The sequence below is a fragment of the Daphnia pulex genome, chromosome 2, assembly GCF_021134715.1.
Source record: "Daphnia pulex isolate KAP4 chromosome 2, ASM2113471v1".
NCBI classification, from domain to species: domain Eukaryota; kingdom Metazoa; phylum Arthropoda; class Branchiopoda; order Diplostraca; family Daphniidae; genus Daphnia; species Daphnia pulex.
The window spans coordinates 10,092,565-10,164,653 of NC_060018.1; the positions used below are offsets into that span (position 1 = coordinate 10,092,565).

Genomic DNA, 72,089 nt, shown 5'->3' on the forward strand with positions numbered 1-72,089 from the left:
CAAATTATCCTACTGTTGTGGATCAAGCAAACATTTTTGCCCAAAAAGGCAGTCATCACGTATTATTTTTGTATCTTTCAATAATTGTTCTTAATTAAAAGTTTAAAACATTATAGGTGCATCAAATTATGGATGCTGAAGGAGGCGTTAACGTAACCATGTTACCTTTCGTGAATGCAGCTGGCACGTTATTCCCTGATGTTTTTGTTTTTCCTTGCAAAAAATGTGAGTGACAAAATGAAGAATATGCCAGAAGGTTTCATTTCATTGGCGCAACCTTTGGGCTGGATGACACAGGAGAACTTTTTGATTGCCCTTAAACATTTACACTCACAAGTGAAATGCACCAAACAAAAGCCTATCCTACTTATTATGGAAAACCACATTAGCCATATGGGTTGTTCTATTTGTGTTTTTGCAAAAGAAAACAGCATCATCCTACAAACTTTGCCACCACACACTTCCCTATTCATTTCAACCATTGAACAGAACAATCTATGGTCCATTTAAGTGCCATCTTGCCAAAATTCATTCAACTGGATGAGAGAGCATCCCGGACAACGAGTGTCAATTTATGAAGTCCCACTTCTTTCCAAACCAGCGATTCTGTGAGCATTTACCGAGACTAACATCAAGAAAGGGTTTCAGGCTGTAGGTCTATTCCATTTTGATCCAAATGCCATCCATATCAGTATGTTTGCTGCGTCTATAGTTACAGATCTACCAGGTATAAGTGTCATTAAACTATTTCTTAAAAATGTAATTTGTTTCTACTTTTTTTCTAGCTACAGCCGCTTCTCAAAGTGCCTCGTGCAATAATGGTTTAACGCTATCATCAATAATTATTCATCTTGCTATTCCAGGTTAATTTTATTTTTCTCTTCTATAAAATGATGTAATGTTGGTATAGCTTTCTTTTTGTTTTATATAGATAATCAAACAATTAGACTCGAGTCCCCCCTCAACTCCTCCTATCCCTTAAAACGTTGTGCAAACTCAAGAATCTCCTCTGAGGCAGTATTTATTGAGCGTCTCTTCTGCTGGAAAAATGACGTTGACTCCAATTGCTATTGGCTCCGTATTGCAAGAAGCATTATCATCTTCCTCTTGTCAAATGATATCATCTCAAATCACCTCATCTCACAAACAGCAGCAAGGATGGTCTCCGTCACTGTCAACTACAGCGCCTTCTACCACTGCAACTTCCCCAATTCCAATAACAGAAATGCTGTTATCTACTCCAGTCTCATTTATTGAACCTTTCTCTTTTCGTCCACACGATATTCTCCCACTACCTCAAGTTGCACAAAGTGGCCCAAGAATTCCAAAGCAGAATAAAAGACTAGGTGCAACATGGTGTCTTACAAGTTCACCAGATATGAAGCGGACTCGCAAACAAAATGACCAAAAACAGCGTGAAGGAAAAGAAGCAGAAAACCGGAAGACAAATTCTGTAGGAAAGAAGTCAAACCAAAACAAACTAAAAGAAGTAAAAGCCAAATTTACAAATTATTTTTTTCTATAGCTATTATCTTTTAAAATTCAATTTAGTTTAATGACATCTCAACCACGACTACGGTTTCTATTCCATCCAAGAAAAGAAAGAAAACGTCTAGAGTTTTGCATTCCGACAAGGAAAAAATTGAAACCATTAATCAAGAAACAGCTGAGTGTCTAACTAGTAATAAGCAATCTGGTCTAAGTTACAAGCAGGCAAAGTTTGAGATTGTCCAAAAGAAAAGAAAAGGTGTGATTCGTTAACCTTATTTCTTGTTCATTATTATTGCTGATGGACATGATGAAGAAACGAAAAGTTTTGATTTACAACATTTCTCCGTTAATTTCTTCAATTTTACGCAAATTCGGAATAATTTTTGAAATCAAGTATTTCACATAGTCTTCTTTTTTGGTAAAAGCAGCGCTTTGAATTTCTCCCCAAAGAATTTTTTCAGAGTGAACACGAGTTTCATTCTCATCAAACTCTTTCGTTATGTACAAATACAAAGTCTCGATTGTCATTACATCGCAACTTGGTGGCTAGTAGGAAAAAACACACATTCTTTGAGACCATCGAGTAAAGCAATAAATAAAAAATTATAATTACATTAATTAACAATAAGTTAAAACATACAAAGTACATACTTGTCGTGAACAATTGAAATAGGCTCAACTGTTGGATATGACGACACAATTTCCATGAGAAAGCCAATCGGTTTCAACTTGACGAATAAGATTGCATCCTTTATTAAATGGTTGGGAGATGCAAGCAACTACTCCAAAACTGCGTGGGATACTGTTCCGTTCATTTCCGGTGTATGAATTTATTACTCCTTTTGGTATTGAACCTGTAATAATTAACATTACATTTAAAACATGTGCAAGTTTGCAGAAATTTTCTTTTAAAAAAAGTGTTACCTGTAATGGTGCTCGTCAATGTAAACTTTTCCTAACCAAAATGGAATTTCTTCTTCGATAAACTATAAATAAAATTTAACTCTTTTTTCTGTTTGTGGGGAATTTAAATCGGCCACTGTGATAAATTAGGCCTACTCATTTTCAAGTAAGACGTGAAGCACAATGATCAATCGATGACAATAATAGAGCGTGAATGAGATGCTTGACAGTTAGAAGACACTTTTATCTGTGGAATATTTCGCATAACTCATTTAGCTCGAGGAAAAATTTAGTCCTGCTCAAAGGAGGGACTTGTGATGCCAAGAAAGATCCGTTTTTCCTGTATAAACTAGGCCCACAAAAGACGATTAAGAATTCTTTAAATTACTCATATCAAAAAAGGAAAAAGTAAAAAGACATTTTTTAAATATAGTCTTCCAGTAAATTGAACAGGCTTTTAGATGATTCTAACTAAAAAGTGATAACTAAAATTTATAATCCTCGAAACTGAAGGTTAATTTCAAAATACAAAATAATTCAGAAAATCCACAATTTGGGAAATAACTTCTAAAATAATTTATATTTTTTACCAAACCTTTTTTTACACATACAGTCGCGGCTGAAAGTTTGTATACCTTGTGCTCAAATATATGCATTTTTACTCTGTAGCCGCAAACTGTACTTGGATCCCAATTCTTGCAGTACTAGCAGAACCATAGGTGCTTGTGGTAAAGCCAGAAGAAAATTGGCTTGACTGGGCAGCCGCGTTCACTGAAGCATTCCACACCCGATATTTAATGGACGATTAGTAGCGGCCCACTTCCGGCAACCAGGGGAGTTGGCAGCCACTATGCCCACAATAAGGTAAAATGTAATCTCCTTTCCCCCGAACCAATGAACCGAGGACGTTCTTCGGACATTTGATCAGTGGAATTAGACTCACGAAACTAAATTGGCATCTCCACAATGCAACAATATATATTATCTCCAACATGGCAACAATATCAGCATTCGTAAACGAATATTGGCGCCTAGAAATAGTAGCCGGCACTGCAGCACGGATCGTCCACTACAAGGAGAACTGAAGCACATATAGGTAGAGATGAGAGAGGCGGAAAAGATTCTGAGCCGTTACAACGCACCTCGCTTCCAACAAATGATCGAGTACCATAAGCGAAATAATGAACCTCACTTTCAATCAAAGAACCAACAACCAATACTCAGACACCAGCCTCAGTTGAGGCCACTCCAGCAATATTCAGGATTTGATACGCATTGCAACGCACAGAATTGCCATCAGCTGGGCTCGGACGAAACGTAACATGGAATGATCAGCAGCAGCAAGGATGAACAACTAGAGATGCATATGTTATCGGTGCTATCAGCAAGGACATATTGCCCACGATTTTCAAAATGAAAAAGTGTTTTCCTTCTGTAAAAAGCCAGGCTACCTGGATAAATACTGCCCAAAATTAGGAATAAAACCAGAACCAGACCCACCAAGCTTGGTGACACAACAGCGCAGCAGATCAACCAGCCCATGTAAGGGAAACGGGGAAGTGGACCATCTGGGGCAGGACCAGTATTAGTAGGACATTGTAAAGACCCATACGATCGAGAAGTTCTATCAGCAGTCATCCATATAACAATAATCGGAGTCGACGGTAAAAACAAAGCCCTTATCGATAGAGGCGCGACCAGCAAAACTATAGCGGTTTACAACGTATCCTTGGAATCTTGAAACAATGCTTTGTCTTAACCTTTTTTAAAGCAAGAGACAAAGCATTGTCAACAGATTTATTTTTTAAATTAATGGATAAAATGATTCATAATATCTTTCTTCAAATTAGTTGTACGTTAACCTATTTTTGACCAAAAATTATAATTTTTATGGGAAGGTATGTAATTTGGAAACAAGCAGTTTCTCCAATTTTAAGACATAGCTTTGTCTCAAGATTCTGGAAATAATTTTTCGTTCAAAAACTCCATTTCTGTCATTGTTTGAATCTAAATTTATAGTTGTAAAATTATAATTCTTCGTGTAATTTCCCAAAATAAATCATTTTCTTTTCAAAATCATGAATTTAATTGAAGACAAATCAATGGCTTTTCCAAGACAAATCAAGTTTTTTTATTTTTTTTATTGGTTAACAATGACAATGTTTCATATTTTAAATGAAATCTTCATGTAAACGAAAGCTTATTACTGACTCATTTTCTAAAATAACCATACAGTTGAAAGCGCAAAAATGCGCATGAAAAATGAAAGATTTTTATGGGAATTTTGTAATGTTTACAAAGGTTGTTGCTTCAAAATGAAGAAATAGCCTTATTTATGATCTGAGTGCAATTTTTGATCTGAATGCGCGATTAAACCCTTTTCGTTTTCACTTTCTGTTATCATTGAAATAGTATTGCGATTTTATCATTTAAAAATGTATCATAGATGTATTTAATTTCATCATTTTCGATAATTGTTTAGGCATTTTTATTTTGAATTCATAAGCACCAGGTAGGGCAAAGCAAAGTCAGAACATTTTGTACTTGCAACTTAATTTTAATTCGGCTATAATGACAAAGCTGAATCCAGATTTTGCTTAAAGATAAATTAAGAATTGTAACCCTGAAGTCTTTTCAGATTTAATTTTGGTTGCTGAATTGTATTTTTGAATACAGGACCAACGTTTAAATGTTTGAAAATCTTATGGTGACGATTACAAGAACATTTTTTCTAAAAATAATTATTTTTATTTATGGTTGCAATTATATAGCTAGATATCTTTCAGAAGCATTGGCTAATTTCAGACAAATCAAGTTCATTTTAATTTAAAAATTTGTTTGTTATTTCTTTAGTTATTTTCGTAATTTAAAATCACTGCAATTTTTTATTTTCAAGTAAACTTTTAAAATAACTCGTAAGAAGAAAAAGTTTTCAAATGAAAATTATTCATTTATCATGAATTGATTGATTTCAATATTGTAAGGAGTGAGGATACGAACCAGATGATCCGATGATGTAAACGGACCGGTCCAGCAAAAGAGAAAGTCTCCGGCCTGCTGCTTTTCTTTGAATTACACCCTCACACAGAATGTGGGTCCAGTTCTGCGAAAACCATACGATATTGCTTGTAAATTTTCATCTCTTTAAACCTTTCCTTAATTCCTTGCTTAAAACCTTGGATGTTATCCCATACGACTGTGACTGCAACCCTCTTGCCTGCAATGATGCGTATGAAAACCGTCATTTGACATATCCCCTACCCGTATCAATAGTCGATAAAGAGACAAGACAAAGTCGAAAACGCCAACAAAATTATAATAAATAAAAGAAAAGAGAGAGAAATTGAAGAAATCATCAATTCATAGATGTAAGGTATTAATGATGCAACTCATTTATAAGGTAATATTGTACAGGGAAGCACCCATCTCTGGTTGTCTTTTCCAATCGTTCTCGTTCCCCAGCACACAAACTTCTTTTTTTCCGTATGTTTTCAATTTTTGTTTATTCTTTCTCTCTCGTGAGTGCAGACTTTGAGTAATTGCTCTACTTCCGCCACTTAATGCAGATCATATGTGATTTGTTTTTTAATCGGGCTATGGCGTCTCTCCCTGCCACGCCATTTAACGAAGGAGCATTAGTGCATACCGCCAATCTCGCGCTTCTATTGTCGCATAGCTACAGGAATAGATTATTGAAAATCAGGTTTTTGTTGCCGGCCAAAAATTATCAGCCAGAAAATAAAGAGGTGATCGCCTTGTAAAAATGAGAATGTGTGTAATAGTTAATTTTTTTTTCTTCCTTGTCGATTCTATTTGCTATATAAGCATTTTTTACTGTTCGGGTCCAATAGGACTATGGTAGAATAGCCACTCAATCTGTCTGAAGGCTTTAGAACAGTGTTACACTTGACATATGGTTGAAATCGGTTGAATTACTTCGATTAATTCATACCTTAAACACATGATTTTTATTTTATAATGAACTTGAATGGTCGACTTTCGTCACAAAATTAATGAGATTTCTTGTATATGCATTTTTTGAAGGGATCCAATGCAATCGCACCTTACGACAATATTCAAATTAAATGAGACATAATATCTTCTTTTAAATTAAAAATTAAAAAATGCAAATTTTAAAAATGACCATTCTGGAGAGCCGTCGCCTTTGGACTGTGTAGAAAACTTGGGTTTATGATGTTTCCCTCACATGCAAATGAAATAAAATCAGTAAAAACTAGAAATAAAACCAAAAATCTGATAAAACCATATTGTGCCTCTTGTATTTACCTGTTCATTTTGTGTGGAAGAAAGAACATGGTGTTGATGTGGCCTTATCCCTGAGAATTGTCAAATAATACAATCAAAAGTGCAGCAAAAAATTTTTAATTTGTTGATGCCACAATGACAGTTAACAGAGAATGCAAAAAAGTCTAAATAGCTACGGATGAAAAAAATTGATACTGCTGAATTGCTGAAAAGTTTCAGCTCAGCCAAATAATAAATTGAAAATGGGAAAGTGCATATTGGACTCGAAATAATTTCTGAGACATTTGAATAAATAATTAAAAATGAAATGAAAAGGTATTATTTGAATTTGAACAGAAAACTCGGAAAAATCGATTAATAATGATCACGATGTCTTGCAGAAATGAAGGGTGTCGTTGATACTGGGAGGTAGCGCATCTAGTGGTAAGAGTTTGGAACATGAAAGCAAAAGTGAATTTAGTTACATAGGCTGTATTAAATATTTGCAAGGACCTCCCATTAAAGTTTTTATTTTTAATCGCATGTCATAGGAACAGTGGAATGTCAGAATGTCAGCCTCTGCTATATTTGCGGATTAACATCTATCGGGAGGAATCGCAGCCGACGACTAGATATTATCCAACTCCGGAAATCAAATTTTTCATGGCTTCTAAAAATTCTTCATGGAATTCTTTATGGTATTGAAATAGCGGAGGTTAGAATACACCAACTGGGTTGAGAGCGTACTGCTACCACGGATTGTGCTGTTGAGTTTGAACACGCAAATTGTTTGCCAATTTTACGGCTAGACAATCAACGAAGAACCCATGACGACGAGGATGTCTTCAGAGAAGATAACCAACTGGTTCTACAATCAGTAGAAAAATAAAATGTATGACAAAAACAGTTCCACGGAACTCGATTGTAATTTTTTATTATTTTGTAAGCCCTTTTTAGTGAAGTTTAGGCTGAATACTTTACCGTTGACAATGCATCCGTTTACATTAGAATGTTTGAGTTTGTGATCCAAACTTTTGAATGGGAAAGACATAAAAAAAATTGAAGAAGGCAGTTTTTTTTCAAATTAATGAGTCTACCAGGAAATCTGTATGTCTTATTGGAAACTACGAACAAGTTTTGCCAAATATTCATGCAGGTAGTTTAGAAAGTGATGCTGAGAAGCATTGCAAGATAGAGTACACAATTATAACCTAAGAAAAAGAAAGAATCAAATAGAACAAGATTTAAAAAGGAGGGAAGTAAAAGACTGAATAAGGAAATAACGTTTCAATCGACAAAAAATGTTGATAAATGCTTGCGTCGAATTGGCTACAAAGTTGGCAGGCCCTTAAAAATTATGGAGGATATTGGGTTTTAAATGATTTTCAATCCCATTTTTGCTTGTTTTAAAAATTCGTTTACCATAAACTCAATTAATGTACGCAAAGGTGTTTTGCTTGCTGATTTTAGTAGCGTCAGACGGATCAAAGATGAGACAAAAGAAAAATGTTTTTTGTCAAAATGGATTGAGCTTACCTAAACGGTTTGCTTCCGATCCCTTTCAGGAATCAACTTGCAGTCCTTGCTAATTATGGTATCAAGATATCTCAGTGTTATAGTGTAAAGCCTTATAATGGATCAAATATGTCAAATGCGGTGAAAAGATTAATTGGTGAAGTGATTGAAAGCAAAGTGAGGACCGGATAAATTTCGGCCATGATTCGGGTATTCCCCCCCCCCTTCCAATTCCCATAGTTTAATATTCAGCACCATTATTTTTATTGCATCAATTTTTCTTAGAATGCAACGAGGAAAATAAATTGATGCTATGGAATATGACGTTATTGAAGATGGGACATGGGTTAATGATGCTTTTGTTGAGGCGCCGATATAAATCCTAATCTTCTCGGCTATTGGTGTGCAACAATATGTCATAAAATCGATTTTTTTTAATTTTCGGAAATTACCACCGTCACAAATATCAGTAAGAGATTTCATCAACAATAACTGTCAGGAATGTCAGTTTCAAATTCAACATTTTATGGAATTAAAATGACATTCTTCGACCACTCTTCGGTAATAACACATTTAATTAAAATTTCAACTTGAACTTTTCCTCACATTTTTCGATGACAGACTTATCCCCCCCCAATAAAAAATGTTGTTGCCCTAAAACTTATAAACAATGGAGTAATACAACCATTTGTTCACGTCCGACCAGGGTCTCTAACAAGGAACCAAGACGTTACGGCCATTACCAGGAACTCAAGTAGCGAAAAAGAAACAATTGTTGATGAAAGACGTCGAACGTCTACTATTGAAAGTTTCAAAGCTGTTAGAAATTAAGCCAAAATGTGTAAATTTTTTATTTTTATTAAAAATGAATTTGATTGGGCATACTTTAACGTGAGTGACATTCAAAAAGGCAATGGAGTAGACCAGACTAAGGGACGAAGACAATTGAGAACCTATTTTAGCTATTTTTAAGCCTGGTCTATGCTATGAAGAAACTGAAAATTTACGTTACTGGAAAACGACGAACTTTACTTACCAGGATTGATACTATGAATTTATCTATCAAAACGTCATGTGAGTTGTATGAAAAAAAATACATACGAAAATTATTCAATGTTGTATGGCCCTAGTGGTGCTTTAGTGTATTGTAATTTGTGAATTTAAATAATCTTGTGGTTTTCCAATTCAGAATGTGTTTTGTTCGCAAAGTGTAGATAATTTATAACAAAGCAACTTAACCATTTATGGTAAAACTACCATCATTATTTAAATCATTGACTCTCTATTATATATAATATTTGCAAGATTTTTTTTTTATTTACATACATTTTAATCGATCCTTTAACAATAAATTTACGAACTCTACAAATCTATTGCATAAAGAAAAATTCACTATACCATAACCACCAAATGGACATTCATCAAAATCAACACAGTCATCCTAGTTTGCTCTTCCCATATCATCGAAAGCCGAATTGTCTTTACAAATTTTAGAAGAAAATTATTTCTTCCATCTGGAACATGCACAACGAGGAGATGAAGAATATTTGGATCTTCGGTTTGATTTATCGTCAAACCAATTTATATGGTGCATTATATGAGTCAAACTTGATGTTATTCATTTAAATGCTTCAAAAGCCGTAGATGAGTCAAATGCTTTATTTTCGCAGCTCTAATTTGCATATTTTTAGTTCACACTTCTTTCATAGTATTCAACCCGAAAAATGAAAAGATAGTGACATCTTTTGGTAAAATATCTGTTTTTGCTTTAAGATAGAGATCATAAAATTGAAAATCTCGAGAGATCCAAAATTTACATTTTAGGAGTGAACTTAACATTTAAACTGGGGCACAGCCGGTTCAAGTGGCCGTCATTGTTTTGATTTTTAACACACACATCTAACGTACCTGATTTTGTTCTTCATGCGAACAGTTAAATAAAAAAAAAGTTTCTATACATCTTTCTATTAGATCAATACTGTCAGCTGACACGCTTTGTTGCGAAAGCAAAATGTGATGATTTGAATTCTTTCAATTCCAGCCTGGCCCAAATATAAAGTCTTTTCGACAGACATCATACCAATTGTAAAGGAAGGAATCTCAGTGATGAAAACGACCTATGTAAAAAAGTCGTTTGCTCTAATGTTGATACAATACTTTATTGACAAGTTGCAAAAGTCTATACTATAGCAATGTAAAGTTTGTCATTAAAATGTCATAATTTGTATTTTAAGCCAAACGAATGCAAAAAAAACACGAATGAGAGAAAGAGAGGAAAAAAAACTCAAAAAAACATACCTGTTTTGATTGATGTAGGGGAGAGCAGGGTTGTATGGGACAACAAAATAAAAATAACACCGAGTGTAACTTCCTATATCTTTTTAAATATATAGAATTAAGAAAATGTTTCAAATGAACTTTAAAGGCATCTATTTAATATTTCTAAATCGGCTAAAAGAAATGTTTCTGTCATTACAGGAACTAACATATAACCACTCTGTCCCATCCAACCCCTGTCCCATCCAACCCCGCTCTCCCCTACAAGGGAAAAAGCAAGATACGGTTCCCTCTAATGACATTTCGTTATCGTGAAAAATACAATATCAAATTTTTTCTCGGATAGATTCTATGATAGAGCTATTTAGATCTAAATTCTTTATATAAATTCCTTACAAGTTAATTTAATTCGTGTACCAATGATCGCCGATCTGGTTTCCAGATTGATGAAGCAAATACTATAGAAACTTAAAAAAAACTTGAAGCCTTCATCCACCTGGTAAATAAAGGTGCCAGACGAAAAGTTAAGTTTTTTGTGCAGTGACTTACAACGAGAATACATCGTCTGTATCTAAAAAAATGTTTTTGTTGAAATTAAGATTTAAAGGTCAAATTGTCAAAGCTCTGTTCGAAAAAGTTCAGTTCAAAGTTCTGTTCAGTCAAAAAGGTGAAAATGTCAAAGTTCTGTTCGAAGAAATTCAGGAAAGAAGGATAACGAACCACGGAAGAACTACGAACTTCAAACTATGAAGGGTTTCGTTACCCGACAATGTACGTTGTTTTTTTCACGATATATTTTCTTTTAAGTAAACGACGGTTTGTCCATTCCATTCCATTCCAACAAAAGGATTCTTTAAAATTGAAACTGCACAAAGAGAAGTTTCATGCATGTAACCAGATTACTGGTAACCATTTACGTGGAGATGACCCCCAAGTAAGAAGGGTCATAAGAGCCCTTATTTTTAGAAGTCAAAATGCTACATCTTTTATTACTCAATGGTTTTATCATTGAGATATTCAAAATGGCTTAAACAAACTAATACCAAGAATCTATAATAAGAATAGAAGTGCCGCGTATTGTGTTTTTGGTTGGTGGCACCAACCAAAAACAAAATGAGAGTCTACCTGGTGGAAGACAAAAGAAGAAAGCATCAAGCGAAAGAAAGAAGAAGGCGAGTATACCAAGACTGTGACGACTGTGGCGGAATTCAAAATGCAGTTCATGGCGGCCGAAAAGGCAAAGGCCGGACAATTGGATTTCGGTGGAAATAAGCCAATATGGTCGGTTGCTTTTCGCCTATTGGAGAATGCTCAGAAGTGGAGAGTAAGGTAGACTCTCCATAATTTTCGGCTTGGTTTGTTTGTACAAAAATCTGCAATCCGCATAACAATTTTGCATTGGGGCGTCTTAGGCACAAGGGATAGCTGTCTAACAACTGTTGTTGCTCGCTCACAAACCACTGATCTCATTCCACACATTTAAAAAGTTGGTTGGAGAGTACGTTTTTACTCTTGAAACGCGCCAGTTCTTTTTTAGATTCCGAGAGTGAAATGTCGTCTACTCCCAAGAAATTCTAACTTTTCTTGTGGATCGAAGACGACGACGTTTTTCTCCATGAAGTTGATCTTGGCCTGCCGTATGATTGTTGATTTGAATTACCACTTGTTCATCGTAATATTCAACGAAAGAGACTTCGTTCCTCCAGCGCTTGAAAAACAAGTAACTTTTTTAAGGAGTCAATAGAGTCAGCTCATTGCAAATTTCCTCTCGAGGTCATCGCTTCATTGGCCAGGGCCACCTCTTTCTTTGTAGAGATAGAAGGGTAGCATTCCTTCCAAAAACCGTAAACTGTTAAAACGCGCCAGTTTGTGTCGAGTTCTCAGAGCGACATGTCTACCCCGAAAAAGACCCGTCTTGCATCTTCCGTAGATGACGACGAAAATTTTGTAAGCTCTATTTCGAGGAGCCTGAAAAAGAGGTTATCGGAGAATGATGCGGCTACATCTTTAATTCAAACTGAAAAAGATGCTGCAATTGCCAATTTAGAATTGGAATTTTCGGAACTCAAACGAAAATTGCTTGAAAAGGCCGAGCCAGACCTGAATCGTCACCTGTTGGTCAAGAAGGTCCCGATTGATTGTGAAGAAACGAAGATTAAGGTATTTTCTTTTTATTACTTAATCAAAATACTTATCTTTTTTTATTTATTTCAGGAAATTTTTGCTCCATGTGGAGTCATCTTATCCTGCCGTATGGTTGTGAACTTTCATTTCCGAACCTTCATAATCATTTTTAACGAGAGAGAATCTGTGACTGCAGCGATTAACAATCATTTAAGTTTTTTTCTTTTCTATTTTTTTTTATTTATTCATTTATATCATTTATTTCCATTCCAGCAAGAAAAATCCTACAAGTACAATGGACGTGTTCTAGTCTTAGAGCTGCGCGAAGCATTAGTTGATCCTGGGTTCGCCAATCGACCGGTAGATAGCGTTACTGGTCATCGCAGTTGATCTTTTGGTGCCTTCTTCCTCCAAGAAGCGCATCCAAAATGGTTGACTCCCCCCCCCCTAAACATACATCTAGGTTTCTAGAAAATCTCTCTATTTCTCATAACTTTTTATGGGAAAAGAATTTAAAAAGGGGGTAGTGCTGCAACAGTGGAATGTTGAGAGAAGATTGACTCTTTGAAACGTTTAAGGCGCAGAACGCGAGAACTCTGCTCAAAAACTCTAAATTACATCGATTCCCGATGCATCGCGATCTTACAGTGAAAAGTCGTTTGTCACTGCAAATCGAAGACAACGACTTTGTCAAAACCATGGCCGCAAAACTGAAGAAGAGGTTTGCTGAGAAGGTTGCCGAACTGACTGCAGTCCAGACGGAGCTGTTTGAACTAAAAAAAAGTGACTCGAGAAGAGAGAGCCTCACCACAACCGTCACCTTTTCGTGAAAAACGTGCCGAAGTTTTACTATCTGGAAATTTCTAGAACTAATGCTACGCTTGCCTCTCTATAAAGAAGGAATGACTCTAACTAATGAATGACCTCGAGGGGGAATGGAACAATGAGCTGGCCCCATTTCTTCTCCTCCCTGAGAGGTCAGCTCACTGCTTTCAACGAACATTTTGTAATTGGCGTCACCGACAGAAAAAAAGTTTCTTTTGAATCGGTCCAAGATGCGTTTAAAAAAATGAGTTTTTTTTAAACGACGACGAAGGCTCTAAAATTTCCATCTTACGCACATTAAGAAAGTTGTAGAACAAAAAAAAATGAACTGTCACCTGTTAAAGGTGATTGTCATCAACGGTAGGAAAATTATTATATAAGGGATAGCAGAGAGTAAATTGGTAATACACAAACTGAAAATTGCCAATATATACTGCAAATCCTATCCTTATCATCCCTCTATTATTACTTCGAAAATATATTGTGTTGCAAATATTTTAAGTTTTAAATCTTTGCATATTTTTATGAGCAGTAGTGAAACATACGTATGAGTAGACCCAAAATGTAAAAGTAAAAATAGTATATAAGATATTTATAACACCTTTTCCTCATAAGTTATTTAGTACTCTTATTTCATAAAGTGATGATAAGTTAATGGGATCTCGTTCCTGTTGACATTCGAGTTCCCAAACTTTCTTCGGCATGAAATGAAAGTTATCTGCGCTACTCACTCTTTGGGAGGGGAGGGGCGACGTTGTCAAGTTACAGAAATGCCAAAGAAAAATTTGGTTTCCAGCAATTTCAGAATATCGTCAGTAAGTCAATTCAAAATTTTGCTTACTTGACGCCGTTGCCCTAAGTTATTTTCACCCTGAATTTCAAAAATATTTCAAATTAGAGTATAGTAGTGTTCCTAATTCTGGACACGGACTATGACATATTTGCGTTTTATTAGATTGGTCAAACGTCTTCCTTAATTGAGATAAACCAAAAATACCCTTGCACAATGAACACCCTTGAAATATGAAACTTACCTTAACACATACTTATTAATAGCGCCGATACAATTACAATTTGAGTAATGAACCCAGTTGTTGTATTCCTCTGAGTTCGGCCACCCAGCCAATTTTATTAGGTTTCCACTCCTTGTAGTCTTCTCTCTTCGCGCAAATTTGAAAAGTTATGTAAAAGAATTAATTTCAGATCTTTTTCTAATAAATAATCACAATAAAATATAATATAAAAAGTGAATTTTCCTATTTGTCTCATTAGGGTGTTGCAAGGTAAAAATACGACGAGTGTCAGCATTGAGCAACTAATACACACAGAACACTAAGACGCAGCAAAGAAGAGAAAAACGTTTGAAATTTTCAGAAAATTGAACGTTTAGTAATCCATATTAAAACATAGGTAATCATTTGATTCCAAACAAATTGAATTTTTTTTACATTAGGAATCATTAAAAAAATTTTCTTTTCTAAGTAATTTATAATTATAATTATAATAACTAACCTAATTTATTTAAATTGAATGCAAATGAAAAAATTTCTTCCTATTTGGTTAAAATATTCAACTTCAATTTTCATAGGCCTGTCATTTAGCCTTAATATTCTGGTTTTTTTTATTCCTTGAAAGCGTCGTTTGCAGAGAAAGACGCCATCTTAAAGACTTCAACCACTCAGTTTTGTTGATGCAATTATTTTTTGCTTGTTAATTTTTTTGCTGGCAGGAAATGGTAAATTTGAAGCTAGGATTCATTGTCATTGTAGGATATAGTTTCAATATGAAATTTTAATATTCTTATTACTTCAATTTTCCTTAAAATCAATCTTTTTTTATCATGCCTAAGCTTTCATAAGTTAAATTTACGATATATCTAACTTGCTTCTGAGGTATGAACAGGCTTGTTCTGAAGCAAAGGGCTTTAGATAAATTACATCTGACTGTGAAACAGTAGTTGGTTATTTATGTGAGTCTCAAAGGGTTTTGTTTTGTTTAAAGCACAGAATGGATCGGCCTCTTCTAACAACTAAGTCAATTCTTTCTGATGTAAATGCCCCTTTATGACCTGGATCACGTTCTTACTGGAGTGAACTAGCAGGTGTAATGTCCTTAAAAATAAATTTTGAGGATCATACTTGAAGCGCTACACCCATGGGCAAGTACGGTGAATATCAGGATGTAAAAGGCTGTTTGATTCAAGTAATCAACGATTATGATTCAGCAAGGACGTGAGTGGCAGCACAGACCTATCATGTTTCATATACATATATGATGTACATGTAACTATAACGTACGGACTAGCACTCGGAAGTAGTATGTAGCTGCTTAGGCCTCTTCTGAAGAGTTGACGAAGGTATCCGATTCTGTACGGACAATATTTTCCCTTTCATCCCACTTCAATCCTTTTAAGCCTAGTTTTCGTATTCGAATTGAGACCTTCACGGTAAGCGGTGCAGCAGTTCCCTGAGGGTTGAAAATACGTCAGCTACTTTCGATAACATAAAAAACCTTTTTTTTGTTAGACACAGAAATTTCAGTTAAACATTTTTTAATTTATTGTTAGCCACTTGGACTTAAATAATAACTGTCGGAGTTCAGTAGAATCTGTATTAACCGAAGACACATTTATTACTAATCGCTATTACCGGAGTAGTTTTAGATATCTCATATTTGTAAATTTCAATCCCTGTTGTTTACGCTACACTATTCTTTTGACTTAACCACTTTTATAAGAACTAGGTTAGTGGATGACTTACATGTAACTGAAAAGTTATAACTTCGCGCCTCCTATTTTAAAATAAAGGGCAACCAGTATACAGCAATATCTTTGCTTGTGATTCAAACTTTAATTATAAATGTTTTTTGTACAGTAAACTGTTATGGTATTAAGCTTATAATCCATTTTAGGTTCAAATACAAATTATTTATAGTTTTACAACATTTCGCATGAAATATATTTATTGTTACAATATCAATCTAAACAAAAATCATTTGGTCACATTAACTGAGAGCAATAGATCAAGTTAAGTAAGACATTTGAATGCATTGAAAAGGAGTATAGAGCCAGTGAGCTGCTTTTTTAGCAATCGCCAATTCTCGAGCTTAATGCAGAACATAAATTTAAGTTTCTCTAGGTGGTTGAAGTGTCTTCCTGGCTTGATCTCAAACTTATCCAGAAAATGCAATGGCCAAAGATACCTGTTTTATCTTGAGATATCTCGGTGGCTTTAGCTTGTTAAGATGCAAGCATTTCAGAGAAGTCAACTTCCTTCAATGTGAAAGGAATTTCACGTATCTCTTCCATTACTGTTGCAAAATGAACAAAAATGAGCACATAAATAAAAAAATTATAATTAGTACTATTACAATGTATTAAAATACACAGTAAAAGTGAACACAATCCATCCTTGCCAGTTACCATCATCCTGATTTTTGAAGCTAGTGCAGTATCAACAGGCTCTTTTATTTGGCGATTTCAAAATTTATTTTATCTGTAATTGTAATTAAAATTTGAAAAGGAAAAGGTGCATTTTAAATTCAATATCCAATAATATTGCAGCAATTATTTCGGACTCATCATTCAGTTTGTATCTTGGAGTAAAACTTAAGAAAAATCACCTGAACCGATATTTTTAGCTGTGAACTGCAGTTAATTAAGAATTAAACTCATAAGTCGCATTGTTCTGTAATAAGTGGTGATTGGAGACAAAAATTCCATTTGTCATAACTTAAGCATTTGACAGGCATAATGAAGATGGTAAATAAGGAGAAGTATACCAAGGTTGCAGGGACGGGATTTTTAAAAAAGTATTGGAAATTTGCATAATGCAATTCTGGATTTTTATTTAGATTTGACTTTTTGATTAAAATTGAATTATTGCCAGTCGTTCACCAAATTTAAAAATTATGAAAATTTTTTGTTTTTCCATAATTTAATTTTAAGTATTTTGTGTCAACGATCAAGAGCACTTTGATAACATAGAGATTAACTACACTAAATTGCCCAATTTATCTTAAGCATTCGGTACATCCCACCTTTTCTTTTACAAATAGAAGATATGCATTTCGATTTTACAACTGTTTTATTGCTTTTCCAATAAATGTTATAGCAATTGTGATAGTGAAGCCCCCGACAATTCAAATGATATTTATAATTGTGCATCATATTTTTTACTACGTTTTCTATCGGTAAGTGATAACTGTTTATTCTACTCCATCCAATGTTCTTTTACGAGCTACGTATCAACCTACTTTTGTGCTTCACTGTGATGAAGATGTTTATAATTTTTCCTCAGAGCCCCATGGTTTCAAGTAAGCATTTTTATACTCTTCGTCCCTCCTCTCTTGCGGCAGTGCATCTCTCCTAAATAGTGTCGAGTATTGTCAGATCACTCAATATTTCTGCTGCACCGTCTGCATTTCGTAGCTTTAGATGTTTTTCAGTGAAGAATAATAGAGAAAATAACATATTTCTATGCTGTTGACTCGCCAATGCCAGGTCTGTGGTTAGCAACCAAAACTAATAACTGGTAATTTGCATTAACCATCTGACTGTCACTGGTTTAGACTTATACGCTATCATTGAGACTTGGTTGAAAGAAGAGTATGGTGACGTTATACTTCGTAATGTGTGCCCTGCAGGCTACTCTCCAATACACTGCTTTCCGAGAACTAGTGGTCGTGGTGGTGGAGTTTTCTCACTCCTTTGTGACTCGATTTGTCTTAACCATCGCACAGTTGATTTTAGCCCTACAACATTTGAATAATTCTCTGCTTCTCTCTCTGTGAATGGCACTACAATATGGCTGGTGATAAATATATATCTCACCTTCGCTTAGTGCCATTCAGTTCTTGGCTGAGTATGATCTTTTGGAGTTGCTTCTACCTACTTCTTCAAAGCTTTTGATCGTGAGATATTTCAATATCCATGTAGATGCTCTGAGCAATCTTTTGTGTCAGGAATTGGTGTATCTCGTTCAATCTTGTGACTTTATTCAGCGTGTCACGGAATAGACTAATAACAGTAGTCATACTCTTGACTAAGTTATCTCAAGAGTGGACAACTTGGTTCTGTACTGTCACGCATTGGATATTCTGAGTGACCATGACGCTGTTCATTGGCTTGCCAATGCCAAACGTCCAGATCGTCCCAAAAAATCTGTCGCACTCCAAAACCGCAAAGCTATCGATCTTGACGAATTCGCATCAAATCTTCTCACACTTCCTCTTCTCACTGAAGAAACTGACGACATTTCTCGTCTTATTGAATAATGGTATAATTCAGGCTTGACTAATGTACTGAAAAAACATGCTTTACTTCAAGAAGGTTATTTTCAGTTTGCTGTGATAATCCTGGAATTATCAAGTCATTGCTTCTTATCGGAAGCTTGTGAGAAGGCTGTTGAGGCGTTTGAAGTTGACGGCTTCGATAATCAAAAAGAAGATTTTACATGACGCCTCGGGGGAACTAAGGATGCTGATTTGTAATGCTAAAATTGATTTTCTCAACTCAAACATCAATCAGCTCACTTAGAAAAGGTCATTATTCAGGATCGGGGACTCGTCTTAATTTAAGAAATCACCTCTCCATCTTCCATCCCATGATGATCTTTCAACTCTTTTTTAGAACTTCTACCTCAACAAAGAAATTTTCTGTGGTGACTTCATCCTCAACAAGGTTCAGGAAATCTGATCTTTCCTTCCGTCCTGGGTGTCAGAATTGATAAGGGAAAAATAACATGTCTTAATAATGGGGATGTTACAGCTATGGCCTGTCAGTTCGGGGAAATTTTTACATACCTAGACTCAAATCATGTTGATTCCAATTTTCCAAAAGAACTGAATCATGATTTTATTATTGTTCGCCATCTTGGAAAAGGGTAAGAATTTCTTATATGCAGAAATTTACTTTTTATTAACAAATGTTATTATTGCAGTTTATATGGAGAAGTGTGGTTGTCTGTGAACAAAAAAACCAACAGAAAAAATGCCATTAAATGCCTAACAAGGGAATCAAGAAAGTTCACCGAGTCCCAAAAAAAGAGACTCGTCGACAAACTAAATAAGGAGTTAGATTTGCTAAGAATGCTAGATCATCCTGGTGTTGTGAAGGTTCTTTTTTTCAATTTCTTTTACTAGTGCATATTGACCAATCTATTAATATTTCACATCATTAGTTGGAAGCCAACATCTGTAAGCGCAATTCGATCTACCTAATGCTAGAATTGATGAGTGGAGGTGATTTGCGGGAATTTTTAATTGACGGGGGACAACTTGAAGAATCCACTGCAAAATATTTTTTTTTTGCAAATGGTATTGGCTCTTGAATTCATCACCTAATTTTTTATGTTTTTTTAAATTTTAGATTACTGATTTCGGTCTATCCAAGTTGGTAAAAGACGACACCATCTGCAAGACATATTGTGGCACACCACTTTATTTAGCTCCAGAAGTTGTTTTAATCGTCCTTCGTCGATCATATACGGAGGTTGTCGATGTTTGGAGCATAGGGGTGATGCTGTTTCTAATGCTGTCGGGTTATCACCCATTTGACCAATCCAATCATTCTTCAAGCGATTCGCTGTCCACAAGTGACTACATTGCTAGAGGTTCATTTATTACAATTTTTTTTTCATTATTTCAAATTATTATATAATTTTTGTCTAGGTCATTTTTGGTTGAATAACAAATAGAATTCAGTTTCTCTCAATGGCCAAACGCTTGTCAAACAAATGCTGCAAATTGATCTTGTCATCCATATGGATGACTGACAGCCAAGTAATCACCAAGGTGAATAAAATTGTCTTTGCCGCTACCGACACTATACATCATTGAAGAGCCAAAGCATTACGTGGACAAGCTCAACACCGCTCAGCTTTGCATTGGCCACCCCGCTCAAATTTCTTCAAATGATGCTGGAAATAGTCTCCGCAGTTAGCGACTCGCATTAGACTAGGCGGGGCGTTTCGTTTGCGGCTCTCATAAGATTTCACTTGTTGTAACCTACCTTGCTTGGTGTTTTACTCGGAATTACAATTTTTTTTTTTCGTCAGCAGTTGTGAAATATTTTTTTTTCGGTTTTGCAACACCGCTAACGAGTATCCGTTGCGCGTGACTCCATCCGTTAAATGGACGAAAGCAAATTGCCCATTTCTGTTCCACGAGGATATCATGACCTGGTATTATTTTTTTATATATATTTTAATTTCATTAATTTTATTCTAGTCATATATATTTAGGAAATTTCTTCCTGGACCCAATTTTTTCCGGTACCAAAATTCCGTCAAGATGTCACTACTTCCAGGGGGTGGGGTATACCCCACGTAGTACAGCCGGCCCTGGACAAGAACATAAAAGACAATGGATGGATTAAAAATGAGTTTAGTTTTCCAAAAGGAAAAGAGTTTGGCTTTACCTTACTGGTGGTTATTCTTGGTTCATGTAAGTCTTAATTTTTTTTTCCTTTTCATGTTTTTCGTAATTATTTTTTTAAATTTACAGAATATAAGGTGACGTCGATTGCATACCTTAGGATGTATAAAACCCTGTATCAATGCGGTAAAGTTAGACCTTATATATTTCACCAAATATACAGCTTCCAGGACACAACTTTACTTCCACAAATTGCACAACAGCAGCAAAAGGTACATTTTTCAAATTAATTTAATTAAAATATGAAATTGAAAAAAATTCATTTTTTTCCAATTTTTTTAGGAATAGACTTCAAAGTTTCGGATGTCCGGTACAAATTTCACCCTATGTACATTTCTTGATTTCCCTACGTAAATTTTCCGTATGTACTCTCGTCGTGATTTTTTAGTTTTTGTCCATTGCTACAATTGTATTCTCTGAACGTTCAATTGCCAAAAGTGTATTACAACTCTAGTAGCAATTGTTGTCACTAGCTGTAAGAAATAGCCACTCGCCCCAGACCACCTAGGTTCACGGCGCTATAGCGTTGTTTTTAATGTTCTTTTTAATGTCGCTGCCGTCCTTACAGTGAGACACAAACCAGAAATGTTTTGTAACTTGGTTGGATTTAAATGTTTGTCAGGCACCCATTATCGAGGATAAATACATTACAAACAAGGCCCACCTGTTTGGAAGTAGACGTCGTAACTCGATTGCCTCAACCAGTCCTAACAAGGTGCGTTGTTTAACTCCTATGAGGTAAGTTGGGTGGATTCGTTTTGTTTGACTGATCAGAAAAACTACTGTTCCTCATGAAAGAAGTAGTTATGAGAAAGAGGAGAACGTAATCGCCCAGGTTTGTCCTGCGACAGGCAGCAACGAGCAACTGCTGTTGTTGAAACGTACACCATCACACCGCAATGATCGGCGTCGATCGCGCGCAATGGACCGCGTTCTGTCACTGAACTGAACAAGTAACAGAAATGAGGTGGAAAAGTGACGAAAACCGAAAAGAAACTTAGAATGATGTGTTATCTGTTTACTTTGCTGTTAGAGAAAATTAGCACAACAGGGCAATAGGCAATGAGGAGTATAACAGTAATAGCCTTACTGTAAAGTGACCACAACCAAAACCAATTTAAAGGTAAAGAGGAAGTTACTGGCCGTGTTTACTTCCTTTTAGGCTAATTTTTTTTCTTTGTAGGAAATCTCAAGTCTGCAAGCTATTATTGGTAAAATTTCTGTCGAGTTAAAAAAAAAGTTGGAACTCGATTCTCCCATACCCGATGAGGCTTGTTGTATTCAGGATGTAGTAGATCACAAAACTTCGATGGACCTTTTGAAAATGGTAAAGAGGAAGTTACTGGCCGTGTTTACTTCCTTTTAGGCTATTTTTTTTTCTTTGTAGGGAATTCACAGTCTTGAAAAAATTATAAAGCTTACTCTGACCGCACCTCAGAAAAAGAATTGGAACTTCTAAAGGCTGAAAAAATTACGAAAGAACATAACAATTTACTTCAACCCTCAAATAGGCCTACTACACCTCGACCAAAAGACTTGAATATTACACCGAAATCTAAGGGGAAATTAAATGCTTGTCTATTTTGTTGTTATGAATCCAAGACTGAGGTTGTTCGCCATATCGATTCGATGCACACACCCAAAAAAGGCGTCGAATTTAAATGCAAAACATGCTACTCAGTGGAATCTACGCGTCCACACTCAGTTTTTGAAACGAGACATGCTTTTAATATGCACAATGAAGAATTTCACCCTAAGTAGTTATAATTAAAATTGCAGACAACAGTGCCAAGGATCGGAGGTTGCTTTTAAGGAATTAAACAACTTACACTCCCAGCGCAGGTTCCGCGGCTGACTACCATATGAGGAAAAGCAGTATACTGGCACGGAAATATTTTTTGGTGTGAGCGCTTTTTATCAGATCAATCACGATATCGAACGTTGTGGAAACCAAAAATTAAATCATACTCAAATGTCGCTTAGCCCCCATAACTTTATCAAACGATATGACTATCCCCTATGTGAAGTGACGCAAAACACCCTATGCCAGTTTCAACATGAAAGTTTCAATGGCTTCAGAATTGGGAAATCGGAATTGTATTTTCAACGATCAATAACGTTTTTGCAGACAAAACCCGCTTCATTGAAACAAATAATTCATAGTGTGAAGGAACGTTACGAAATTGTGGTGATTCGAAATAACATTGCCTGATAGACACTGTGGGTAGAAGAACCTTTTGTCAAAATCAACTATCCATACAAGACTGCGGCTGACAAAAATGTATTGCAAACGTCATAACCAGTCACCCAATACGTATTGCTATTACTCACGCTACTGTAAAAACACTTCCAACCCATCAGAAACCTTAAAAAGCATTTCCAAGTGAACAAAACCAGTTCTAAGTTTGTTATGTTGGATTGTAAGGGTGTCTTCTGAATAAGCTGTGCCTGTTGAAACCACCACCTGCAAGGAAAGTAGAGCGTAGTCGAGAGAGAACCTTTCGCTTAGCGTGATGGAAAAAGAAGAAGGGAGAGAGAGAAGAGAGGTGGGTCAGGATAAACAGCAGTGAAGCACAGTGGTGCCTATAAACCAGAGACCGATCATCATTGAAGATGTAGAGGAGCCATCTAGTGGTCGAGTAAGGCGATGTTTGAATATTGCCGACAGTGGGACGCCCTTTTCATGACTTGCAGACAACGCTATATGAGAAACCCGCTTTCCCATCCCACCGTCCAAGACACGTCCTTTGCATTCCCGCACGCCAATGTCAAACATTTAAAGAAATGACAACGCAATGTCTGACGTCCGGTTCGGGTGGCTCATCTCAAGCTTCTGCTTTGAGATTTGTAGGAAAAAAAAAAAACCAAAAGCACCAACATTTCCCTTCCAAAAACTTTTTTCTAATTTGCAATTTGCAACGGAATGGATTACACAACTTTACTGCATCCAGTGTGGTTCGCATGAGCAGCAGGTAAAAAAAAACAGCCCTCAACAGTAAGCACCGCAGTAATAAAAAAGAACACAGTCGCATCTATGGGAAAAAGTCAAATCAAAGTACAAAAGAGTCAAATTACCAACAATGTGTATGCCAAATTAAAATTAAGTGATTATTTCCTTTGACAACGCACTTTTTGTGTGTATGCAATCATTCCGATTACTATTGGTGGTTTCACGAAAACAGAAACTATAAAATTGCTTGAATCTGAAATCTTTCGGCGTAAGGTTTTGCATTGTACCACTTGTCTTTAAATTTGGAAGTTACAGAAAGTTTCATGAGTTACAGACAGCTCAGATTCAGCGCCAAGAATTTAATCCTGTAGAAGTTTACAAAGATTCGGTCGCTTCACTGATGTATGTCGACGTTATAGGGATTTCATAGTTTACTGACGTAAAAATTAAAAATCGTGTACAGGGATAATTTGGGAATTAGTTTTTTTTGCTTTAAGGATTTTTTCCCCAAATGTGGGAAACTCACGCATGTGACAAAACGCAGGGTTTTGCCGAAAAAAGGGGGGTTGCGGCCGGGTAGCACACTCGTCCGTGGACGTCTTTCTTTAAACGTCCTACAACTTGGGCTTCGAGTTCCACTCCATTGTTGTACTGCCGAGCTACGGGTGTTCCCCAAAACCCGAGAACCAACTTTCCAATACTTGGTCCACACCTCAGTTTGACGTCTGGCGTGAAATCTTGCAATACGGTGGTCATGCCATCACCCTCTTAAGGATATCTCAGACAGAGAACTCTAATTAAACTCATGACGCCATCGGTAGAGAATCACTACACCCAACTGCCTCAGTTTACAAAAGACATCCCTACGAGTTACAAGATCCAATGTCTGGCCTTTTAGCAAAAGGAACCAATCATGGCATAAACACACGCAATCAAAGACACAAACAGAAGCACAACCACATTTTCTTCTAACAATTTTTTTGTTATTGCAAACAAAACTTTTTCCTTACAAAGTTATTGCAGAATAACAAATTCTCATTAGCGCATCGTTCATTAGCTACCGTGTTTCGGCCTAAGTCGGAAGATGTCAACGCTACCGTCACGGTGGCGTCGCACTCAAGGGAAAACCTAAAACCAAGTCGTACGTTGGCACAAGATATTGTGATTTCTGAGCCAATCTTCCTCCCACCCCCTCCCCCCCCAAATAAAAACTAAAAAACAAACCTAAAAGCGTATGAGTATCTGGTCAGCAGGGTTGTTTATTTTTCAAAAGACTTGTTGAATTTTAAAAAGGCACATGAACCCAAGTTAAACAAATGCACTTTTCGTGATAGTTGGTTAAATTAGGAATACATAATTTGTCCGTGATGCAAATTTAAAAATGAAATGCTAATGGAGGGGCGTTTGGTGCTTGTACGGCACGAGTAGTTGGTCTAAAGTAACATAAAGAAAATTTGATGCCGAATGGGCAACGGTATGCCATCAATTCGCTGTGGTTCTACCACAGTCTTCGTCCTACCAATATAGCAAAATTGTGTTCCCATGCAAAGTCATGTCGCAAAATGCCAACCAGTCGGCTGAGTAAACAAGCAATAGGAAAAGTCGAGCAATCGACCACGGCATGCGGTAGTGCTTACTAAAATTAGAGCGAAATATACCATCAGAGACCAATTCGCCACGAATAGGTAGAACCCATAACGCCATACGCGTCACTGGCTAAAGCGATAATAGTTTTGTTTGCTTTTTCCTCGCTGTGAGCATCGCCCGATAGCTGTTTCTGCACAACCATTGCGCGAAAAACAGTGAATCCAATACATTCAGTACCATTTACGTTCACATAACGCCAATGCCGGTAATATGGTTAACTACCATACGAGCCACCGGGTAGATGTGTCAAGTTCATCCCAACCAAGGTGAAATCTATATCGAGCATGATCTAGTGCGTCATTAGTCTGTGTAGCGTCAATGCTTAACTAGCCCATAACCAGTCAGATGACAAAAGAAGCAAACTGTTTTTCAATTATAAAGGCCTAAGCCAAACATACAAAGCGCTCGTCTGTTCAACACGCCCATGACGTGGGCTGAATTTCACTTCCCCTCCCATAACAATCGTCACCAAGACAAGGGTCTTCGCTGAAAAATTCTTGCACAATACTCTGGTTTTGTGTAATTGATGTATTCCGTAAAACGTTTTGTCGTTACAAGTTGCGTTGCTACCAACCTGTAATTCTACAAACACATGCTCTTAGTAGTACGAAAAAATATAAGCAAAACGTAGTCCAAACTGAGCGTGCCGGAAAAAGTTGACATTTGAAACGTTAAACGAAATACGTAAGAGGAGCCGTAGTCTGAACGATGATTTGGCCTATACCAGTTGATTGCCAACTGTAGCAAGGCACACCGTTAATAACCGCAACCACAGAAAGGAGGAGATGAGCACGTAAATTCCGCAGCGGGACAACAAGTCAACCAATAGGCAGTGACCACATACATAGTAAGGTTCAAAGCAGTAAAAACAGCCGCATCCGAAGGGCGGAAGCGGAATGCGTCTGGGACCGCGCTTGCGAGATTAGACATGCAAAACCTCTTCAGGCCATGACAATAGCAATACCGATAGGTTAGCGTTCATTAATCTTTATTGTAACTGTGTCGGGGAAAAAAATAAACTCGCATGTAACCAGCGTCAATGACAAAGTAAAAATACCGTGTTTACATCTTTGTTCTCAACAATTTCGAAGCAAAATTTTGGGCACTACTCTACAAGACTGACTGAATACCAGGGAAGGCGAGAAAAAAAAGGGAACAGTATAATAGACTGACACATATGTTGCTGTTGTGGTTTCGTCCCAAAATCACGCTGTGTGCGACAAAAAAAAAGACACAAAACAACAACAATAACGTTCAACTAGAAAGAAAAAAAAAGCATCACTCACTATGCTGCGTCTCCAGAAAGGAAGCAAGAGCGGAGGCAGACGGACGTTGCATGAAAAATTTGAGCTGGTGAACTGTACCGTGACGTACAATACCAACCAAGGGATTGGCTAACGAAAACATTAACTTAAACAATTAAAATAAAAAAAACCATTAAACGCAAGACATCATGTGAAACCAATTCAAAAAGCAAATGCCACCTCGCAGTCGCGAATCGTACCCGCAACCCGATTGGCTGCATAGTTGACGCAACCAGCCACCCTTCACCACTCCTTATGCAGAGTGTGGCTCCTACGAGTTACTTACACGGTAAGCGGTGCAGCATTTCCCTAATGATCGAAAAGACGTCAGCTTCTTTCGAAAAAATAAAAAAAGAACTACAGCAATGGACATTAGAACCTAATAAATAAATAAAAAAAAAAATTTTTGTTAGACACAGAAATTTCAGTTAAACATTTTTTAATTTAATGTAAGCCACTTCGACTTAATTAATAACTGTCGGGGTTCAGTAGAATCTGTATTAACCGAAAACTGTTGAACAGCACATTTTCAATTACCATCTGACTGTCACTGGTCTAGAATTATACGGTATCATTGAGACTTGGTTGAAAGTAGGCTATGGTGACGTTATACTTCGTAATGTTTGCCCTTCAGGCTACTCTCCAATACGCAGCTTTCCAGTAACTAGTGGTCGTGGTGGTGGAGTTGCCCCACTCTTTTGTGACTCTATTTGTGTTAAACATCTCAGAGTTGATTTCAGCCCTACATCATTTGGATAATTCCTTGCTTCTCTCTCTGTGAATGGCACTACAATATGACTAGTGATAAATAAATCGCTCACCGTCACTTAGTGCCATTCGGTTCTTGGTTGAGTATGATCTTTTTGAGATGCTTATATACCTACTCCTTCAAAATTTATGATCGCGAGAGATTTCAACATCCATGTAGATTCTCTGAGCAATCTTTTATGTCAGAAATACGTGTTTTCGTTCAATCTTGTGACCTTATTCAGCGTGTTACGGAATAGACTCATAACAGCAGTCATGCTCTTGACTTAGTTATACCACAAGAGTGGACAACTAGGTTCTGGACTGTCACGCATTGGATATTCTGAGTGACCATCACGCTGTTCATTGGCTTGCCAATGCCGAACGTTAAGATCGTCCCTAAAAATCAGTCGCACTCCAAAACCGCAAAGCTATCGATCTTGACGAATTCGCATCAGATCTCCTCACACTTCCTCTTCTCACTGAAGAAACTAACGACATTTCTCGTCTTATTGAATAATAGTATAATTCAGGCTTGACTAATGTACTGGAAAAACATGCTTTACTTCAAGAAAGGTTATTTTCAGTTTGCTGTGATAATCCTGGAACAATCAAGTCATTACCTCTTATCGGAAACTTGTGAGAAGGCTGTTGAGGCGTTTGAAGTTGACGGCTTCGACAATCAAAAAGAAGATTTTACATGACGCCTCGGGGAAACTAAGGATGCTAATTTCTAATGCTAAAATTTATTTTATTACCTCAAAAATCAATCAGCTCGCTTGGAAAAGGTCATTATTCAGGATCGTCTACTCGTTTTTTTTAAGAAATCACCTCTCCACCTCCCATCCCATGATGATCTTTCGACTCTTCTTCAGAATTTCTGCTTCAACAAGGAAAACTTCTTTAGTGACTTCTTCCCCTACAAGGATCAGGAAATGCGATCTTCCCTTCCGTCCTAGCTTTGGAACCGGACGAAATGATTGCCTCTCGTGTTTTCACGGCGTTTTTTTTTCCTGTGTCTCCAGCTGATTGCTTGCTGTCCTACCAAATCTTCTTCTTGATCCAGCACTGATGTTCTCGATGAAGAAGTATGCTGAAATACTTGTTACACCTATTACTAAATTGTTCAATCTCTCCCTTTCATTGGGTGTTTTTGCTGATGATATGGAACTTGCTGTTATGACTCCACTCCTGAAAAATCTGATCCAAACCGTAAGGTTTTAAACAATTACCGACCTTATTAAGTTTATAGTTTTTACACCAACGTTGTATTAACTTCTTTGCAATAAACAGTTACAATATTGTATATCAGATAATATCAATGAGATTTCCAGAGAGTAATATAAATAACCTTTACATACATGTCAGAAAGACAGGGGAGGGAAACTTGTGAGACATTAGTTGGATACGAAACAATATCCAACAACTGCGGATGGCAGGTTAGCTATTTTCAATATCTGACAGATCTATGTCCAACCTGTCATTTTGTAAACAATTCATGAGCGTGCTGTCGTCAAACAGTCGCATGCCCATATGTAGAAAGAAACCGAGTCTCTCCTCGTCCCTGTGTTATCAGCTTATTAAGCCATGTTATTGTTCTTTCAGGTGATGATATATGTAATATCTAAGACATTGCGAATCGTACAGTCTTAGCTCACGCTTTTTCTCGTTCAACGAGTGAATCACGTGAGAATTCGACACTTGGTAAATTTTAAAGATATTTTTCGTTTGTATACATTAAGTTGTCAATTATTGCTTACTAACTTGTATTATTCGGTTCCCGTCGTTTACTTCGCAGAAACTCAAAAATTGGTTATTGTAATAGTAAAACGTTTTGTACTAGCCTAAATACTAAAGTTGTCATTACTTTCTTTTAAATGTGTTCTTTATAACGTACCCTGTCTACCAGCAGAGACACTGCTGAGGCTAACACTCATTTGGATTCAATGAACATATTTCCAACCAGTCCAGGGATTGCATTTCAAGTTAATGTTTAAAATTAAGTGGCTAATCATCTTGATATTTTAAAAAAAGGCATAGAAGTAAACGACGGTTCAATTTTATTGCCCGATCCTGGCAGCATTGAAAATGTGGGATAGAATTGAATTTAAATCTGAATACACTTCTTCACAGAACACATAATTCTTCTGTGAAGTTTGTAAGTATCGCTGTATAACTGTGCCTGTAATGTATTGCTAGTTCATCGCATTGGTATTATTTTTAAGAGAACTTGACTACGAGTGAATTTCAACTAGCAAAATCTTAAAGAAATAAAATCAGGAATCCAACATCGAAGGTAATTTAGTAGAGAATTTAGACTTTATTTTCAAATTCAATTAATTAATTAATTCAATCAAATTATGATTTACATGTAATAAACATTAATTTATTTGTCTTATATTTTGATTTGAAATGCAGATGGCCAAGAAAGTTTCTATGCTGGTGGAATACAATGGCAACTCATAGAGGCTATGAGGAAATGGCGAATTTGATTGAACTTAAGCGTACCTGCAATGGAGGGGTAAGCAATTGATTTGAAGAAAAGGCTTACTTATATGTGGGCCTTTCATATTATTCTCTTCAAGGAAACTGAATTTCATTTACATATCGTATGGATTGCTTTTAGCCACCCTTTTAAAAATCGTTGGTCCTCCGAAGACGATGGGGTCAAAGCCACTCGCCCAACCTTGCATCGGTGAAATCAAGAACAACCTTAAGTGAGAATACTCTTTCATAATTATTTTTTTCTTGTGTTGTTATTAAGAATACAGATATCAGTGGAGCTTGTGAGGACGGAAATCATTTTTATCTCATCACAATTTCTGCAACATCAGATTTTGCCCCTCTTACAAACGACGTTTGGGGACAAGTCTACCATCCAAATGGCTTCCTCTAGAACATTCCTTTTCCAATCCGTTTTGTTGATGACATCGAATTTGGTCATGGTGGTATATTGTCGAGTCATTGCTGTTGATTTATGATGTGCTGGTGTTGGAATAAACGAGATAGCTGACATCATTAGTTTTTAGATCTTAAACGATTTCCGATATAGTACCTGCGTATCGACGATATGAATTTCCGATAGTAAACTAGGAGGAATTGTTCGTCAAAAACAAACCAAATGCAATCTTTTTTAAACCATATGCACACGATGCATTACAGATAAAATGGAACTACGTTGGTGAATAAAATTGTTTCGGCAAAATCCATGTTTACATCATTCCTCTTCCCACCATTGTAGATACATAGTGAAAGAAATAAATATGAAAGCTCGGTTGCATTTCTGTTAAGTTCAGTAAATATGGAAAATCTGAGTAAAAACAAGTATCTGTTTCAAAAAATTATAAAATTTGATGAAGTGAAGGTATAATTAAATATTCTATTCGGCATCATCATCAGTTAAAAAGGTTACCGACTATCGGTAGTTAGGTATCGACACAAATCGATACTAGGTATCTAAATTTTGAAAACGATGATTAAAAGTCACCAAAAGAGACAGATCGGTAGTCTTATAACCCAAATTTGATTTCGAGGATAATAATGCACGATTTTTCTCATTTTTTCTCCGCTGGGCTTGTAACTTATAGATTTTTGTAAACATTTAGTCAAAATGAATTCCTATAATAATTCTGTACGTAGGGAGCCATTATAACTGTTGCTGTTATAGAGCATTAATAAGAATATATCGGGTCAATAATACTAGAGCTAAGAGCTGTGATCAACTTACACTATATAGGCCTACTTAGCACGCATAATATAACATTTTTTTTCAGTTCAGGTTTTCATAAATATATATATTGAATGCTATCTACAACTATATGTAATATGATTTAGAGTATATGGGAATTTGCAAAATTTTATCAAGTGACCATATTTTGAAGAATTAAGTCTTGTGATGTGTTATACGCTTATATCAGAAAGGTTTTTGATTTCCAATATAGTATGTAAACCAATAAAAGAAACAATATAGCAATCACAAATTGTAATGTCTCAGTTCAATTTCATGATTTTTATATCGATTCATGGTTTAGTGGTTAGTGTACTATCTTGGGATTCTATAGGTCTTATTAGAATCAAATCATACTAGAAACAATTTTTTTTACCTTTTTACATTAATTTCTTATCTATGGGAGATTGGGTCGCACAGACATCTCAGAACTATGTCGGAATCATGTGTGTAATTTCCGATGTCTAAACGACATAGTTTTCTTCTAGTTACATCACTGAATCACGACACATTAACAACATAGCAACGATAGTCGGGAGCCAACTAGGCAGTAATCAAGTAAATAAAGTTGTTTTTCGATTTCATATTGAAATGCGATTGAACCTGGTTATTTTTAGCATTCGGATATAATGCGGTATTAATAAACTACGTCAATGTTTAACAATTATTTTTGCCGTTTATAAATGTTTAGTTTTACGAATGAATAAATTATGCACGCATCTTTTTTCAAAAACTTGTTTTATTAGTCATTAGCTGTTCATATGAGCTTTCTGGGGGTGGGCATCATTAGTGTTTTTGCACTTTTGTCCATTTGAACATTATTACAAATGGTGCATAGTTTTTGAAAAAAGGTCTCAACAACTGGAAAAAATGCCCAATCGACGCAATGGTACTGTGGCTTTTCCAACTCTCTCAATATTACAACGGTGAAATCATACGAGGCCTTTACAACTTTTGACAGTACTGGATTCTTTCTAAACTGGAATTTGTTTACAATCAAGAAGAAGACAATCCTATTCTTCCAGAAATGGTTCATCCTGAAAACATTATCCAAAAATGAAGAATGCGGAAAAAAAGTCAGCAAACATTTCGAAAAGTGAGAAATAAACGTTGCTCAAAAATATTTGGACTCACAAATAAAGATCAAGATTGCGTTTCAGTATATGAAAGAGCTCTTTATGTCGTAAATGATAAAGATGGAATCTCAATCAGGCCAACAACAGGCAACAAAATTTTACATCATAGGTACTCTAGGTACCTCAAATATTGTCACGTTCTTCCCTCAACTATCGTGCACATACGAATACTTGGGTAATTGCTACCACGTACTAGCCTGTTATATGGCGATTGATAGACAACAGATCAAGTAAAAAAAACAAATGCGACTTTGTACCGAAAGCGAAGAAGGAAGCGGGCGGACAAGAGATCCAGATGAAAATGTCCAAGAAAGCTTGACAGACCAGCTCTACCGAACGAAAACAGCGATACTCTAAGTAGAAATGACAACGTTGGTGGATTGGATCATGCTGATGATGCAACAAAGACGAATAAGAGATCTCTAATGAAACGTCCCAGAAAGCTTGAAAAACATGCTCGAACGAGCGAAAACAGCAATACTTTAAGTGGAAAAAATGACGACGGTGGGTTGTTTTATGGTTATGACGCAGTCGACGATCGGTTGATGGCTAAGTTATAAACAAGAAAAGCCGATTAGTACCTCTGCACAAGGAGAATAAAACTATTTCTAACGGCAATATCCCCTCAACTGATAAAGGAATAGAGGTTCTCAGACTGGTACGAATCATTTGATACAGATTTCAAAATAAGCTTCGATAGCAAGGAGGAAAAAAATGCAGCACGTGCAAAGTGGGACGATAGAGAAATAATCCGTTTAGGCAATTTATAATCGGAACTCGATCAACTTGAGATACCGAGAAAAAAAGAAAAAAACCACCATTATTAAAGAAAACATTTCTTTTATTATTTATTTCTTTGTACAATTTTTAAAATTAAATGGTTTACCGAATTTCAATTAAAGGTTGAGGAGTCAAACAACAATTTGGTTTACAGCGGGTAAGACATCGCTACTATTTATGGGGTGCGTCCAAAGTCCAAAAAAGTTAGCTGGGCTATCTAAGGTGAACGCCTGGTTATCCTGATTTCTCGAATTTCTATTGTTCCAACGTCAGGAATCGATTATTTGTTGCCTTTGGTGTCCAATATTATGGTTGCCAAAGTTCTATGTTTTAAAAACTGCCGTCAAATCGACGACCTCTAGAAGTTTTTTGCATGTGATGACAACAAAAATGATTTTGCTTCCCTAGTAATTGCATTGTTGCTTCGCAGAAAATCTGAAAAGCTTGCATTTGAACTGTCTGGCAACAGTTTGATATTTTGCAAGGGGTGTCGACACTAACGACAAAGGAAGAAAGAAAAAGTAGGGTAGGTAAGATATACGAGATAAAATGAAAACCAAACAAAAAGAACAACGGCAGGTAAATTTAAATAATTTTCTTTCCTTTTTTCTCCTGTTATCTCCTGTTGCCAAACTATCAGAATTTTGTAGCTGAAAATTCTTTTGAGCCAGCATATGGCAGTCGCTGAAGCGATCACGTGCCAAGCTAGCACGTAGCTAGCCAGGCTGTCTAAACGTTCAACTTAGGTAGCCCAGCTAACTTTTTTTTACTTTGGACGCACCCCTGATTATGTTTTTATTTGATTTACTCCTTTAGTACCGACTCTAGCGACCGTTAGCGACTTCATTAGTCGTGTTCATCTCCACGTTCACCTTCGTGTTCACCACCGCATTCACCGCCACGTTCGCGTTCACCTTCACGTTCACTTCCACGTTCACCACTGCGTTAGCGTTCTTCGTGTTCACCATCGCGATCGCGTTCACCTTTGCGTTCACCTCGGCGCTCTGGTTCAAGTTCACGTTCTCTCTCTAGTTCAACTACGTGATCTACGGGATAATTTTCTTTTACATATTCACCTTCACGTTTGGAGCCTGAAATCCTTGATGGATATGAGACCGACAAGGAATTGAAAACTGCCGGTCGATAACCAATCCATAGCCGAATCGTTTTTTAAATAACATGTTGTGGTTGACCAAAGGAATGGGGTAATATTGGAACGCGATGAAATGATAAAATCTGGCAGCCAAATCGCTGGTTTTCTACAAAAATCATAAATGCGGCAACGGAACTATACTCTAAGAAGGGTCATCTGAAAAATGTCAAAATTCTCGGTGACATCGACAAAATTGCTAGATGAATATGTTCAGCAGTCTGGTCTACGATGCCCCGTCGACTTTTTGTTTTACTCGATGTACCAGTAATGAATTTGCTGTATGGAACCAACTAAGCGCACATTCCCAAGGTCACGGGACAGCACTATTGGTGCAGACAGAGGGAGGATTGAGCTAATGGTGCAGACAACCTTGATTATAAAAGGAAAAAAATCTGTTGAGCTTTCGTACTTTGGGCGTATTCCATTCCAAGAAATCACCTAAATGAATTTCATGTTAACAATTTTAATATGCGTTGTTCTGCATTCTAAATTATTCGTATTAGATGTCATAAGAATTTAGAAGTTAATATGATTTTTTTTAATTCATTGGTTTAAAAGTAGTGGCCAATTAAGTAACTAACTTTAGATGAATTAAAACAAAGCGAAAAGCGTAAGCGTTTGGTTGATTGTTACGAATACTTGTATTTTGAAGTACCAGTAAGCAGCAACCTAGTACACTACGTTTGAAATGCGAGTGGAACAGCATTTATGAGATTAGAAACTGCTCTGGACGTGACGCTGGGTTTTTGTATCCCACATGTTTAAAAAATCCCAACACAAATTTCCTTTTTAAACGGCAAAAGAACAATGTAAAAAAAATTATAAGCTAGAAACAATCCTAAAGCTACTTCCGTGTTTTTTATACTAGGAAGAATATGTGAGCGGTCATATATTTTTACTTAATAAGAGTTTTTTTTCGATAAGGCAAAAGCCAAGACCAGGCCTCCTCTTACTCGAGATGTTTTCAACGACGTCTATCAGTAAAGTATCCTCCTACGAAATATCAAAATAAATGTAAAAACAAATTTTGATGCATCTTGGAATAATCTATAAAGGAAAGACTTTTATGATTTAATTGATAGCTTCCTCGTGTCTCTTGATCCCGTCGTTACACCCCACCCCACCCCCCACTCACGAGAATTTAGGGAGAGAAGAACCAATAGATAAAGTATAAGTCTTATTTGTTCTGAAACGTCTGAATGAATGTCTGAATGATATGTCTGAATGTTTATTTAGCAACGAAGATCTATAAATTAAATGTGACGTATATTCAAAATCCTTTAAACTCCTCTTCGGTCTTGAGAAAAAGTGCAATAATGGCTTCAGATCTAAAGTATCGTTCATACCCACGCCTTTTGCATTATATTTACGTTACGTATAGCGTTTCTGTTTTGTTTCGCATCGCTACGTACGGAGTGAACAAGATTTTACACTAAAAGTTTGTTCAAACTACAAAATGTGTTACCGGAAAAATTGCGAGGAATTTGTCACAATAGCAGATGTTGTTTGGTAAAAATCTGCCATTTTGTAACTGTCAATAGTGTCAAAACGTTTATTTTTCATATGACAATATTCGTCATATAGGATTATTTACAACACGAAGAATTAGATTTCCAAATGGAAACAGAATATTTTGAATACCCCGAACAATCAGAAATTGAATACGAGAATGCCATGAGACTATGGAGAAGGAAAGCCAAAGTAGTACTCTTACTAATTTTGTTGTTGAAACTAAAAAAGAAAAGAGCCATGGCGAACCGTCGACGTCCAGTTGGTAAAATTAAAGATATGCTAAAATTTGTTTCACTAAAAAAAATCCTTTATATGTGCAGATAGACTGTGGACTAGGTTTCAAGACTTATCTGAAGAACTTAGAAAACATTCACGCTGTAATTCCATCCTAGTTATTAAATTTAAAATGGTTTTATTTTTCGTAGTATTACTCAATTACCCGCATGTCTTTAACAATCTTTGAAAACTTATTACTCAAGTTGTTCCAATTCTGAAAAAGAAATATACAAGGTTTTGGAAGGCTATTTTTGTTCGTGAGTAATTACCTACTTGTTGTTATACATGAATGTTAAATTACTTTCAAATATTTCAAAATCTGCGTATTTCAGAAGAAAGGTTGGCTGGTATATTACGGTTTCTCGCATCAGGAGATTGTTTATAATCGCTGTCATATTCTTTTCTGATTGATCATTTTACCATTTCTACAATAGTTGTAGAGACTTGCATTGCAATTGCTGATGCGTTGTCTACGCAGTATTTTAAGAAGCCAGATATTGATGACTGGAAGAAAAAAGCAAGATATTTTTCAAAAATTTGAAATATTCCAAATTACGTTGTAGCTAGATATGGAAAAAATATTTCTATCTAATGCCCCAATAATGCCGAATCTCATTGGTTTAACTATAAAGGTTTTCATAGTTTGATGATGTTTGCCATCTACGTGATTCCAACTACTACAAAGTTAATTGATTTGAGAGCCTATGGCAGAAAAAGGGATGCAAGTATTTTCGCATAATCCCAAGTAGCTATAGAAATTGAAAATGGAGATATGAGACTACCTGTTCCATAAAAGTTAACGTGTTGCAACATCAGACTTACCCATTTCTCCTTTATGGTTCTTTCTTGGTTTTAAAAAATTATTCTATAAATATTTGAAGCAATAATGAATCATTCCATTCATCAAATATTTACACGATAGGATGATGCTTTTCCTCTGAAAATCTATCTTGTGAAGCCGAACCCACCAGCAAGGACTAAAAAGATTCTGTCAGAAAAACAAAGAACATTCAACTACAGGTGCTGTGTTATAAAAATAATTGATAAAAAGAAAATAACAAATCCCCTTTTCCCTGTTAAAATATATTGAAGGCTGTCACGGGTTAGGCAAAATATTGAAAATGCCTTTGGCATATTAGCTAACAGATTCAGGCTTTTCCTCAAACTAATAACGGCAAAACCGGAAAAAATAGAAAAATTCATCCGAGCCAGTGTTTTGCTGAATAGCATGGTAATTTAAGAGAATAGCTCCTTCTACTTTGATAATCAAATTCTATTGCGACAAATTCGACAAAAACGGAAATTTCATGGAAGAATCTTGGCGATCTAAAAATTGTTCGAGTTCTTTTAGTTAACATACACATTATTGTAGAATTATGATAGTTATATAGATTATGATTTTGAAATAGGACTATTGAAGCCAAAATAGGACCCAATTTCACTAATGATTCAAAAGCAGCCAGAGATAAATTTACGGACGAAGATATATGAACGAAGGCTTTATTAGTTGGCAAACAGAAATTTTCAACGCCACTGGAAGAATTGATGGGTTTGTGTAAATCATCTGATACAGGCTTGTCAATCAAGATATTTGAACCGACTTCATCTATTTTTTTTCATTAAATTTTTGATTTTAACGACAAATGGCTATAGAAAAATTGGTATTTTTCTGTACCACTTTGTAAAAAAAATAGAAAAAAACCTTACAAATATAATGATGATCAATCGTAGTGTGTAGCAACGTATTCTAAATGAAGTTTCTTGACTTTAAATTAAGTTTTTTTTTCATGACGTTTCCAACTTTTTCCATTCGACATGACCTTTACAGCCACACAGGGAAAAACACACTTAATCAGTCGAATCTTTACTTGTTCTTTCTTTCTATTTTTTTCCTTTTTTTTATCCCTGTTGACACTCTCGTACAAAAGCTGCTCCATTTTAAAACTTAAATCGTTTTTGATTCCTTTACTCTTCATGTCAGCTACAATACAAAAATGTTTGAATTGTAATTAATGAGGATTATTGATGGGATTTATTTGATGAGATGAACTAACCCTCTTCAGAAAAAAACTGCAAAAGTTTTACGTGCCTGAAAGGCACGTAAAAAAAGTGGGCCTGAACGTCGCGGGTCTGAATGACTTGGCCTGAATGTCATACACCCATTATTAATTAAACTGAATGCCTACTACTATGTGATGAAAGGTTAGTATATTTCAGATAAACATTTCTCAGTTTCATTGTTTAGTTCTTCCATGGAAACACTATTTAGGCTAATTGGAAATTAAGCATATTATTTGTTCGAGTCAAATGAATCTTAATTGCAGTGATGAGATAAATTCTGATTGCTCGTTGATGCAACAGAAGTTGCATTTGAATATCTCCTATTAATAACATGGTTTTGAGAAATTGGGTTTAGGTACAAGTAAACGTGACAAAAAAATTTAAAATCTTTGTCTGATGTGTGCATCCATGAAAGTCATGTTCTCGTACAAGTCCCAACCTAAATTTCTTGTAGAGTCATCTGTGGCAGCGCCTGATGGATCTTCTTTCGACAAATTTTTCCTCGTTTCATGACAGACGTGGCAAAAAATTAAATTGATTCCGACACACAGCTTGCAATGTGAAGTGATAATGAGCTAGAAAACTTGACGGTACAGTGTCTTGTTTGAGAGTAATGGTCGGATAAAGGGATCAACTAAAAATGACTGAAAATGAAAAGACGGAGGGAAGGGGAAGCAAACGTACGATTTCACCAAACGAAATACTTTCGTCTGACTAAAAAATAGTCGTCAGAAAATATCCCATGTAAGAGATCAAAGAAAGTCGTCAATTCTACAAACGTGTTTTTCCCTTGGAATTTTATGTTCAACCATGCAACAAAAGAAATCATTACAAAATTCAATAGTTTTATTAAGTGTCAGGACCATAAGAGGGGATGTTTTTTCCTCACATATGATGCATCACTTTTACCGAATTCTAGCTCTGTTGACGAGGTGGCCTTGACGCTAACGAAAACTCCTTTCCAAAACTTCTTCGATTTTAATGACATTTTTAGCAAAATGGAAATAGTGAAACGCTCTTAAAAGGCGGGATGAGCGTTATGTGGGAGATCTCTTCTTGGTCATTTGAATATTTTCCAAACATTAATAATTTGCATAGCATTTCTTTAATTAGCTGAGAATGCTATTCAGCACATTGCCGTTTGAAAGCAAGTGTTTTGGATTGATTTTTGAAATTGTTCATTGTGTGGGCGGGTTTTTTATTGCTTCATCCAATCTTTCATAAAGAAATACGGAAAAATCTTTTGGTGCGTCATTCTTCTTAATGAACGTTGGATAGTGAAAACTAAAAAATAAATTTTCGGTCGAATGGAATCATCTGGGTAAAGTGATGGGAATTCTAAGAATTCAGCGTAAAGCCAAGAGTCAACTATTACTCTTGAAGATGCAAAAGAAGTTGCCAGGATAGGCTTCGTGTGTAAGAAAACTTGGAAAAAATTACGGGCTAAATTTAGGAATTTTACGGCTTAATTTTGGAAAATTGCAAGATTTTTGTGGCAATGAGGTTAGGTTAAAGACCATTACCAAGTGTTGGAATGGGTGAAAATTTAGTTGGTTGATGTTGCTTTATCACTTTAGCATTGAAGAAAAACGCTAGATAGGAAAATTGATAATTAAATTCTACACTGCAATTTTTAACTTCTGAAAGGGAAAAAATCCCTCAATCCAAAACATATTGAATTATACCTTCTGGAATCGTCAGCATTGAGTCGTTAATTTAATATTATTCATTATGTGGTAGTACAGCAATGGAATCAAAACACCTGAACGTTTAATTCCGATGACGCGTCCAACATTTCCGTCGCCTTCTATTCCACTAGTTCTCATTGCTAGTTGGTTTTCACGAAAAATACGACGCATGTCGTCTCTGGAATCGTAACACAGGGCGCAACAGCCATCATAATTGAAAGAGGGGTCAATCCCAAAAGCTTCCTCCAAGCCGAGATTATCAGCAGTATATTGAGTTAATATGCCAAGCACACGCACGGTTTCTTTTCCTTGAATATTTAGGAGATATCCAGCCGTCTATTTTTTTTTATTTCTTGAACTTTGTAACTCATTAACTGCTCATATCCGCCACCTTCTGAAAGATGTTTGGAGTTAGAAATTGCAATAAGAGGTTTGTTTGCCAGGCGAGCATTCAATTTTGGAACTATATTATAAAAAGTCAAATAGAACCTTTTGTGCCGCTAGGTGGACCAGCTCGCATTCCATTGCTCAAAGAAGCCGCGTCAGAAAACAATGAGTAAATACAATTACGTGATCTAAGTTCACTGCTTGTTTGGACAATCTGCTTTCTTGAAAATGTGTTTAAGTTTGATATTTCGTGTAAACACCGTGAACTTCTCATTACTTCTTACAACTTTTAACGTTGCAGGAAAGACTTCTGCTAATTCTGGGTCCAATACGAGGGACTGAATTGCTTTTTGGATTGAAATGTATTGCGCCGTTTTGTATTTGTTACTTAATCCATGTCTCCCTATTTTTATTGTTTCATGGGACACGAATCTTTCGAGTCTTTTGTATAATTTTTGTACTTTTCTCTCAGACTGCATATCGTCAAATACATGCTTTAGCGAAACGAGCTGTTCTATTACTTCCTCACTTGTATCTTTTACTATTTCAGTGATCCCTAGCGTTTGAAACGAATTGTGAATCATAAATTAAGTTTTGTTGACAAACAACTGTACGAAAGAAGAAAAACATTTTGCAATTTCAACAGTTTTGTGGAATACCACACTTTGCTCGTAGGTTCGACATTATTTTAAACGCTTTGTCTGCAAAATTCTTGTAACATAAAAAAAAATTCATTTACCTCGTCATTCTCGGATTCGTATGATCCCTCACTCAAGCCTGACATATCAATTTCCATTCGTGTAATGCAGTTTTGATTACTTTCCTTCAATATTTCAGTATCATGGTCATTCAGTTGAACGTGGCCGCATTCCGTTACTTGAGTAAAATCTGTGAAATTACCACTATACAAATTTATAAAATGGCGTACGTAGTTCATCTTTATGGAGTTCACAGATACAAAACAATTACCTTTAGCACTTTAGTGGGATAAGTCATTTCACTACAATTTTCATGCTTATTTAGATGTGTATAAATAACATAACTGTCACCTATCACTAAATTTTTTTCGCAAATAGTGCACTTATACACTTTTTTGTCAGTTGATTACTTGTCCGTTATGCCGTTCTTCGATTGAAGAACGAGCTTTTCTTGGTTCTTAAATATATCTAGAGATCACATTTTTTTTTCTTTGTGTTTTTTACTATGCATGTGCCTTTGTGTTTTGTTACTACTGCAATAGTACAATATACATACTATATACTATACTATGTCAATGACCAAAGAATTTGGAAAGACGGTTTATTAACAATGGAAAGCATAATTTCATATAACATGTGCGTAAAAAAGGAAATATTATAAAGTTTCATTTTTAGATATTGCAGAATTTATATGTGCAGTGTTATATCCACCATCTGCCGAGCGTTTTTTTTTTTTTGAGAAGTATACCTGGATTTTAGTTGGAAAAGCTTAAAGAAGATGCCCTTTACGAAATCCTTAAGTTATTTACGGCCTGATGACAGCAACATTAAGATAAACAGAAGTGAATGCAATATCACCCAATTCAGAAATGTTTTCATACAAATTAAGAAAGTAAATAACGATTATTGCAATCTACATTTTAAAGAAACAATTGGTAATTTTAATAATGTAGATTAGAAGCAGGAAAAGAATAACAAGTAAACTGAATTGGACAAAATTACAAGGCCACATACAACACGACACGAGAGACACAGTGGATGCATTGAATGTATAAAAACTTTTCTTTAGATTAAAAATATTGTAGTTTATTACTCTAATTTAAAAAACTACGCAAGAAAAGAAAATATTTATAGAAATTTCGCATTTTAAAGTTGTTGAAATTGTTCACTTTTAGCTGTGTTAGAAGCGGCAAAGCTGTTCTCTCTGAAAACGACAGATCTGTCATTCTTTTACTCTCTGGAAAAAATTATAAGCCGATGACATAAATTGTTTGATGTTTTTAGAAGATCATATTGCTTCAAGTTAATTATTAAAAATCTTCTATTTTTCAGGCAAGTTTTATTATGTTTACTTTTATGTTTTACTGATGATGATATTCGAATAATTCGTAGTAATATTTCAGTGGTTTACCTTAAGATTATCACCGATTTATCGTTGACTATGGAATTCATCACATATGTGCAACGTTATTTAAAATAACGTAATTTTGTTTCTAGAGTACTGCAGCAACGATCCAAACGATACTATCAGGGAGAGACTCTATAAATTTCTGAACTCAGAACTAAAAGTTGGGCCCATATACACAGTATCACACGATAGAGATGAAAAACTCTTTCGTGTGTCACTCATAGTGCCAAAGCTTTTAATAAAAAATTACATTATTTGAATGATGCATCGCCATGTGTTTTGCATGAAACACATGGTGATGACGAGTAGGTTTTTCTTTTTAATAATTTATCTACATTACTTTTAGGTTTGGATCTGGATGATTTATATGCGTGTCGCTTTTTGGAAGCTGGCTAGAATTTGTGTACTGTTGCTGCCGTAAGGAAACTTGTAGAACGCGGATACCTTACTCAGGATGTATGGCATTTCGGACCCTACAATTTCGGCCCCGTACCATTTCGGCCCAGTCCGAAATCGACCTACCAATTCGGCCACACTATTACCTTTTCGGTTCCATTTTTATTAATATTTTTTAAATTGTTAAAGTTAATGTTCAAAATTATGTTAAAAGTTTGCTTTTCACATCGCAAGTTTAAACATTTAAAGGAACTTGGATTAGGGCCTTCTTATATCGAACTGATTCTCGTGTTAAGACATGCTGCCGTCAACTATTATCTTTAAATTTGCTCCCTGCTGAGAAAATCAGAAAGCTTTTCTATAAAATTAAAGATCAAATTGAGATGGAAGAGAATTTTGCCTGATCTTTTATCCTTTTGCATTTATGTAGAAAACACCTGGATTAATAGCTCTATCTGGCCCCCCCAAAATTGGTCTATGTTTATGCAAATGCGCAGAACCAACAACCACGTAGAAGAATTCCATAACTTCCTCCGTGTTCTAGTTAACGCCAACAACTCCCCTAATCTCATAAAATTTATTGGAATAGTGCTTTCAGAGGCAGAATCCATTGATTTACAGGCCAAACTCTTATCTCAAAATGAAGCTCTGAGTAACTTACACTTATTTATTTTATTTTAATAAAGCTGCCATTACAGACCCAGTTTTAGACATTTTAGGCCCCGGGCCGAAATGGTCGAAAAGGTATGGGGCCGAAATGGTAGGGTCCAAAACGTCGGAATACCCCCTTACTCGCCAGTGGAGGTTATTTTCTTAAAATGCAGTTGGTAGCAATATTTATAATTTCTCATTTTTTTAACTATTTCAGTTGTGGGCCACTTTTCAATTTGGCTGTCCTCGCCGTGGAATCCGATAGAGAACAATTATACTTTGGATTCCACATTGGTTCTGTCAGATCAATCGTTCTTCAGGAACTCACAAAAAAATGATTCTCAATAAAAAGGAAAACACATTGGGGGTATCCTTGTTTACAAAGTTCAAGTGTGAACTTATGGTTCCTTGCGTATTTTATGGTGTTTCATTTTTTCATAAATGATATGTATATGCTAATTTTCTGTTTATTAGGTCATCGTGCACAGTTCTTCAGTGAGACTTCAAAAAAGGATGCTGAAAATATGGCCTTTTTTAAGTTGGCCTCCAATCTGTTTCGTAGTAAAGTTATTGAACACTACGGTCACTACAGGAAGAGGCGGAACGGAAACGTCAAACGAGAAACCCTGAAGTAGTTCAGGCGCCTTTTATGGCTCCAAATGCAGTTCAGGCGTCCGTCATGGCTCCAAATGTAATTCAGGCGCCCGTCATGGCTCCAAATGTAGCAGCCAATGCTGCTACAGTTGGAGTAGTTGAAAACGCATCCATTCAAGATGGTGGTAGGCGCAATAGGATTCTGGATTAGCATGATGTTTAAATCACCCATTGCCATTCATTCTTAAAAAGTGTGTTCTCTTTAATCATTAATTCTTGCCGGCTCCCATTCCGGTTCCATTGCCGGAAGCGGACAGGACAAAATGTCTTCAATAAAACTTGGTTGATTACATTGGAATAGAGCAAAGTTTCAAGCTTGGCTAGCTCAGTCGGTAGAGCATAAGACTCTTAATCTCAGGGTCGGGGGTTCGAGCCCCTCGTTGGGCGTTACATATTTGCAAATATTGTTGATTTAAGTAAGATTTTGGGAGACCATCGTTAGTATTTTGTAGTCATTTCAGAAAAATTCAAAGTTGGCATGAAGTTTCCATAGTGTAGTGGTTGTCACGTCGGCCTGACACGCATAAAAAGCAATATGAAAAGCCCATTTGCGCCATAAGACAACACGGCCGGCGTCGGAGTGATCCGATACTTTGTGCGCCACTTTTCTAGGCATAAAAAATAGGGGAAAAAATCTGAAAAAAATTCAGCCAATAGAAAAAACGTAAAATGACATAAATCCCAAGTTTGGTGAATTTATGTCATTTTTTCGATTTTTGCCACCCGAAAAACCCATATGAAAAATACACGCCGCCTTATGGAACGGCGCGGGGTGATCCCATACTTATGGAGGGGACTGTATGTACCTAAATACCTTGTCCCTTAGTTATGTGGCATTGAAACTCTTTTCTGCACTTGCTCGCTGCACTGGCTCGCTGCACTGGCAAAGGGAAGAAGTCCATAAACACCAGAAGGGAATCTATGATAGCAGCCGAACGCGCTAGCTAATTGCGCCACAGAGGCATGCTGATTGGCTAACGACACCCATAAGGAAAGCAAACATTACATTTTTACTAAGGCCAACACGAATAAAATCTTGCAGTTGACTTCCGGTATGCCATAGTGTAGCCCGTACGAAACTTTTAGCTAGTTCCGCACTAGAAATAGCTACGAAGTTAGGGGTATTTAGCTATAAATATTCAGACTAAAATTTTTAAATTCCACATTGGGAATTTTAGGGTAGTTTTAGCTGTTTTTTCTAGCTAGAAATCTTAGATTGAAGGTAGCTTGAAATTTTCTCGCTACCATACCAATTGACGAAAAAGGGATTTTCCGCGGGCGCTTCCTTTATTAGCCTGGTCACCCATCCAGTTACTGTTTTAAAATTATTTGCTGCACTTATTTAGCTATGGTCGCTGGTTGTCCGGATCTGGCAGCTTCTGATGTTTCTTAAATTTTTGTTTCCATTAATATTTGATCCTATTATAGCTATGTCGATAATTCTTCACTTAGACTTCAAATTATAAAACTAATCAAATAGAATCAAGTAAAAACTTATATAAAAATAAAGAATTAAAAAATATATATTTTAAACATTTTACCTATTGCCCATACCTATTAAGCTATTATACTATGCGTAGGTTATACATAGAAAAATCTGTAGGCCTATTTTGTGTTTAGGACTACCTCATATGCAGCGTTTTTTTAACCTTTTTTATATCACGATTTATTTCGCGATCAAATTAAAAGCGAAACCCTAGATTAAAAATTCCATACTAAAATTAGCTGTAACAGTTAGGAAATATATTAGGGGGGAAAAATTCGAGCTGATTTTAAGGTCAATTATTTCAAGCCAGATCATAAAACGGTGATTGCAAGCATCATAGCTGGTTTGATTTTTTAGCCTAGCACCGCGCGAGCTGTTATTAGCTAACAGTTAAAATTTAAGCTAAAAGTTTCGTACGGGAGAGGTTATCACATCGTCTTCGCAAGCTGAAGATCCTCAGTTCGTTCCTAGGTGGAAGCATCAGAAAAGCTATGGGAACAAATAATATCCGAAGAAAAGTAAAAAAAAAATGAGTAATAGTAGTGTATCTCATCTAGACGATTAGAAGTATTAGGCAACTGTGAACTACCCACAAAACCAAACAAACATAATAAAAGTTCGTTCACGGCTAGCGGACAGGACAAAATGTCTTCAATAAAACTTGGTTGATAACATTGGAATAGAGAAAAATTTCAAGCCTGGCTAGCTCAGTCGGTAGAGCATGAGACTCTTAATCTCAGGGTCGGGGGTTCGAGCCCCCCGTTGGGCGTTACATATTTGCAAATATTGTAGATTTAATTTAGATTTTGGGTGACCATCGTTAGTATTTTGTAGTCATTTCAGAAAAATTCAATGTTGGCATGGAGTTTCCATAGTGTAGTGGTTATCACGTCGGCCTAACACGCTGAAGGTCCTCAGTTCGATCCTGGGTGGAAACAGGGAAGTATTTTTTAGAAAGACTATCAATCAGATGCATATTTGGAATTTATGCAAAGGCCATATTCTTTGTGAATGAAATCTACAATCTGACAATCTGAAAATATTCGCAATGCTGTATCCGGAAGAAGTCAACAGACAGGGGGAGATCAATGGCGACTGCTTTTATTGTGCAGGTGCTATAACCCTTAAGAGACTTTCTTCTTTGGCCAATCGACAATGCCCTTTGGTTTTAGGAATGTGGGAAATGACTTGTGCTGGATGGGGAAGAAGTCCATAAAAACCAGAAGAGGGGAATCTATGATAGATTACACCTGAACCTGGAACAGTAGCTCCACAGAGAGAATGAACATGATGCGTGTGCACCCTACGTTGCAAATGTTCAGTAGATTCAACAGTCATCAGCTAAAGAAGCCATATCGTGAGTGTGCACTCTACAATGCAAGCTTTAGTCGGGTATAAGGTCATGAGAAGAAGAGTTCAAAATAGAGCAAGAGATTTCAATCACCATGCGCCCCTAGGTGGGATCGAACCACCAGCCTTCCGGTTAACAGCCGAACGCGCTAGCCAATTGCGCCACAGAGGCATGTTAAGTAACTAACGACACCCATTACGAAATCAAACAATACATTTTTGTGCAGCTGTGCTGTGCTATGCTGTGCCTGGAAGAATTTCTTCTTGTTCCTATTTCATAAACATCATGGATGTTTTATGAATTCATTAATTCAATTAACTTTAAATGGTGTATTGGACATTGATTTACATATCCTGTAAGAATAAATCGCTTTGAATAAGCGAAACAGTAAATATATCAAATTCAAATTCATTTAAGTGGTGTTTGCCAGCTCGTCAAAGCAGTATTTTTTATTTTTCTTCAAGACCAATGCAAGATATGACTTATAAGAAGTTATCATGTCAATTATTCATGTGTGAACGAAGTAGAAATGAAAATCCATATTTTTACCTAAAATGTATCATTGTTGAAAATTGACTTCAATTCCGTAGGTTGACTAGTCTGCTAAGAACTATCAATAATAGCTAAATTGCGATAGTCGAGATTCGAACTCGGGTTAATTGATTGGAAGGCAACTATGCTAACCACTATAACACCATCGCTTGATGTGAGTGAGCGTCATCATTTTCGTATTGTATTGTCACATCTTTTTAAATTACAGAAAATCGACAAGTATTACCACTTGGTGACCTTGTATCGTGGCATTCTCTATCACTATATCAAAGCAAACTCTCTAATTATTTTGCAATGCGATGATCATGTGAATTCAGAAAACCATAAGTTTGTCAAGAGTGGGATTTGAACCCACGCCTTCATTGAAGACCAGAACACTGCAACTTCTCTATATTGAATCAAGGAATATATCCTTGAGTCTTGCGACTTAGACTGCTCGGCCATCCTGACCACATCATATGTACCTAAATACCTTGTCCGTTAGTTATGTGGCATTGAAACTCTTTTCTGCACTTGCTCGCTGCACTGGCTCGCTGCACTGGCAGAGGGAAGAAGTCCATAAACACCAGAAGGGAATCTATGATAGCAGCCGAACGCGCTAGCCAATTGCGCCACAGAGGCATGCTGATTGGCTAACGACACCCATAAGGAAAGCAAACATTACATTTTTACTAAGGCCAACACGAACAAAATCTTGCAGTTGACTTCCGGTATGCCATAGTGTAGCCCGTACGAAACTTTTAGCTAGTTCCGCACTAGAAATAGCTACGAAGTTAGGAGTATTTAGCTAGAAATATTCAGACTAAAATTTTTAAATTCCACATTGGGAATTTTAGGGTAGTTTTAGCTGTTTTTTCTAGCTAGAAATCTTAGATTGTAATTCAAAAATTCGTTCGACTTCAACTGTGTTGACCTTGTCTATTTTAGCTCTTTACAGCAGACGATAATTAAATTTTTGTCTTCTTGGTCTGATGTACGCCCTTTAATCCTCAGAGTTTTTCTAGCTCTGTTACAGTTCAGTCATGCCGTCTAGCTCTAGTGCGTCTGAAGGTTCCGAAAGTGATTCGAGTAGTGGTAACGTAAAGCGTACAAGGAAAACGCCCCCAGTCGCACCAGTCGCACGTAGGGAAATCGCTAACGAGTTACCTGATGACCCAGCCGTTGCTGGGCCAGCCAACCCCGGGGACGAAAATCCAGGGGCGGAACCAGGAGATCCAGACGCTACTAGACAAGACGAGTATAGTTTCGAGTTATCAAGAAGAAAATCGAAGAAATTAAGAAAGTTGATGTTCGAAGGAGTTAGTTCGGCCGAAGCCAAAGTTTTGAGGAATAGATTTACTCCGATTTTTCGTAAGAAATCAGTAAAACTACAGATCCCCGAGCTAGATGAAGCCATGTATAGACGATTAAAATCTCTCAAAAACTCTACAGCCTCGAAGGCTTTAATTGACCCTCAGGAAAAATCTCTTTCAGCTTTACAGTATAAGATTATTGACATTGCTCGTCCATTACTATTCCTTTGGGAAAACAGGCAAGCAGATCCGGCTAGTCGGGAGGCAGTTCGTACGGCCTTAAATTTATGGGGAGGCCTGTTAAATGATGTGACAGATCGCCGTAGAGCAAACATCTTAAAGCAGACCAGTCCTTCATTCACTACTCTCCTCTCAGAACCTGACAAATTTGACGAGGAGGAATCGACCTCTCTTTTTGGTTCACATTTCATTCAAGAGATGGTTAAGGCAGCAAATGACGAAGCAGCCCTGAATTCTATTGGCCGCATGAGCGGGCCCTCAAATCGATCTAGCAATGGTAGATCATTCCGTGGTGGCCAACACGGGAACTACGTGGGCAATGGCAGCACGTCCAACTTCCAGAGCCGTCAGCCGGGCTCATCCATCCCTTCCCAGAGGGGAGCAAGTTCATCGAGAGGCTTCAACAATCAATTCAACAACCGCGGAAGGTATGATGTCGTTCCTTTTAACTCATTAAAGATAGAAAAAGAGAGCGAGCCTATTGTAGCCGGTAGACTAAGAAATTTTGCGCGGTGTTGGGGCCAATTTACTAAAGACCCATGGATCCTTGAGGTTGTCTCTGATGGTTTGAAACTAGACTTAATTGAGAGACCTGTACAAGTAATTGAACCGTGTAATATGTCATTCGGGGAACCTCAGACAATTTTGTGCAACGAGGAGATAGCTAACTTACTGAAAAAAGGGGCGGTATCGGAGGTGGCGAACCCAGTGTTTATTAGTAGTCTCTTTGTCATTCCGAAAAAAACTGGTGGGTTTAGGCCAGTCATTAATTTAAAAGGGTTAAATCAGTACGTCACTCATCATCACTTCAAGATGGAAGGTCTTTCCTTTTTGAAACATCTTGTCCAACCGGGTGACTGGCTGGCAAAACTAGATTTAAAAGATGCCTATTTTACGGTGCCGATGCACCTTTCAGACCAAGAATTGTTACAGTTTAGATGGCAGGGAAAAGTTTATCAATTCAACTGTCTACCCTTTGGACTTTCATCGGCCCCGTGGGCCTTTACTAAATTACTAAAACCTTTGGTGGCCTTTTTTCGGGAAAGAGGGATCAGACTAGTGATCTACTTAGACGACATTTTAATACTAGGGTCATCCAAGGAGAAATTGACAGAGGACGTCGGCCTCGTCAGATCAGTTTTAGAGTCAGTGGGATTTATTGTAAACGAAGAAAAATCGAGTTTTGAGCCCTCCCAAAATATTGAATTCATAGGTTTGATTGTCGACACAATCGCGATGTCCCTGTCGCTTCCCCAACCCAAAGTAAAATCGGTAATAACCTCTTGTAGAAAACTCATTTCTCAATCGAAGCCCTCGTTGAGGGAAATTGCTAGCGTGATGGGGAATTTTTCGTGGGCGATACCAGCGGTGCCTTTTGCTAGAGCCCACTACCGCAATTTGCAAATGCTTTATAACGACCGTTTAAAGCACACGGCGGATCTTGATACCAAAGTGAGCCTTTCAGAAGATGCCATCACAGACCTTCGTTGGTGGATCGCTCATTTACCTAGCGTCAATGGTAAATCTCTAACCACGGCCGAACCTTCACTCATTATTTGCTCCTACGCTTCTTTACTAGGGTGGGGCGCAGTTTGTAATAATGTGACGTCGAATGGCCCCTGGTCATTCGAGGATAGCAAGCGACACATAAACGAATTAGAGTTACAGGCCGCATTTAATGCGCTTCAGGCATTTACCCATTCGTTGAAAAATATAGCCGTTTTGCTCATGATGGACAACACGACGGCGGTGGCATACGTGAATAAGGCGGGGGGCACAAGGTCTAAAGAGATGTGTAAATTGGCAACAGAAATGGCTTCGTGGTGCGAGTCGAAGGGGATTTTACTTCAAGCCGCTTACCTTCCGGGATCTCTAAATTCCATTGCAGACACGGAGTCGAGACGCAGCCACGATGCGAGCGATCGGCAACTGGAAAAGACGGCCTTCAGGGCCATATCGGAGAAATGGCCGATCAACATAGACCTCTTTGCAACATCTTGGAACGCACAGACACCGAAATTTGCCAGCTGGTTCCCACAGCCCGGGGCATCCCTGAACGATGCGCTGTCATTCAGTTGGGTGGGGTTGAAAGGTTACGCGTTTCCCCCATTTTTCCTAATAAAGAATTGCCTCTCCAAAATCAGGAGGGAGAAGTCGGAAATAATTCTTGTTTGCCCGTACTGGCCCAGCCAGCCTTGGTTCCCAGTCCTTCTAGAGCTGGCATCGTCAACCCCGGCCATCTTCAGGCCATCGGAGAACCTGCTACTGTCGTCGCTGGGCGACCCACACCCACTCTGCATGAAGCCGACCTTCCTTCTGACCGCCTGGAAGTTGTCAGGAGACGTTTCGAAGGGAAAAATCTTCCGGAATCAGTTATTAAGCTACTATTGGCAGCCAACCGGAAGACCACACACATTGCTTACAAGTCCGCCTGGCGCTCTTGGCGTAATTGGTGTATGGGATAAAATATCAATTCCGTGTCAATTAATATAAATAGTATCCTAAAATTTTTATCGGACGCGTTTGAATCTGGGAAAGCGTACAGCACAATTAATGTTTATCGCTCAATGTTGTCCGGCACGTACGACCAAATTGAAGGTTTTGATATAGGTTGCCATACCCTCGTTCTAAAACTGATGAAAGGAATTTTCAACAGTAATCCCCCGAAGCCCAAATATTCTAACACGTGGGACTTGAATATAGTGCTGGACTATTTTAAAACGGCCCCAAGCGAAGATCTCGGCCTGCCCCCATTAGCCTGCAAACTAGTTACTCTTCTATCATTTGCCACTATGCTAAGAGTCTCGGAATTGGCATCCATCGATAGGAAGTCGGTAATATTTTCGGACAACTCAGTTAATTTCTCTCTTTGCAAACCAAGGAAATCCCAAAGAGCTGGGCTGCTTAGGTCACTGACCGTGAAAAAACTGGAGGATCAATCAATCGATCCGGTCCACTGTTTAGGCCTCTATGTTCATTCAACAGACACCCTGAGAAGCGAAGTTAACGAGCACCGGCTGTTCATCGGCTCGGTGAAACCTCACAAACCCGTTAGCGGGTCAACGATAGCTAGGTGGATTAAAAAGCAACTGGAAGAAGCGGGGGTAGATACATCCACCTTTTCAGCGCACTCAACGAGAGGCGCGGCAGCGTCCAAAGCAGCTACGCTTGACGTGCCCATCCAATCAATATTAAGCGCAGCAGACTGGGCCTCTGAGTCCACCTTTTCAAGATTCTATCGTCGAGAAGTTGCAGAACCTACAGTAGCTGAGCTAATAATGGCGGGAGCTCCGAGTTAGGCTCAAGATGTTAGGTGCTTTAAAATCACAGTTGAAGTCGAACGAATTTTTGAATTACAATTAAAAATTGTTCGAGTGAGCGCGAAGCGCGAATGAGGAACAATTTGGATTGTATAAGAAAATAAGGAGACTTCAACTGTCTCAAAAACCCGCATGCCTACCCACCCTATTTAATAATCTTCTTGTTATTTGTTTAAACAGATTTTATCAGAATCGCGGTGGCTTCAGAGGCGCCCACTAAGGAGGCACAGAAACCATCGCAAAGATCTGAGGATTAAAGGGCGTACATCAGACCAAGAAGAAAAAAATTTAATTATTGTCTGCTGTAAAGAGCTAAAATAGACAAGGTCAACACAGTTGAAGTCTCCTTATTTTCTTATACAATCCAAATTGTTCCTCATTCGCGCTTCGCGCTCACTCGAACAATTTTTAATTGAAGGTAGCTTGAAATTTTCTCGCTACCATACCAATTGACGAAAAAGGGATTTTCCGCGGGCGCTTCCTTTATTAGCCTGGTCACCCATCCAGTTACTGTTTTAAAATTATTTGCTGCACTTATTTAGCTATGGTCGCTGGTTGTCCGGATCTTTTTTTTTTTATATTTAAACGATTTATTGTCACAATTAAAATTTAAATTGCTTTACAGATACTTGGGGCATTTACGTGATTTGTGACATAAGTGACTTGCTGTGGCCAAGGAGAAACATAACAAAGAAAAACAAAAAGAACCAATTTCGAGACGGAATTGAAAGAGGACAAATGATTTTGGTGAAAAATAGAAAATTTAACAATACGACATCTGGGGGGGATCCAAGAAATTATAATTGTAATGAGAGAACAATGTTGTATAAAGATAAGACGAAATTTGTGGAGAATTTTGAGAAAGAATATTTAAGGATTAGGAGGTGACATCTGGGGAGAATTTTTTGAAAGAAGGAGGCTTGACCAGAGAGACTGTATTTCGTTTATGGCTGGGGTGAGGTTTTGGCTGCGGGCGGTCCAGACGGTGATGATGTAGGATTGGATGAGGGCCAGTATTTTCTCTTTATTGGGGCCATTTCCAATGTCTCCATTTATTGTTGATTTGAGTGTTTTTTGACATCCAAGTTTCGTTAGTTGAATTCGAAGCCATAAACTGATGTGGACTTTCTCAGAACAGAGTAACATAAGATGGTCGTCAGTTTCTTGGCCGCCATTGCATAGAGGACATTGGTCATTTATAGAAAGTCTGAGGCTTGTGAGGCGCATTTTGGTAGGGAGCTGATTATGGTTGAAATCCCAGACCAGTTCAGCGTTTCTTCCTTTCATTTTGGCCACCCAACGCCAGATGGAAGCCCAGTCGAGGTCTGGTTTCGCAACTTCGGTTCTCCCTGGTTGCCCAAGGTTAGCAATCAGGTGATTGTAGGTGGCGCGGTGATTGGATACGGTTGACGATGTGAAGATGCCAGCTTTAAGTAGATCGGTGATGGTTGAAAGTGCGGTGGTGAAATATGGATGTGATGAATGGGTTGCATTTAATCTGGGCTGGATGATTTGTTGAAGGAGATTCTTGAGGTGTGGACCCAACCAATAAACGGCTGCAGCTCTCTCAATAGCCTCGGGATGGATTAAAGATTTAAAGATTTGACGGGTGAAAAGGGATTGGAAGAATTGAAAAAGTAAGGTGACTCCAAGTCCACCTTGGAGTCGGGGGCGGATCAAAACATTTAGGGGTGGGTGCTCTCTTCTTTGTGCCCAAAGAAATTTGTTGCATTTTTGTTGGAGGAGAAGGGCTTGGGTTTTGTTGCAAGGGAGTACATGAGCTATATGAATAAGTTGTGATAAGACATGTTGTTTGATGAATAGGACGCGACCATAAAAAGTGAAATGACGGTGTGTGTTTGTGATAAGAATATTTTGTATGATGTTGAACTGTCTTTGCCAATTGTCTCTTACTGTTGTTTTTATTTCAGAATAAAAAGTAATTCCAAGAATCTTCAAATTGTCTACTTGAGTTATCCAATCATGTGGCCAAGTACGTTTAGGATGAGTTTGATTGAAATTGCTTCTACGTGGGATCGAACTCCTAACCTCAGGAATCCCAGCCGACGCCGCTACCGTCTGCGCTACTACGGTCTGTGGACAATGATATAAGGTCCAAGTGCCTAGACCAAGTAATTTTGTCTTCCCCTTGTTAATACGTGCATTTGTCCAGGCACAAAATTCTAGAATAATCTCGCATGCACGACGTACATCTTTCATTGATGAGACAAAAACTACTAGATCATCTACATATGCACGAACTTTGATGCGTTTTCCGTAGTGTTCAATTCCGTCAATACCCCTAGACAAGCAAACTAAAAGCGGTTCAATATAGAGGGCAAACAGATGGACTGACAGAGGGCACCCCTGTCGCACGGATTGTGCATTGTCCACAGTACCGACTATGTCATTACCGTCTGGCAGCTTCTGATGTTTCTTAAATATTTGTTTCCATTAATATTTGATCCTATTATAGCTATGTCGATAATTCTTCACTTAGACTTCAAATTATAAAACTAATCAAATAGAATCAAGTAAAAACTTATATAAAAATAAAGAATTAAAAAATATATATTTTAAACATTTTACCTATTGCCCATACCTATTAAGCTATTATACTATGCGTAGGTTATACATAGAAAAATCTGTAGGCCTATTTTGTGTTTAGGACTACCCCATATGCAGCGTTTTTTAACCTTTTTTTAAATCACGATTTATTTCGCGATCAAATTAAAAAGCGAAACCCTAGATTAAAAATTCCATACTAAAATTAGCTGTAACAGTTAGGAAATATATTAGGGGGGAAAAATTCAAGCTGATTTTAAGGTCAATTATTTCAAGCCAGATCATAAAACGTCCTAGCTAGGAAAATAAAAGCTGATTTCTGCTAAAAAAAAGTGGAGCGAAACCCTAGATGAAAACTTCCATACTGGAATTAGCTTACAGTTAGGAAATATATTTAGGGAGAAAAATTCAAGCTGGTTTTCAGGTTAATTTTTTCAAGCAAAATAAGAAAACGCCCTAGCTTGAAGAAAAAGCTGATTTCTGCTAAAAAAAGGGGGAATTATGTTGAGGTAAAAAATTTCGAGGTGATTGCAAGCATCATAGCTGGTTTGATTTTTTAGCCTAGCACCGCGCGAGCTGTTATTAGCTAACAGTTAAAATTTAAGCTAAAAGTTTCGTACGGGAGAGGTTATCACATCGTCTTCGCAAGCTGAAGATCCGCAGTTCGTTCCTAGGTGGAAGCATCAGAAAAGCTATGGGAACAAATAATATCCGAAGAAAAGTAAAAAAAAATGAGTAATAGTAGTGTATCTCATCTAGACGATTAGAAGTATTAGGCAACTGTGAACTACCCACAAAACCAAACAAACATAATAAAAGTTCGTTCACGGCTAGCGGACAGGACAAAATGTCTTCAATAAAACTTGGTTGATGACATTGGAATAGAGTAAAATTTCAAGCCTGGCTAGCTCAGTCGGTAGAGCATGAGACTCTTAATCTCAGGGTCGGGGGTTCGAGCCCCCCGTTGGGCGTTACATATTTGCAAATATTGTAGATTTAATTTAAATTTTGGGAGACCATCGTTAGTATTTTGTAGTCATTTCAGAAAAATTCAATGATAGCATGAAGTTTCCATAGTGAAGTGGTTATCACGTCGGCCTAACACGCTGAAGGTCCTCAGTTCGATCCTGGGTGGAAACAGGGGAGTATTTTTTAGAAAGACTATCAATCAGATGCATATTTGGAATTTATGCAAAGGCCATATTCTTTGTGAATGAAATCTACAATCTGACAATCTGAAAATATTCGCAATGCTGTATCCGGAAGAAGTCAACAGACAGGGGGAGATCAATGGCGACTGCTTTTGTTGTGCAGGTGCTATAACCCTTAAGATACTTTCTTCTTTAGCCAATCGACAATGCCCTTTGGTTTTAGGAATGTGGGAAATGACTTGTGCTGGATGGGGAAGAAGTCCATAAACACCAGAAGAGGGGAATCTATGATAGATTACACCTGAACCTGGAACAGTAGCTCCACAGAGAGAATGAACATGATGCGTGTGCACCCTACGCTGCAAATGTTCAGTAGATTCAACAGTCATCAGCTAAAGAAGCCATATCGTGAGTGTGCACTCTACAATGCAAGCTTTAGTCGGGTATAAAGTCATGAGAAGACGAGTTCAAAATAGAGCAAGAGATTTCAATTACCATGCGCCCCTGGGTGGGATCGAACCACCAGCCTCCCGGTTTTTTTTAATATTTAAACGATTTTTTGTCACGATTAAAATTTAAATTGCTTTGAGGATACTTGGGGCATATACGAGATTTGTGACATAAGTGACTTGCTGTGCCCAAGGAGAAACATAACAAAGAAAAAGAAACATTTCGAGACGGAAATGAGAGAGGACAAATGATTTTGGTGAAAAATGTGAAATTTAACAATACGACATCTGGGGGGGATCCAAGAAATATTAATTGTAATGAGAGAACAATTTTGTATAAAGATAAGAAGAAATCTGTTGAGAATTTTGAGAGGGAATATTTATGGATTAGAAGGTGACATCTGGGGAGAATTTTTTGAATGAAGGAGGCTTGACCAGAGAGACTGTATTTCATTGATGACTGGGGTGAGGTTTTGGCTGCGGGCGGTCCAGACGGTGATGATGTAGGATTGGATGAGTGCCAATATTTTCTCTTTATTGGGGCCATTTCCAATGTCTCCATTTATTGTTGATTTGAGTGGTTTTTGACATCCAAGTTTCGTTAGTTGAATTCGGAGCCATAAACGTATGTGAACTTTTTGAGAACATAGTAACATAAGATGGTCGTCAGTTTCTTGGCCGCCATTGCATAGAGGACATTGGTCATTTCTAGAAAGTCTGAGGCTTGTGAGGCGCATTTTGGTAGGGAGCTGATTATGGTTGAAATCCCAGACCAGTTCAGCGTTTCTTCCTTTCATTTTTGCCACCCAACGCCAGATGGAAGCCCAGTCGAGGTCCGGTTTCGCAACTTCGGTTCTCCCTGGTTGCCCAAGGTTAGCGATCAGGTGATTGTAGGTGGCGCGGTGATTGGATACGGTTGACGATGTGAAGATGCCAGCTTTAAGTAGATCGGTGATGGTTGAAAGTGCGGTGGTGAAGTATGGATGTGATGAATGGGTTGCATTAAATCTGGGCTGGATGATTTGTTGAAGGAGATTCTTGAGGTGTGGACCCAACCAATAAACGGCTGCAGCTCTCTCAATAGCCCCGGGATGGATTAAAGATTTAAAGATTTGACGGGTGAAAAGGGATTGGAAGAATTGAAAAAGTAAGGTGACTCCAAGTCCACCTTGGAGTCGGGGGCGGATCAAAACATTTAGGGGTGGGTGCTCTCTTCGTTGTGCCCAAAGAAATTTGTTGCATTTTTGTTGGAGGAGAAGGGCTTGGGTTTTGTTGCAAGGGAGTACATGAGCTATATGAACAAGTTGTGATAAGACATGTTGTTTGATGAATAGGACGCGACCATAAATAGTGAAATGACGGTGTGTGTTTGTGATAAGAATATTTTGTATGATGTTGAACTGTCTTTGCCAATTGTCTCTTACTGTTGTTTTTATTTCAGAAGAAAAAGTAATTCCAAGAATTTTCAAGTTGTCTACTTGAGTTATCCAATCATGTGGCCAAGTACGTTTAGGATGAGTTTGATTGAAATTGCTTCAACGTGGGATCGAACTCCTAACCTCAGGAATCCCAGCTGACGCCGCTACCGTCTGCGCTACTACGGCCTGTGGACATTGATTTAAGGTCCAAGTGCCTAGACCAAGTAATTTTGTCTTCCCCTTGTTAATACGTGCATTTGTCCAGGCACAAAATTCTAGAATAATCTCGCATGCACGACGTACATCTTTCATTGATGAGACAAAAACTACTAGATCATCTACATATGCACGAACTTTGATGCGTTTTCCGTAGTGTTCAATTCCGTCAATACCCCTAGACAAGGAAACTAAAAGCGGTTCAATATAGAGGGCAAACAGATGGACTGACAGAGGGCACCCCTGTCGCACGGATTGTGCATTGTCCACAGTACCGACTATGTCATTACCGTTCAATGGGCATAGTTCAGTTATACTGTACGGCGTTTTCAACCAATCAACAAAGAGGGGGGATAGCCCATGGCTGTCATTACTTCCCACAGAACGTCTCGATTGACAAGGTCATATGCTTTCTCTAAATCGTACGCGATAATGGCGGCCGGTTTGAGAGAAGATACCTCTTTTGATTTACGACCTGTATTATCAATGACATCTCGGATTAAACACAAGCTGTCAAAGATATAGCGGCCGGGTTCACCACCTTTTTGATGTGAGTCTAGAGAGTTTTGAAGAGATTTTCTCAGACGAAAAGCCAATACTGACGCGATTAACTTGTAATCGGTATTTAACAAAGAGATTGGTCGGTAATCGGTGATTTTACTCGGTGTTGGGATTTTTGGGACTAATCTTATAGCTGCCCTTCCCTGCGACGGCTGGAGTTTTCTTTTGTCGAGGACGTAATTCATCATTTCCAGAAAATGAACACCAATAACATCCCAAAATTTTATATAAAACTCAAAAGGAATGCCATCTGTGCCCGGGGCCTTGTTCTTTTTAGTTGCCTTAAGGGCGTTGTTAATTTCATCTACTATGAACGGATCTACAAGAAAGTTGTCACTCTCCGGGATCGAACCTAGTATTCCTCGATTCAACGCTTGAGCGTTTAACGACTGAGCTACCACTGATACACCCGAATCGTTTTTAGTGGGTTTTGTACGGGTAAGTGCACCTCTAATCCCTTCTAGAAATTTTCCAGCTAATTGGGTATTGGGGGAGGGCTGGTTCTGAAAAATTCTACTAAAGTGTTCAATTATTTCTTGGTTAATCTGCTCAGGTTGGGTAATTTTACAGTTATCATTAGTTTTGAGCTGAGTGATCAGAGACTTCTGGAAATTGCTCGTTGACTTGTTCATATGAAAGGTAGATGGCTCTTCTTCGGCTATACTTTGAACGCGTGAACGTATTGCAAATCCCCTCAATGCTTCTCGCTCCCAGGCTAGAAACTCACGTTTAAACTCCATGTAACGCGCATGATTGAAATTTACATTGTTCACGGTTTCTTTTAGTTGATGTTGGAGCAATTTCCTTTTGACTCTCTGATCACAGATTCTCTTTTTACAATAGTTCATTGATAATCGCCTGAGGCTAGGTTTGAAAATAATCTCCCACCAATGATCTACGTTTTCAATACGGGATGGGTGTTGAGACATTTCTTCAATAAAGACATGCACCAAGTTTATATATTCTTCTTCCTCAAGAATTGATGAGTTAAGTTTCCATAAATTCCTTGACTTGTTCCTCACTACACTAGGAGGGGTGGTGCTGTTTATATACCCTACGATTGGTCTGTGATCCCCGAGTGGTAAGTCGTGCAAATGGATATCAGAAAATTTTACGTGATGGTGGCAATAAATTCGGTCCAATCTAGCCTGGCTAGCCGCACAATTGTACGTCCAACAAGGTTCATTTTTCCGAATTTCTCTCCAGACATCTGTTAATGAAAGGGCTTTTACTAAATCTCGGAGGGGTTCTAGTAATGCTAGTCTAATTTTAGGTGGTGTTGTCTTGCTACTTTTACGGTCATCGATCTCGTCAACGGCATTAAAATCTCCCAATATAATTGCTGGTGCCTTATACTGGGCAACATAAGCCGGAATAGTTTGCCGGAGGAAAGAATCTCTATAACTTTTATTTTGGTCACCAGATGGGGCGTAAATACACACGAAAGCAAGACCCTTTACTTCCATGGCTATCAGCCTCCCCTCCGGTTCAAACAAAATTTTTTTGGCGCTCAGCCCGTGTCGTACTAGGATGGCTGTCCCATGTTGTCTAGGACCGAGATTTGTGTGCATCTGGTAATGTTTAGTAAATACGGTGCTAGAGTGAAATACTACTTCTTGCAAACATATAATATCAAGTTTATGATGTAAAAAGAAATTGAGTATTATTTGAAGTTTGTCAGGTGACGATATTCTGTTGATATTATATGTCGCGATGTTAGTCATGATTAATATTTAAATTTGGGTTTAGAGGGTTGGGTTTTGTTATCGTGGGCTTTTTTCCTTCTAACGGCCTCCATTGCTTTGAGAGTTTTATCTTCTATGGGGGTTGATGGAGTGCCGAGGGGGACGCCCAAGGACTCCTGAGTCTCACTCACATGACTAGCCTCCTGGCTATCAAGTGGCCGTTGTCCTGGCTGAATACTCCCACCAGAAAAAGAAATGTCTTCATCAGGATTTGAAATCGAAACCACCTCGGTTGCATCCATCTCTTCAACCACCTCGTTATCCATCTGATCTATCGTGGATGGAATAGATGGTACTCCAGGTGAGATTGGAGCGGGTGGAACATCGTTCCTCCCAGAGAGGGCGGGAAAAGAATTAATGTCCACACCCGGTATCGAAACTGGAACCTCTCGAGTCGGAGACCCGAGTTCAACCAACTGAGCTACACCAGATTCAATTTCCTCAGCTACCTCGCCCGAGCCAGAGGAAGAGGCAGTACGACTCCTCTTTTTTGATTGTTTTTGTTGGTCACGGAATTCCCTCGTCTGTTTCATTTTCTTTTTCTTGACCAATTTGGACGCAACAGACGAACCTACACAGTTGGTGTCTTCAGCGTCAGCATCGTTGTCAGAAGAAGATTCAGTTCCATCGGGTTTCGAAATCGGATCCTCTGGAGCTCCATCAAGAACGACAACAGTCGACGTCGTTGGCCTCTGGGCTAACTCAGGGAATGTATCAGCGTCAACAGTTGGAGCAATTGGCATTTGTCCGCCACCAATCGGGCCTGTCTCCTGGGGCTTCCTAACAGTTGTCCTAACTGGGCCACGATTTGTTAGTAATACACTACTATAGCTACGTGTTCCAATGGGGCCTTTTGAAATGGTGCTGGGGTTGGTTAAACTACGGGGTTGCTTGGGGCAATTAGCTAAGACATGGGTGGGAGAATCACACATGCGGCATGTGTGCATTTGCCCTGCATAAGACACCAATATTGGTTCCTTGTAGCTTCCAAAGGTGATATAAGACGGAATGCTCTTGTGGATTTCCATATCCACGTTGACAATTCCAGTCTTTATCCCGTTCCACCTTGGGAGCGATCTATCCTGATACGTGTCCCAAAAAATCCGAGAAATCACTCCATACTCACGCAATCTCTTGTTTAGCAGGCTTAGGTCATCATCGAATTTGAAATGTTGAATTCTAACGCGTACAAGGTTAACTGACCTATCTCTCACTCTAATTTTGACCTCCTTGCCACTAATGACTACTGATTCTTTAGCACTAAATTTATTCAAAAATTCAATATGGTCATTGACGGTCTTGAACCCAATTCGGAAAACGCAAATAGCTCGTCCTGGTAGGCGAGAAACTGCATCAAAGATGCTATCAGATTCATTACTGTCGTGCTCGAAACATTCGTAGAACTCATGCCTGGTCACTTCAGTATTACCAAAAGAGATTTCAGCAGTACGTGGCCAGACGTCTGGGGATTCCGATCCCATTTTACCCACAATAACAGGGGCAAAAGGACGGGGAGAAAAATGCATAAAGAGGGAACAAAACCAAAATGGCGCTCAACAAACAACAAGGGAAACAGGACACACAAGCAACAATACAACAAAAGAGAAACTAAAAAAGAACAAATAGTTTTTTTACTCACAGCAAGATGTCACACTTGGAAGATCAGTTGGACACGTCTAGTCACAGCCGAACGCGCTAGCCAATTGCGCCACAGAGGCATGTTAATTAACTAACGACACCCATTAGGAAAGCAAACAATACATTTTTGTGCAGCTGTGCTGTGCTGTGCCTGGAAGAATTTCTTCTTGTTCCTATTTCATAAACATCGTGGATGTTTTATGAATTCATTAATTCAATGAACTTTAAATGGTGTGTTGGACATTAATTTACATATCCTGTAAGAATAAATCGCTTTGAATAAGCGAAACAGTAAATATATCAAATTCAAATTCATTGAAGTGGTGTTTGCCAGCTCGTCAAAGCAGTATTTTTGATTTTTCTTCAACACCAATGCAAGATATGACTTATAAGAAGTTATTATGTCAATTATTCATGTGTGAACGAAGTAGAAATGAAAATCCATATTTTTACCTAAAATGTATCATTATTGAAAATTGACTTCAATTCCGTAGGTTGGCTAGTCTTCATGTGAATTCAGAAAACCATAAGTTTGTCAGGAGTGGGATTTGAACCCACGCCTTCATTGAAGACCAGAACACTGCAATTTTTCTATATTGAATCAAGGAATATGTCCTTGAGTCTGGCGCCTTAGACTGCTCGGCCATCCTGACCACATAATATGTACCTAAATACCTTGTCCCTTAGTTATGTGGCATTGAAACTCTTTTCTGCACTTGCTCGCTGCACTGGCTCGCTGCACTGGCAGAGGGAAGAAGTCCATAAACACCAGAAGGGAATCTATGATAGCAGCCGAACGCGCTAGCCAATTGCGCCACAGAGGCATGCTGATTGGCTAACGACACCCATAAGGAAAGCAAACATTACATTTTTACTAAGGCCAACACGAATAAAATCTTGCAGTTGACTTCCGGTATGCCATAGTGTAGCCCGTACGAAACTTTTAGCTAGTTCCGCACTAGAAATAGCTTAGGAGTATTTAGCTAGAAATATTCAGACTAAAATTTTTAAATTCCACATTGGGAATTTTAGGGTAGTTTAAGCTGTTTTTTCTAGCTAGAAATCTTAGATTGAAGGTAGCTTGAAATTTTCTCGCTACCATACCAATTGACGAAAAAGGGATTTTCCGCGGTCGCTTCCTTTATTAGCCTGGTCACCCATCCAGTTACTGTTTTAAAATTATTTGCTGCACTTATTTAGCTATGGTCGCTGGTTGTCCGGATCTGGCAGCTTGTGATGTTTCTTAAATATTTGTTTCCATTAATATTTGATCCTATTATAGCTATGTCGATAATTCTTCACTTAGACTTCAAATTATAAAACTAATCAAATAGAATCAAGTAAAAACTTATATAAAAATAAAGAATTAAAAAATATATATTTTCAACATTTTACCTATTGCCCATACCTATTAAGCTATTATACTATGCGTAGGTTATACATAGAAAAATCTGTAGGCCTATTTTGTGTTTAGGACTACCTCATATGCAGCGTTTTTTTAACCTTTTTTATATCACGATTTATTTCGCGATCAAATTAAAAGCGAAACCCTAGATTGAAAATTCCATACTAAAATTAGCTGTAACAGTTAGGAAATATATTAGGGAGGAAAAATTCGAGCTGATTTTAAGGTCAATTATTTCAAGCCAGATCATAAAACGTCCTAGCTAGAAAAATAAAAGCTGATTTCTGCTAAAAAAAGTGGAGCGAAACCCTAGATGAAAACTTCCATACTGGAATTAGCTTACAGTTAGGAAATATATTTAGGGAGAAAAATTCAAGCTGGTTTTCAGGTTAATTTTTTCAAGCAAAATAAGAAAACGCCCTAGCTTGAAGAAAAAGCTGATTTCTGCTAAAAAAAAGGGGAATTATGTTGAGGTAAAAAATTTCGAGGTGATTGCAAGCATCATAGCTGGTTTGATTTTTTAGCCTAGCACCGCGCGAGCTGTTATTAGCTAACAGTTAAAATTTAAGCTAAAAGTTTCGTACGGGAGAGGTTATCACATCGTCTTCGCAAGCTGAAGATCCTCAGTTCGTTCCTAGGTGGAAGCATCAGAAAAGCTATGGGAACAAATAATATCCGAAGAAAAGTAAAAAAAAAATGAGTAATAGTAGTGTATCTCATCTAGACGATTAGAAGTATTAGGCAACTGTGAACTACCCACAAAACCAAACAAACATAATAAAAGTTCGTTCACGGCTAGCGGACAGGACAAAATGTCTTCAATAAAACTTGGTTGATGACATTGGAATAGAGTCAAGTTTCAAGCCTGGCTAGCTCAGTCGGTAGAGCATGAGACTCTTAATCTCAGGGTCGGGGGTTCGAGCCCCCCCGTTGGGCGTTACATATTTGCAAATATTGTAGATTTAATTTAGATTTTGGGAGTCCATCGTTAGTATTTTGTAGTCATTTCAGAAAAATTCATGAAGTTTCCATAGTGTAGTGGTTATCACGTCGCCCTAACACGCTGAAGGTCCTCAGTTCGATCCTGGGTGGAAACAGGGGAGTATTTTTTAGAAAGACTATCAATCAGATGCATATTTGGAATTTATGCAAAGGCCATATTCTTTGTGAATGAAATCTACAATCTGACAATCTGAAAATATTCGCAATGCTGTATCCAGAAGAAGTCAACAGACAGGGGGGATCAATGGCGAATGCTTTTGTTGTGCAGGTGCTATAACCCTTAAGATACTTTCTTCTTTAGCCAATCGACAATGCCCTTTGGTTTTAGGAATGTGGGAAATGACTTGTGCTGGATGGGGAAGAAGTCCATAAACACCAGAAGAGGGGAATCTATGATAGATTACACCTGAACCTGGAACAGTAGCTCCACAGAGAGAATGAACATGATGCGTGTGCACCCTACGCTGCAAATGTTCAGTAGATTCAACAGTCATCAGCTTAAGAAGCCATATCGTGAGTGTGCACTCTACAATGCAAGCTTTAGTCGGATATAAAGTCATGAGAAGAAGAGTTCAAAATAGAGCAAGAGATTTCAATTACCATGCGCCCCTGGGTGGGATCGAACCACCAGCCTTCCGGGTTTTTTTTTATATTTAAACGATTTATTGTCACAATTAAAATTTAAATTGCTTTACAGATACTTGGGGCATTTACGTGATTTGTGACATAAGTGACTTGCTGTGGCCAAGGAGAAACATAACAAAGAAAAACAAAAAGAACCAATTTCGAGACGGAATTGAAAGAGGACAAATGATTTTGGTGAAAAATATAAAATTTAACAATACGACATCTGGGGGGATCCAAGAAATTATAATTGTAATGAGAGAACAATGTTGTATAAAGATAAGACGAAATTTGTGGAGAATTTTGAGAAAGAATATTTAAGGATTAGGAGGTTACATCTGGGGAGAATTTTTTGAAAGAAGGAGGCTTGACCAGAGAGACTGTATTTCGTTTATGGCTGGGGTGAGGTTTTGGCTGCGGGCGGTCCAGACGGTGATGATGTAGGATTGGATGAGTGCCAGTATTTTCTCTTTATTGGGGCCATTTCCAATGTCTCCATTTATTGTTGATTTGAGTGGTTTTTGACATCCAAGTTTCGTTAGTTGAATTCGAAGCCATAAACTGATGTGGACTTTCTCAGAACAGAGTAACATAAGATGGTCGTCAGTTTCTTGGCCGCCATTGCATAGAGGACATTGGTCATTTCTAGAAAGTCTGAGGCTTGTGAGGCGCATTTTGGTAGGGAGCTGATTATGGTTGAAATCCCAGACCAGTTCAGCGTTTCTTCCTTTCATTTTGGCCACCCAACGCCAGATGGAAGCCCAGTCGAGGTCCGGTTTCGCAACTTCGGTTCTCCCTGGTTGCCCAAGGTTAGCGATCAGGTGATTGTAGGTGGCGCGGTGATTGGATACGGTTGACGATGTGAAGATGCCAGCTTTAAGTAGATCGGTGATGGTTGAAAGTGCGGTGGTGAAGTATGGATGTGATGAATGGGTTGCATTAAATCTGGGCTGGATGATTTGTTGAAGGAGATTCTTGAGGTGTGGACCCAACCAATAAACGGCTGCAGCTCTCTCAATAGCCTCGGGATGGATTAAGGATTTAAAGATTTGACGGGTGAAAAGGGATTGGAAGAATTGAAAAAGTAAGGTGACTCCAAGTCCACCTTGGAGTCCGGGGCGGATCAAAACATTTAGGGGTGGGTGCTCTCTTCGTTGTGCCCAAAGAAATTTGTTGCATTTCTGTTGGAGGAGAAGGGCTTGGGTTTTGTTGCAAGGGAGTACATGAGCTATATGAACAAGTTGGGATAAGACATGTTGTTTGATGAATAGGACGCGACCATAAAAAGTGAAATGACGGTGTGTGTTTGTGATAAGAATATTTTGTATGATGTTGAACTGTCTTTGCCAATTGTCTCTTACTGTTGTTTTTATTTCAGAAGAAAAAGTAATTCCAAGAATTTTCAAGTTGTCTACTTGAGTTATCCAATCATGTGGCCAAGTACGTTTACGATGAGTTTGATTGAAATTGCTTCTACGGGGGATCAAACTCCTAACCTCAGGAATCCCAGCCGACGCCGCTACCGTCTGTGCTACTACGGCTTGTGGACATTGATTTAAGGTCCAAGTGCCTAGACCAAGTAATTTTGTCTTCCCCTTGTTAATACGTGCATTTGTCCAGGCACAAAATTCTAGAATAATCTCGCATGCACGACGTACATCTTTCATTGATGAGACAAAAACTACTAGATCATCTACATATGCACGAACTTTGATGCGTTTTCCGTAGTGTTCAATTCCGTCAATACCCCTAGACAAGCAAACTAAAAGCGGTTCAATATAGAGGGCAAACAGATGGACTGACAGAGGGCACCACTGTCGCACAGATTGTGCATTGTCCACAGTACCGACTATGTCATTACCGTTCAATGGGCATAGTTCAGTTATACTGTACAGCGTTTTCAACCAATCAACAAAGAGGGGGGATAGCCCATGGCTGTCATTACTTCCCACAGAACGTCTCGATTGACAAGGTCATATGCTTTCTCTAAATCGTACGCGAGAATGGCGGCCGGTTTGAGAGAAGATACCTCTTTTGATTTACGACCTGTATTATCAATGACATCTCGGATTAAACACAAGCTGTCAAAGATATAGCGGCCGGGTTCACCACCTTTTTTATGTGAGTCTAGAGAGTTTTGAAGAGATTTTCTCAGACGAAAAGCCAATACTGACGCGATTAACTTATAATCGGTATTTAACAAAGAGATTGGTCGGTAATCGGTGATTTTACTCGGTGATGGGATTTTTGGGACTAATCTTATAGCTGCCCTTCCCTGCGATGGCTGGAGTTTTCTTTTTTCGAGGACGCAATTCATCATTTCCAGAAAATGAACACCAATAACATCCCAAAATTTTATATAAAACTCAAAAGGAATGCCATCTGTACCCGGGGCCTTGTTCTTTTTAGTTGCCTTAAGGGCGATGTTAATTTCATCTACTGTGAACGGATCTACAAGAAAGTTGCCACTCTCCGGGATCGAACCTAGTACTCCTCGATTCAACGCTTGAGCGTTTAACGACTGAGCTACCACTGATACACCCGAATCGTTTTTAGTGGGTTTTGTACGGGTAAGTGCACCTCTAATCCCTTCTAGAAATTTTCCAGCTAATTGGGTATTGGGGGAGGGCTGGTTCTGAAAAATTCTACTAAAGTGTTCAATTATTTCTTGATTAATCTGCTCAGGTTGGGTAATTTTACAGTTATCATTAGTTTTGAGCTGAGTGATCAGAGACTTCTGGAAATTGCTCGTTGACTTGTTCATATGAAAGGTAGATGGCTCTTCTTCGGCTATACTTTGAACGCGTGAACGTATTGCAAATCCCCTCAATGCTTCTCGCTCCCAGGCTAGAAACTCACGTTTCAACTCCATGTAACGCGCATGATTGAAATTTACATTGTTCACGGTTTCTTTTAGTTGATGTTGGAGTAATTTCCTTTTGACTCTCTGATCACAGATTCTCTTTTTACAATAGTTAATTGATAATCGCCTGAGGCTAGGTTTGGAAATAATCTCCCACCAATGGTCTACGTTTTCAATACGGGATGGGTGTTGAGACATTTCTTCAATAAAGACATGCACCAAGTTTATATATTCTTCTTCCTCAAGAATTGATGAGTTAAGTTTCCATAAATTCCTTGACTTGTTCCTCACTACACTAGGAGGGGTGGTGCTGTTTATATACCCTACGATTGGTCTGTGATCCCCGAGTGGTGAGTCGTGCAAATGGATATCAGAAAATTTTACGTGATGGTGGCAATAAATTCGGTCCAATCTAGCCTGGCTAGCCGCACAATTGTACGTCCAACAAGGTTCATTTTTCCGAATTTCTCTCCAGACATCTGTTAATGAAAGGGCTTTTACTAAATCTCGGAGGGGTTCTAGTAATGCTAGTCTAATTTTAGGTGGTGTTGTGTTGCTACTTTTACGGTCATCGATCTCGTCAACGGCATTAAAATCTCCCAATATAATTGCTGGTGCCTTATACTGGGCAACATAAGCCGTAATAGTTTGCCGGAGGAAAGAATCTCTATAACTTTTATTTTGGTCACCAGATGGGGCGTAAATACACACGAAAGCAAGACAATTTACTTCCATGGCTATCAGCCTCCCCTCCGGTTCAAACAAAATGTTTTTGGCGCTCAGCCCGTGTCGTACTAGGATGGCTGTCCCATGTTGTCTAGGACCGAGATTTGTGTGCATCTGGTAATGTTTAGTAAATACGGTGCTAGAGTGAAATACTACTTCTTGCAAACATATAATATCAAGTTTATGATGTAAAAAGAAATTGAGTATTATTTGAAGTTTGTCAGGTGACGATATTCGGTTGATATTATATGTCGCGATGTTAGTCATGATTAATATTTAAATTTGGGTTTAGAGGGTTGGGTCTTGTTATCGTGGGCTTTTTTCCTTCTAACGGCCTCCATTGCTTTGGGAGTTTTATCTTCTATGGGGGTTGATGGAGTGCCGAGGGGGACGCCCAAGGACTCCTGAGTCTCACTCACATGACTAGCCTCCTGGCTATCAAGTGGGCGTTGTCCTGGCTGAATACTCCCACCAGAAAAAGAAATGTCTTCATCAGGATTTGAAATCGAAACCACCTCGGTTGCATCCATCTCTTCAACCTCCTCGTTATCCATCTTATCTATCGTGGATGGAATAGATGGTACTCCAGGTGCGTTTGGAGCGGGTGGAACATCGTTCCCCCCAAAAAGGGCGGGAAAAGAATTAATGTCCACACCCGGTATCGAAACTGGAACCTCTCGAGTCGGAGACCCGAGTTCAACCAACTGAGCTACACCAGATACAATTTCCTCAGCTACCTCGCCCGAGCCAGAGGAAGAGGCAGTACGACTCCTCTTTTTTGATTGTTTTTGGTGGTCACGGAATTCTCTCGTATGTTTAATTTTCTTTTTCTTAACCGATTTGGACGCAACAGACGAACCTACACAGTTAGTGTCTTCAGCGTCAGAATCGGTGTCAGAAGAAGATTCAGTTCCATCGGGTTTCGAAATTGGATCTTCTGGGGCTCCATCAAGAACGACCACAGTCGACGTCGTTGGCCTCTGGGCTAACTCGGGGAATGAATCAGCGTCAACAGTTGGAGCAAATGGCATTTGCCCGCCACCAATCGGTTCTGTCTCCTGGGGCTTCCTAGCAGTTGTCCTAACTGGCCCACGATTTGTTAGTACACTACTATAGCTACGTGTTCCAATGGGGCCTTTTGAAATGGTGCTGGGAGTGGTTAAACTACGGGGTTGCTTGGGGCAATTAGCTAAAACATGGGTGGGAGAATCACACATGCGGCATGTCTGCATTTGCCCTGCATAAGACACCATTATTGGTTCCTTGTAGCTTCCAAAGGTGATATAAGACGGGATGCTCTTGTGGATTTCCATATCCACATTGACAACTCCAGTCTTTATCCCGTTCCACCTTGGAAGCGACCTATCCTGGTACGTGTCCCAAAAAATCCGAGAAATCACTCCATACTCACGCAATCTCTTGTTGAGCAGGCTAAGGTCATCATCGAATTTGAAATGTTGAATTCTAACGCGTACAAGGTTAACTGACCTATCTCTAACTCTAATTCGGACCTCTTTGCCACTAATAACAACAGACTCTTTAGCACTAAATTTATCCAAGAATTCAATGTGGTCTTTGAAGGTCTTGAACCCAATTCGGAAAACACAAAAAGATCGTCCTGGTAGGCGACAAACTGCATCAAAGATGCAATCAGATTCGTTACTACCCTGCTCGAAACATTCGTAGAATTCATGCCTGGTCACTTCAGTATTACCAAAAGAGATTTCGGCAGTACGTGGCCAGACGTCTGGGGATTCCGTTCCCATTTTACCCACAATAAAGGGGCAAGGAGACGGAAAAAGAAACAATACAAAAAAAATTGAACAAAAAGCAAAATGGCGCTTAACAAACAATAAGAGAAACACGAAAGACAAGCAACAATACAATAAAGAGAACAAAAAAAAGAACAGATAGTTTTTTTACTCACAGCAAGATGTCACACTTGGAAGATCAGTTAGACACGTCTAGTCACAGCCGAACGCGCTAGCCAATTGCGCCACAGAGGCATGTTAATTAACTAACGACACCCATTAGGAAAGCAAACAATACATTTTTGTGCAGCTGTGCTGTGCTGTGCTGTGCTGTGCCTGGAAGAATTTCTTCTTGTTCCTATTTCATAAACATCGTGGATGTTTTATGAATTCATTAATTCAATTAACTTTAAATGGTGTATTGGACATTAATTTACATATCCTGTAAGAATAAATCGCTTTGAATAAGCGAAACAGTAAATATATCAAATTCAAATTCATTGAAGTGGTGTTTGCCAGCTCGTCAAAGCAGTATTTTTGATTTTTCTTCAACACCAATGCAAGATATGACTTATAAGAAGTTATTATGTCAATTATTCATGTGTGAACGAAGTAGAAATGAAAATCCATATTTTTACCTAAAATGTATCATTATTGAAAATTGACTTCAATTCCGTAGGTTGACTAGTCTTCATGTGAATTCAGAAAACCATAAGTTTGTCAGGAGTGGGATTTGAACCCACGCCTTCATTGAAGACCAGAACACTGCAACTTCTCTATATTGAATCAAGGAATATATCCTTGAGTCTTGCGACTTAGACTGCTCGGCCATCCTGACCACATCATATGTACCTAAATACCTTGTCCGTTAGTTATGTGGCATTGAAACTCTTTTCTGCACTTGCTCGCTGCACTGGCTCGCTGCACTGGCAGAGGGAAGAAGTCCATAAACACCAGAAGGGAATCTATGATAGCAGCCGAACGCGCTAGCCAATTGCGCCACAGAGGCATGCTGATTGGCTAACGACACCCATAAGGAAAGCAAACATTACATTTTTACTAAGGCCAACACGAATAAAATCTTGCAGTTGACTTCCGGTATGCCATAGTGTAGCCCGTACGAAACTTTTAGCTAGTTCCGCACTAGAAATAGCTACGAAGTTAGGAGTATTTAGCTAGAAATATTCAGACTAAAATATTTAAATTCCACATTTGGAATTTTAGGGTAGTTTTAGCTGTTTTTTCTAGCTAGAAATCTTAGATTAAAGGTAGCTAGAAATTTTCTCGCTACCATACCAATTGACGAAAAAGGGATTTTCCGCGCGCGCTTCCTTTATTAGCCTGGTCACCCATCCAGTTACTGTTTTAAAATTATTTGCTGCATTTATTTACCTATGGTCGCTGGTTGTCCAGATCTCGCAGTTTCTGATGTTTCTTTTTCTATAAATATGTTATCCTATTATAGCTATATCGATAATTCTTCACTTAGACTTCAAATTATAAAACTAATCAAATAGAATCAAGTAAAAACTTATATAAAAATAAAGAATTAAAAAATATATATTTTCAACATTTTACCTATTGCCCATACCTATTAAGCTATTATACTATGCGTAGGTTATACATAGAAAAATCTGTAGGCCTATTTTGTGTTTAGGACTACCTCATATGCAGCGTTTTTTTAACCTTTTTTATATCACGATTTATTTCGCGATCAAATTAATAGCGAAACCCTAGATTAAAAA

General features: G+C 37.9%; 1 protein-coding gene and 8 non-coding genes across 9 annotated transcripts; 8 read left to right on the forward strand and 1 right to left on the reverse strand.

The window, feature by feature from the left end:
- Nucleotides 1-19,467: 19,467 nt before the first annotated feature.
- On the forward strand, nt 19,468-44,140 carry LOC124207709 (probable serine/threonine-protein kinase DDB_G0277165). The gene is made up of 7 exons (XM_046605298.1): nt 19,468-19,494; nt 19,560-19,670; nt 19,748-19,991; nt 20,884-21,026; nt 35,843-35,959; nt 36,091-36,147; nt 43,928-44,140. The coding sequence occupies exons 1-7, from the start codon at nt 19,468-19,470 to the stop codon at nt 44,138-44,140; spliced, it is 912 nt and encodes a 303-aa protein (XP_046461254.1).
- A 163-nt stretch (nt 44,141-44,303) lies between these two features.
- Nucleotides 44,304-44,376, forward strand: Trnak-cuu. Its single transcript has one exon. It is a non-coding gene; the product is annotated as a tRNA-Lys (tRNA).
- Nucleotides 44,377-46,171: 1,795 nt separating this feature from the next.
- Nucleotides 46,172-46,244, forward strand: Trnak-cuu. Its single transcript has one exon. It is a non-coding gene; the product is annotated as a tRNA-Lys (tRNA).
- Nucleotides 46,245-46,340: 96 nt separating this feature from the next.
- On the forward strand, nt 46,341-46,413 carry Trnav-aac. The gene has a single exon. It is a non-coding gene; the product is annotated as a tRNA-Val (tRNA).
- Nucleotides 46,414-46,923: 510 nt separating this feature from the next.
- On the reverse strand, nt 46,924-46,997 carry Trnan-guu. The gene has a single exon. It is a non-coding gene; the product is annotated as a tRNA-Asn (tRNA).
- Nucleotides 46,998-55,693: 8,696 nt separating this feature from the next.
- Nucleotides 55,694-55,766, forward strand: Trnak-cuu. Its single transcript has one exon. It is a non-coding gene; the product is annotated as a tRNA-Lys (tRNA).
- A 96-nt stretch (nt 55,767-55,862) lies between these two features.
- Nucleotides 55,863-55,935, forward strand: Trnav-aac. The gene has a single exon. It is a non-coding gene; the product is annotated as a tRNA-Val (tRNA).
- Nucleotides 55,936-64,241: 8,306 nt separating this feature from the next.
- On the forward strand, nt 64,242-64,315 carry Trnak-cuu. The gene has a single exon. It is a non-coding gene; the product is annotated as a tRNA-Lys (tRNA).
- Nucleotides 64,316-64,402: 87 nt separating this feature from the next.
- Trnav-aac lies at nt 64,403-64,475 on the forward strand. The gene has a single exon. It is a non-coding gene; the product is annotated as a tRNA-Val (tRNA).
- Nucleotides 64,476-72,089: the final 7,614 nt, after the last annotated feature.

Coding starts and splice junctions, on each gene's coding strand:
- LOC124207709 (XM_046605298.1), top strand. CDS start 19,468: ATGCTAGATCATCCTGGTGTTGTGAAG. Junction 19,495..19,559: donor ATCATCCTGGTGTTGTGAAG/GTTCTTTTTTTC, acceptor TCACATCATTAG/TTGGAAGCCAACATCTGTAA. Junction 35,960..36,090: donor TATGGAGAAGGAAAGCCAAA/GTAGTACTCTTA, acceptor TTATATGTGCAG/ATAGACTGTGGACTAGGTTT.